Raw genomic sequence first — 72,089 nt, forward strand, 5'->3', positions numbered from 1 at the left:
TCTAGACATGTCTCCCCTTCCTCATCCAAACGTCAAACACTTATTTGTTAATTTTAAACACATGGAACCAAACCATGTGCATCACTTGATGTTTGGATCTTTTACATTCAATATATGATTGGTAGCTTAATGCAAAATAATGTATGTATGTACTTTACTGTTAATGGGGAATTTTGTCATTTCTAATCTTTTAACTCCATCAGCTGTGGGAAACATTGGCACAGACTGCAGAGGTCTTCAGTAGCTAAGACTCTGGAGGCCCTGTGGGTGGCAGTGGTGGCTAGGACTATTGGGATACTTGAAAGTAAAACTAAAATGCCTCGGAATCCTTGGAGGTGAACCTACATAAATGGTTCCGTGATTATACACAATCAAATTTGAGCCTCTTTGCTGGGGTACTTTCTGAAGAATTTCATGTTGTTTGTTCTGACTCCATATGGTCCTTTATAGCTGTCACGTTTCATGGTTCTTGAAAAGGATCTACCAGCTTCCTCTTAATTGTTTCCCATTCAGAATCTTCATTGTATTTGAAAGCACCCTTAAGCTTGAACTTCCCCACATTTTGTTTCAACTAAAGTGAGTTCCTTCAGGGAGAGCTTTGGAGTTCCCTGTCCTTATGAACTTTCTGCCTTCTGTGTTTGAAAATCACTGAGCCACACTGTTCCTGATCTAGAAATGGGAATATGGCTTATTTTCTTTTCTCTTAAAATGACCTCCTTCTTTAAAAGTAAGGGCTAGGCTGGAATGGTAACATCTAGTTTTCTCAATCTGACCTTCCTGGTATGGAATCTCTACCACTTGAGCAAGCTGGATAAGAGTAATCAGGGTTCCAATATCCTTGGGTGTGCCTGGAGTAGAGACTCTATCCTATGAGTGGGAGATGTGTGGAAGAAGGGAGACCCTGATCTCTTAGCCATAGCTTCCAGGTTATACTCTGTGACCCTGAACGGGGAAATGAGAAATGCTTGTGGCCTGCCTCTCCTGGTGAGATACTATATTCCTTGTCTAGGAGCTGAAGTAAGATGGAGCCCAATTGTCTGGATGTATTTGTTCAAGTTGCACTTCTGTCACATAGGCGTCACATAGGGGAGCAGGTGGAACAAGGAGGATTGAGTCGTAGCTCAAGTGCTAAAGACTCTCACTGTTCTTTTTCATATGTATAAGATTTGGTAGACTTTCTTAAATGCGTGTTTCTTAACTTATAGTATACCCTTAGGAGAATTTTCAGACTTTAAATGGTTATTTTAAAAATAATTTTCAGTTGTAGTTGTTTTGCTGGGGAATAGGTGCACTTCTGTACTTACACTCTTTAGGTTGCTATTCTGGAAGTGGAATGAATACCTTATATTCATTAATCCTTGGCACCTGGTAGAGTATATCCTTCCACCTGTTCTTACTCTTCAAGTGTAATTTCCTATTTGGTTCTTGGCCAAATAAGTATTAGAATCAGTTACACAATGACAACTGAAGAAGATTTTGTGTCAATAAGAAAAAATCAGGAGAAATAAAGAGCAGAAATCAGTAAAATAGATAAAATACAAAAATAGAGAAAAACATGAAAAGTTTTTCATGGAAAAGAACTCACAATAAAAAGAAAAGTTTTCCTAATGCAAGGCTATTTGCAAGATGTTATTGTAGTTAACTGCTACCTAAATGCCAAGAAGCTGTTAACTTCTTAGAGTTGTTTAAAAAAAAGAAAGAACAGACCATGTCCAGCTCTTCATTTCATATTTAGTATACTATTGACTTTGTAAATTCTAAAAGACAATGCAAAAAGGATATATGTAGACCTATTTCACTTATAAATTACAATGAAAAACAAATTCTAGATGCAGCATTATACAATTGAAACCACAATTTATTTTTTTAAATGGACAAAATGAACTCTGCTATATATATCAAGGACGTAACGATGACTTATCAAAATATCTGTAAATATAAAGCAATATATTAATAAATTAATGGAGAAAACTATTTGATTTTTTCAAGAGATAAAGAAAAGGTGATGAATCTAAAACACTGTTTGCATAAAATTACTTGTCAGACTAGCATAGAAATGAATTCCTTTAATTACTTAAAATAATATACCAAAAAATTCGATAAAATATAAAGAAAAAACTATATATGTATGATAAGCTGTTTCCGTTACTTATTCCATAGTAGAAATAAACAAGAGCCATTTATTAATTTTTATGAGTCCATAGATCACTTGAGCAAGTACTGTTTGGCTGATCTCAGTTGGACTCATTATATTTCAGTGGTTAGCTATATATGTCTGGCTGGAGACTGGCTGTTCTAGGAAGACCTCTGATACATATCTGGCACTTGGCTGGCTGGCTGCGGGGTTAAGTGGTATGATCAGACAATGTATTTCTCAGGATCCAGCACAATAGCCAAAACCTTTTACCATGGCAGCAGCAGGTTTCCAAGAGAGTGAGAAGAAGCATGCCAAGCTTTTTGAGGCTTACGTTTGGAAGTGGTACAACAGTATTTCTACTACATGCTATTGGCAAAAGCAAATCATAAGGCCAGTGCAGAAATTTGGAATGAGGAAATAAACTCAATCTCATCATAAGAGAAGCTGCAAAGTAACATTGTTAAAGATATAGACGCAAAGTGGGCTCAGAAGTCAGAGACATTTTTGTAATCAATCTACTAAAGAAACAAGAAATAAAACCGTCATTGTTGGTAATTGATCCAAGCATCTACAAAAGTAAAAAACTATGAATACATAATACAGATCATTCTTTTGTGAAGGAAACAGATACAAGTGATGATAATGTGTACATTCAACAAATGTACCTGAGGTCCATAGTAAAGACATACATATATACATACATACAAGTATATGTAAGTCTTTTTAATTAAACTTTTTATTTTGGAATGAGAAAAGTTAGAATGTTATACAGAGATTTTTTGAATACCCATCGTCAAGTTTCCCACATGATTAACACCGTACGTTACCATGGTATATTTATCAAGTTAAGAAATTGATATTGTTATATCACTATTAACTAAGCTCCAGATTTTATTTGGATTTCATCTATTGTTCCATTAATGTCTTCTTTCTTTTCCAGGATCGCATCCAAGATACCACATTGTATTTAGTTGTCAGATCCCCCCATCTCCCCCGATGTGTGATGTTTTCCCCTTTCCTATTTTCCGTGATCCTTATAATGTTGAGAAATGTGGACCAGGTATAGAAGTCATAATCTAGGTTTTTCTTTCTCTTTTCATATTATTAGACTGAAGTTACAAGTTTTCTTGGAAAGAATAAAACAGGTTATGTGCTCTGTTCACATTTGTCTGGGAGGGGTACCTGACATACGCATGATATATTGATGATGTTAACCAACATTACTCACTTGTTCAAGTGTTTGCCAAGTTTATCCACTGTAGTTATTACTTTTAAGTCATAAATTAACATTTAAAAAATATTTATTTATTTATTTGGCTGCGCTGGGTCTTAAGTTGCGGCATGTGGGATCTTCTTTGCAGCATGCAGGGTCTTTTGTTGCGGTACACAGGCTCTTCGTTGTGGTGCACGGGCTCCAGAGTTTGCGGGCTCAGTAGTTGTGGCACGCAGGCTTAGTTGCCCTGCGGCATGTGGGATCTTAGTTCCCTGACCAGGGATCAAACCTGTGTCCCCTGCATTGGAAGATGGATTCTTAACCACTGGACCATCAGGGAAGTCCCATAAATTGCAATATTTTAGAAATAAAGAATGTATAACTTCCTATGATTGCCTAAAAATATTAATATAATAATATAGCCAAAATGTAAAATAAATTTATACTCAAATATATTTAAATACACAAAATAACAGATTTACAAAAGCATATAAATTATTTAAATAAATGTAATCTTTAATTCATCTACTGGAAAACAATGATGTTCTAATTATCTTTAAAACAGATTACTGAATTTTATATTGTATTCATTTGAAATACCAGGACGGTACTTTTAACTTATTGGCACAGGTGTGAAAGCAAATTCAAATATATTTATTTCTATGTCTATGTCTATATCTATAACTATATCTATATCTATATCTATGAACAGATGGTGGAAACAATTTAATAAAGAAATAAGCATGCTAATCCTTTGAATTTGCTTATATGTGTTTAAAGATAAAAGCTGCTTTATAAAAAAGAGTTTAACCTGAGAGGTAATATCATAGGCCAAATTAAACCAAATTGAAGACTTTAAAAGAGGATAGGGAGTAGAGCTAGTTTCTGTAGTTTTTCTAATGAAAGGAGGATTTCAGTATTAGCTATAGGAAAAAGTTGCAACAAAGTTAAATTTTATCTGATATAAAGTTACTTAATCTTTAATATTGGATGGGACATAATGTATTGAAACACAGATATGGAAGATCAGGTAGAGAGGGTGGTTTTGAAATTATATCTGGAAAAGGACAATCAACAGTGTAAGTTTCCCTAGAACTTGGGAAGTGATGGAATTCAGAACTGAGGAGAAGTTATTTAGGTATTAAACAGAACAGTCCTCCACTTTAAAATAAAGAAAGAAAGAATGAATGAAAGGTTAGAAAATCTGTAATTTAAATAATAGAGTACTTGGATACCATGTTATTTAATGCAAAATAAAAGTTTACAGTGGTTTGCAACTTACCGACATAAAATACTGACATTTTAAAAATAAATTAAATAAAAAATGTGCCTCTTCATCTATATTAATGTTTTTGACATTTTATTATTTTACAATTCGTATAAGCCACTATTTCTTGTATCACACATTTTCTATTGGTTTTCTTATTCTGGAATTCATTCTTGATTAATTTCTTTGTAAAAAATGTGCAGAAGTGTTATGTGTCTGCATGCACAGGTATAAGAAAATACATATCGTTTCCATACTTGACAAATATTTTTTGCTCAAAATTTGAAGGCATTTCTCAATTGTCTTATAGCATCCAATATTATAAATGATAATTCTACTGAAAATGGGGATTATCATTATTATATATATGTGGCACATTCACTGTATCTATCCAAACACCACAAAAAACTTCAAGGTTTAGAAATTTTGCCGAATAAAAAATTATTACATTTGCATACTTATTATAGGTAATTTTTCTTAAATTTCATGTATTGGTAATTAAATTTTTTATCTAATATGAAAAATTAATTGTATGAAAATTCAAACCACTAAATAATTTGTTAAATGAATATATATTTATATTAATTAAAATATTTTAATTATTATAAATATACTTATATTGTTTTAATTAATATAAATATATTTATTTTCATTGTAATTTGTTTCTATTTATTTTCAATTGAGTAGACAATTTCATGCATATATATTTTTAAAACATGTACATGTTCTCATAAGCAAATTGCTAGAAACTTTTGGTATTATTATTCAACTGATTCACTGACAATCTTAACTGAACACCAAATAAATAAGACAGCTAAAAGAATATCTACAGGGAATGATATTTAGAGTCCACATTTAACAAGTCTTATTACTCAGATTGGTAAAAAATGTAAGCATAATGAGCCTAGTAAATTAATGATGAAAAAAAAGTAAAAGAAACTAATGGAGTCAAAGAATATTATAGATCACAACATGTTATTTCCAGACTATTAAACATGCCCGTGATGAACAATTGCAGGTGGTTAAAATCTCCATGACTTCATAAAGCATTAATTAAACACTGAATGTCAGAAGAAAATCACTAACAGTGTCTCTCAAGGTAAGGTGCATGACCACCTGTATCTGAATCCCTCCTAGGAGACTGCTAAAATTGTAAATTCATGTCCATTATCTGAGATTTAATGAATTGAAATATTAAACAGAGGTGTCTGGAAATCTGACTATATAATTAATATCCCAGATAATTCCATGCACATTACTAGATAAGTCACAGTGCATTCAGGAACAGAGACTGGCAAAAAAAAAAAAAAAAGTCTTCATATTCATTTTGATGGTTAATTTTATGTGTCAGACTTGGCTGGGCCCCAATGCCCAGAAAAGTGGTCAAATTTTATTATGCTAGATGTTTCTTTAAGGGTATTTTTGGGTGAGATTAACATTGAGATTGTGGATTTTGATTAAAGCAGATTGCCCTCCATAATGTAAGTGGGCCTCATCTTATCAACTGAAGGCCTGAATGGAACAAAAGACTGAACAAGAGAGAAACCTGCCAGCAGATGGTCTTGAGCCTTGAACTCCAATGTCAGTTCTTCCCTGGTTTTCCATCCTGCTGATTCTGGACTTGCCAACTTCCATAATCACATGACCTAATTCCTTAAAATAAATAAATAAATATATATTATAAATAAATTATAAATTATATATATATATAATTAGTCAATTATTATATATATATATAATTAGTCAATTATATATATATATATATATATCCTATTGGTTCTTTTCCTCTGGAGAACCTTGACTAATACACCCATGATGTACCGAATGATTGGCCTTCAGTATTTATATTTACCTCACATTAACTTATATTCTGTAGATTAGGACCCAAAGGATTCCGAATTTAGACACATCCCCAGCCCCAGGCAGAATTAGAAGGCAGAGCTGCCCCTAACATTTCGTGCCCAAATTCCTGATCCTGGTTCCTTCTAGCCTTGTTTTATCCTTCCTATAAAAGCCCTTTTATGCCTAATATTTAAGATGCTTTCAGATCTTTTGGTTGGTGCATTCTTATTAAAATAGTCTTCTCAAATAAAATCTTTTATTAATTCCAGATTTGGTTTGATTTATTGATACATATTACAAATGTTTTTAAATGACTTTTTAAAATAGCAATCAGAATCTAACAAAATTTATACAAGGTTTATATGAGGACAATTACAAACCTTCGATGAACAAAATCAACAAAAAAAATAAATAGAAAGATATTCCATTTTTATGAATAGGAAGATTCCATATTGTCAAGATGTCAGTTCTGCCCAGCTTGATCTATAGACTCAGTGCTGTCACAATCAAAATCTGTGCAGTTCGTTTTGCAGAGATTGACAAACACATTCTAAATTTTATATGGAAAGACAAAAGACCCAGAATAATCAACACAGTATTGAAGGAGAAGAACAAAGTTGAAGGACTAACACTACCTGAATTCAAGACTTACTATAAAGCTACAGTACTTAAGACACTAGTATTGGTGAAAGAATAGACATATAGATCAATAGAACAGAAAAGAGAGTCCAGAAACAGACCTGTGTAAATATAGTCAGCTGATCTTCGACAGAGGAGCAAAGACAAGGCAATACAGTGGAAAAAGAGAATCATTTCCACAAATGATGCTGGAACAACTGGATATTCACATGCAAAATAAGTAAATAAATAAATAAAATAAAATAAATGCAGATCTTACACCCTTTACAGAAGTTACTCAAAATATATTACAGATCTATATGCTAAATGCAAAACTGTAACACTCCTAGAAGATAATACAGGAGAAACCCTAAACGATCTTGGGCATGGGGATGACTTTTTAGAACAACACCAAGGGCATAATCCATGAAAGAAATAATTAATAAGCTGTAATTCATTATTATTAAAAACATCTGCTCTGCATTATACAATGTCTAAAAGAGAATGAAGGGAAGAGCCACAGACTGGGAGAAATATTTTCGAAGACACATTTGATAAAGGATTGTTATCCACGATATAAAAAGAACTCTTAAAACTCAACAGTAAGAAAACAACCCATTCAACAAAATGAGACAAAAACTTTGACACTTCACCAAAGAATATATACAGATGGCAAAAAAGCTCATGAAAATATGTTCCACATCATATGTCATTAGGGAAAAGGGAATTAAAATAACAGTGAAATACCACTAAATTCCTATTAGAATAGCCAACGTCCAGGACACTAACAACACTAAATGCTGGTGAGGACGTGGAGCAACAGGAACTTTCATTCATTGCAGGTGGGAATGCAAAATGACACAGCCACTCTGGAAGATAGTTTTGCGGTTTCCTACAAAACTAAACATTCTTACCGTATAATCCGGCAATCGTGCTCCTTTGTATTTACCCAAAGTAGCTGAAAATTTATGTCCACACAAAAACCTGCACATGGATGTCTATAACAGCTTTATAACTGCCAAACTTGGAAGTAATCAAGGTGCCCTTCACTAGGTGAATAGATAAATAAAGTGTGATACATCTACACAATAGAATATTATTCTGGTCTGAAAAGAAAAGAACTATGAAGCCATCAACAGACATGGAGAACCTTAAATGCATATCACTAAGCAAGCAAAAGAGGCCAATCTGAAAAGGCTACATTCTATTATATTCCAACTATATGACAATCTTGAGAAGGCAAAACTAGGGAGTAAAACAATCAGTGGTTGCCAGGATGAGGGTGGGGGAATGAATAAGTAGAACAGAGACTTTAGGGCAGTGAAAATACTCTGTATGATATTATAATGGTGAATACATGTCATTATATTGTACATTTGTCCAGACCCATAGAATGTACAATAGCCAGTCTGAATTTTAATGTAAACTACGGATTTGGATGATTATGACATGTCGATGTAAATTCATTGATTATAACTAATGTACCACTCTGGTGGGGGATGCTGATAGTGGGAGAGGCTATGCATGTCTGGGGTCAGGAGGTATATAGGAAATTTTAGTATCTTCCCCTTAAGTTTGCTGTGAACCTGAAACTACTCTTAAAAACAAAATCTTAAAAAAATAGCTATCAGAATGTAAAATACCACCTAATGTGATATCAGGCGAACTGCAGAAGGTGTTTTGAGTAACAGAAAGAAAAGAATGCTAAGATTATTGTCTTGGGAGTAAATAGTTCCACATGTTGATAAGTGATATATTCCATATTTCTATGTCAAACATTTAGCGATAAGCATTAAAAGAGAGAGACGATGCATGGTTTTCAATGAGCAATAGGAATAAAAATATACAACTTTAGCCAATCAAATAATGAGTTTGTTAAGAAATCTCTACATTGCCCTTACAATTTGGCAAAATGAAGTAGAAAACTATAACAGATTTACAAGAAAAACAAAATATCAAAACACTCCTGACATATGCATGAAAGATCAAATAAGTATTTAATAAATTGGGATTTATCACATTTATAAATAATTTCAGGTTAACATTAACAGCAAAAACAAATATGTACTAGAAATTTCCCAATTCATTTTATAAACCAACATCAACCAGGGAATGTTAATACAAAAAAACAAGAAATGAACTCTTCTCACTTATCAAAATTTTAGGCTGAATCATGTGAAATTGCCAATTTTATAGATCAAATAATTGAGTGCCAGTAATTTCAAATGTTTCATTTTATATAGGTACAGATTTTAGCTAAAGATAATGAGATACATACTAGCATCATACTTTTAATTACATCTATTGGAAGAATTCAGTATGTGCCAACTTTAAAATATATCAGTATACTTTACTATAAAAGATAAAAAAATCATAGAACAATCTTTATAGATGCTGATAACAATAGCAAACAGTTATATGGTATGCTAAAAAATAATGACTTAGATTAGGAGAGACTTTATTTTAAAAGACTTATTTGCAATACATTAGGGAGGACAGTATGACCTCAGGATTTCAAGTATCTCAGAATCAAACAGAGAAAAGGTTATCTCTTGCAGGTAGAGGTAAGCAGAATTAGCAGGAAGTTTGTGGGGAGTAAGGTAAGCAGGTTGGGTGAGTAGGTGGCAAAATCAAGTGCTTCAGCAGGAAATGCTTTTCTGGTGGTCAGCAGATTCTTCAAATCAGCTGCTGCAGGGGTGGGGGCATGCTATGCACCCTAGTTAGTGCTTGCTTAAACTTAGGGTAAGCCAAAGTTTAGGACCTATGAGGAGGAGAGAAGCCTGACTAAAGTTATTCAAGCCAATCCAGTGGCTAAGTCATGGCCAATCATAAGTCCTTGGTCCAGTACTTCTTATGTACCAGGCACTGTCCTATATTCTTAATAAATATGAGTTTATTTAATCAATAAAGTTCAAATTCTGCAGGGAAAAAGTTATGGTGAATCCTATTCACAAATTCACAAATCTTCTCCACAAAGGTAATGTGTCAAAAACAGGTCATTGGGCCACACTTCACTTCAGAAAAGAAGTAGGGCAGGTAGTGATGCACAAGAGCTGGTAGGTTGAGCATCACGATCGATTACCTTGTGTATACTTTCTGTATAAATCTTAGATGATCTGTAAACTGTCCTAATAGGGGAATGGGGAGTATATCTCAGGAGTAAATTACCCTAAAAATTAGAAATGTGAAAAGAAGGAGGCTAAACACAGTTCTATTATAAAAATGATCATGATCACACTACTTCACACAACACATCAATTAATTGTCGTTATTCCAGGCCACATAGTAGACAGGGAACTTTTGTGGCAATGGTCACACAATGTAGACTATATGGGTGTGCAAGAGGTTGCTCTTTCATATTTTACACACTTATTTTGATTTTGCACTAGTTCTCTTAGGTCACCTACATGTGACAATTCGTGAAATTTTAATAATGGAAACAATCTGTCAACTAGATAAGTATATATTCTTTGATACATATATAATCTCTGATATTAAGGGAACAACACATATATTGTTTAATTCAATTCTAGCAATGTACAGTTAACCCTTAACTAACAGGGGTTTGAACTGTGCAGGTCCACTTATACTTGGATTTTTTCAATAAATACCTGCAGTACTACAGAATCCTCAGTTGGTTGAATCCCGAGTGTGGAACTGTGGATTGGGAGGGCCAGCTCTGGAACTTGAGCCTACTATAATTTTGGTATCCATGGGGGCTCCTGGAACCAATCTCCCATTGATACCGAGGTACGACTGTGTATTTTTTATAACATGGGAACTATTTTCTCGTAGACCAATATGGATTACATAAATGTAAACTTATAAAAGTGAATGTGCTGTGTTGGAAGAAAAAAGACACATGTATAGTATGCATATATTCTAATATATTCTATATGAAGTACTAAATGCATACAGGCAAGTAAACTTTAAAATGTTTGTGCATAGAACTTAATGAAAGGAGAAAAACATTGTGTCATATCTTTCTTGCTATTTATGTTTGAATCAGTTGCGGCAGTTTTAAAATAGTGTAGAGATAATTGAAATACACTTTATATAGGAACTTACTGATATTAAAGTAATGCATATTATTAAAAAAAAAAAAACTCTCCTTAACAAAAAAATTAGAGTAGTTATTGAGAAAATATACAGATGTTTTCTCAATTTTGAGTACTCCTGTTACACCATCTACTGGTAGCTTTTGAGAATGCTATCCATCTCCTCAAAAATCAATTCACTTTTTCTAAAGTATGTTACAATTTTTTATTGAGAAAAAATATTTCAAAATTCACTCTTTATTTACTGAATCATTACTACATAATAAATTTCTAAAATCATGTTGTCTTCTCTGTCCTTTAAATACTACTTGCTTTGGCAATCACAATATGCGTTGGAAAAGTAATAGTGTCCCAATCTCTTTGAGTTTAGAAATCATGCAGGTAAAAGTAATGCTAATTAGTAATTACAATTAATTGGTTCAAAACCAATTCTTTATGAAGAGTCCTCTATGAATATACCACACACATGTACACATACACACACATACAGTTTGTGTGATATTGTTTACTATCATAGATATTATAGTTGTTTATTAAACTTTTCTCATTTTCTTTCTCTTTGCTTGTTTATATTTTTATTTCATCAAGATTAAGTAATTATGTGTAAAAAGGGAGACCATAATTTGTTGGTGAGTGTATTTGTTTGCTCGAGCTGCCATACAAAATACCGTATACTGGGTGACTTGAACAACAAAATCTATTTTCTCGCAGTTCTGGAGCCTAGAAGTCCAGGATCAAGGTGCCAGAAGGGTTGGTTTCTAGTGAGACTTCTCTTCCTGGCTTGCAGACATAGTCTCACTGTGTCCACACATAGCCTTTCCTCTGTGCATGTGCACTTTTGGTGTTCTTCCTCTCTTTATAAGGAAACCAGTTCTTTGGGATTAGGACCACACTAATGGTCCTCATTTAACCTTAATTGCCTCCTTAATGGCCATATCTCCAAACACAGTCATATTGGGGGTTTCGGCTTCCACGTGAATGTTGGGGCACACAATTAGTCCGTAACAGTGGGGGTGTGAACTGATACTACTTTTATACAAAGCAGTCCTGCAATATGTACCATTTGCTTGAAGGCTGTTATCCCTCTAATCTAGTCATTTACTTAGAGGAGTCTAATCTAATAAGTGTGGAACGCTGAATATGCTTTTGCTCACGAATGTGTTCATCACAGTATCCTTAGAACATGAGACTTAAGCAATGCCTCCTAAATGTTTTCAGACTGAGGCACACATAGATAATTATAATACTGTACAATGCTCTAGGGTTAATAGACATGGCTGTTACCAGCAAAAGGTCCCGTATGTCCAGAGCCGACCCAGGGGCTGGAGCACCAAGAGGATCTGTACTTTGGCTCATATGTGACCCATTTGTGGTAACTGTTGACACTGGGTACACTGAGAAGTTCTGACAAAAAGAGACAGATTATGAGAATAGTTACTGGGGAGAACCTGATATATTACATTAATGTATCCTTTACTTGGGGAAAAAAACAAGATAGAGAGCAGACAGACTGATGAAAGATGAAAAATGTGCCACCATTTATGTCTTTAACTCAAAAATTTGTTTCTGATTATGTATTTATTAAAATATTTTAAAGCCTTTGAAATCATTTCAGTAAAGTTTATTATAATAGAAAAAAACACATGTAAAACTAAATTTTAAAGTTTTATTTGTATAAGCAACATATACAGAATTGTGGCTGTAATAAAACATGCCATAGTATTGAGCATTTGCCCCGGGAGTAGGAATATAAAGATAATTTTGTTCTTATTACTTATTCATTGTTTTCTGTCTCCACCAAAATAAATGGGGTTTATTTAATAATAAATCATAATGTTTAATTTTTGCATATTACCTTTGCTATAGACTGAATCGTGGCCCCCATAATTTATATGTCAAAGCCCTGACATCACATGTGTGTTGGAGATAAGGCCTTTAAGGAGATGATCAAGGTTGAATGAGCTCATAAGGGTGGAGTCCTGATTTGATAATAATAATGCTCTTATAAGACGAGGAAGAGACACCAGAGCTCTCTCTGCCATGTGAGGACACAGCAAGAAGAACGCTGTTTGAAATCCAGGAAGAGTACTTCACCAGACCAGATATAGACACCCTGATCTTGGACTTAGTCTCCAGAACTGTGAGGAAATAAATTTCTGTTATTTAAGCCTCCTGGTCTGTGGTATTTTGTTATGGCCACCTGAGCTGACTAATACAACTTTATGACTTCATAAATATCTCATAGCTTTTTTATAATACACACACACATATAATTGTATATAATTTAAATAAAATATTAGTATTCTAGGAGGTATTTTATTCATAAGACTATGTAGTTTTCAAGCTCCTAGGACTCTTGAGAAACCTAAAAATATCGATAATTGCCTCGTACATTTTTGAAATCTTTCAGTGGTAATTTATGGTAATTACCGCTGCTTTCTCAGAAGTTGACACAAAAGGTTATGCCTTTGTGACACTGTCACATTGTCAAAGCTCTGCATTTGCCTGACGTGGTTCTGAAATTACTTTGTCTCCTGAACTATGTGAGTTATATGTCTGAGGCCGGCATTTTCAGACCTAGATTGGTCCTAATCTACGGGCAGGTTACGAGCCTGGGGTAAACCTAATTCTTACCCTGAGAAGAGTGGAGACAGCTTCTCAGGAGTCATTCTATCTATAGCTTCCACTTTTACCTTTTACCCAGTCTTGGTCGCTGAACTCTTCTCTTGGTTGTTTGGTTGTTTATTTGGTCATTGGGTTTTGCTTCTGGTCCCTTATAATCTCATATTTGCATTTTGTCATGATTGACTAGTCTTTTATGACTTAATCACAAGCTCACAATGCCAGAATTTTAAATGCTCTCATTGCTCCCAGTGTATTCACATCACCTTAGACCAAACCATCTTCCTGTTTCAGTACTTAATACCTGATTTCTAAAGCCTAAGTTCAAAACCTGTAAAATTGTGCTGTTTCACTTAACACTCTGGGCATCTGGGCTTGAACATAATATTATAACAGAAGATTAAACCTAAACATATTCTTTAAAAATAGCCTATTCAATGTAGTCATTTTATATGTGGGAAAATTAAGAAGTGATTTGGCCAAATTTACACAAGAAGCGTATTAGTTTCCTATTTTTTCTGTAACAAATTTCCACAAATTTAGTGGCTTAAAACAACACAAATTTATTGTTATACAGTTCTGTAAGTGACAAATCCAAAATAAGCTTCACTGGGCTAAAGTCAAGCGTCAGCTGATCTGCTTCCTTCTGGAGGCTCTAGGGGAGAGTCCATGTCCTTGCCTTTTCCAGATTCTAGAGGAGGCTTGCATTTTGAGATCGTTTTGCATCGTGCGACTGGGATTGTGCTGTGCAGTGGCATCATTCCAACCTCTGCTCATAAGCAAATGCAGTTAACAAACAAGCAAAATGTGTCATCACCTGCTTATGGTTTTCTGTAATAGCTACAGTGAAAACAACAGAGAGTGTTGGGGTGGATCCTGAATGTTGGGTCATGCTTGGATCCTAGCAGTTCAGGGCATCAGCCTCTAGCTTCAGAGCCACTACTAAAGGGAAAAATTCAGTTAAAATATCAGATAGTGAAGAAGAATTAGAATGATGTTCAAAAGAATGGGGAAAGAGGACCTGGAGAGTCAAGATTTTTGTCCCAGGAGGATGGAAATCTTTAAACAGTTATTAAGAAAAGGGATGAATACAACGGACATTGATGGGGTCAAAACAAAGTCTTAATATAGCACCCTCAGAAGTAGGTGGGCTAATGGTGCTCCAACATTGATGAACACTAAACAAATCTGCTTAATAATCCCAGTTTGGAGAAATTTAGAGAGCCATTAGGCAAAGATGACAATGAGAACCCCAACCTCCAAATTCCTGGGACAGTGGTCCTGAATGTAATCAAGACAAGTGCTGAGAAGTAAGCCTGAGTCCTTTGGCCCCACCCCTAGCTATGGGTCCAAGGTCATGTGCACATGAGTGTGTACAATGGTCAGGGAGGTCAAGATATTCTGGGATTCCTTGAAATGCGATCCCCATGCATTGTGGTTCCAAAACTTATCGATGAGTTTCCAATGGGAGCTACAGTTAAGTTAGACGGATATAGGAATATAAAGGTTGATGGGATTAAGGTAAAAATTTAGATGAAAGCTGATACGTTTGAATAGACATTATGTGAATTGGTTGTGTTTTATTTTCCTGAAAATATGATGACGATGGATACTGTATTGTAAAACGGAAGGCATGTAAAGCCACCCTTCCCCCAATATTGATTGGACATGCTACATGGGAACACGTAGGATTGCCTGAAACCACACAGATTGTTAATTTGCTGTACAACAACCTTGTGTAGCATGCAGACTGGAGCTTATGGGAAAACCCTATGAGTGCCACCCAGAGCAACACTGGGATTCGAACCAGAATATTTCCATTTGGAAACAATTACTAGCTTGCTGTTAAAAATAATCAGAACAGTCTGTGTGTGTGAGGACCATGAAATAATCCTGAGGGCCTAAAATGCCTATATTGTCTTGGCTGATTTCAAAGAAATTCTAATGGAGGAGACAATGCCTATGAGTTCCATAATATGGAAATGGTTTATACAGAACGTGATACCAGAGGAATACAAGGAGATACTCATGAGCAGGTAGCTCTTTTTCCTTAGGGTTGACTCTGGAACTCCTGAGGTGGTGTTAGGTACTATGGTCATACTTTGGTCAGTTCAGCCACTTGAGCAGTGCACTATGAACCGCTCTTTGTGACCAGTAAAAAGTTTCTTGGTTTATGGATGTCAATTCCAAGATGAATGGGCAGCATCCTGTTTGCAAGGCTGGTATTCTGATTGAAGAAGGTAAAAAATCAGTTCAGTGGGTTAAATTGTATGCCATTTGCCCTTATGTTTGGGTTTCACTAACTCAAGGGTGGTGGCCAATGGATTGGTCATATGGTCAGGCAGAAGGGTGATAGAAAACTTATTTATCAAAGGGATGTCCATATGGGCCACTGCCCTATGGGAACGACTATGGGAATATAAGGGATGCATTAAAGTAGGACATGCTAATGCTTATCAGAACAACCCCCTCCAGGATCTCTGATTCTGCAGAAGGAGGACAATGGAATCCCTATATTTGGGATTCTCCAGAACTCTATCCTATGTGTCTATTCCTTTGGCTGATTTTAATCTGTATACTTCCCCTGTTATAAACTGTAATTTTGAGTGTAATAACCTCCAGTAAATTCTGAATCCTTCTGGCAAATTGTTGAACCTGAGAGTGATTCCAGGAACCTCCTGAACTTGCTGTTAGAGTCAGTCTCATGGAGGACTGTATGCCACCTGATTGTATAGCTGGCCTGAATCTCCTCATACCTCCTTCAGATCTTTCAGCATTTTTAATTTTTTTTTTCAATTCTGCCATTCCACTGCTTAATTTCATGCAATAAAACTCTACTGAACCTTTATGAACCTTCATCGCTATAAAGAGATTATTTCAAATTTATTAAAGTGACAAACACACTTTTTTTCAAATTATGGCATCTAGTCTTTGAAGAGGTATCTGCATGCAATATATATATATATATATATATATATATATATATTTATATATAGACATATACATATATAGCCATATATATATATAAATGCATTTTGTCAGTTGATTTTGTTATTGTTATTCATTTTCATGTAGATATCTAGGAAAAATCTTTAGTTCTATGGCTAAAAATATACTTTTATCTTTTGAATATGTGTGGATTTCTTTCCTTTCTTTTCTTTTCTTTTTTTTTTTTTTTTTCATTGTTTGCTCATAACATCCAAATGGAGCAGATAAGTCTTATTGCCTGCTGATTTTGATTCATTTGAAACAGCTTGGGATTTCATAACTTTATTTTAGCAGGATATTTATACTTTTTATTTCCTTAGGCACTAGAACAACAGTCAGATTAAATAGATTTTATTACTATATATTTTGGAAAAAAGAATTTTATTTGTTGAGCTTGTATTCTGTAACCAAACAGTCGAATTTGAATTTTTGCTTCATGTCTTACTAACTTTGAATTTTTGGCCAAGCTTTAGTTTTTCTCACCTGGATTTTTAAGGTAATTGAAGCAGTATCTTGCAAAACAAATCATTGTTTCTATAATGATTGCTGTTATTCTTAAGGGAAACTCCATTGCTCTATTGCAGTGCAGTTTGCAAAGTGCTTACTTTTGTATATTATACAGCAATCTGCAAGTCCCTTGCTTCCTGTTCCCCATGTCATGCCTTGTTTCACAATTGTGCAGCATTACTGTTGCTCTGTGTCAATATGATAGGTTTAAATTCCAATCATTTCAACCTTTAGGGTTCTAGAATTTAGCTGAGTCTTCACTATACAGAAATGTGGTCAGGGGTGTAGTTTTGGTAGGTGTACATTGTTCCTTTATGTTACAGCTCAGGTGTTTTACTGTCTAACCACACATATGCACTCTAATAAAGACATGGACTCTTTTTCTATTTATACTAATTCTGGCCATAACCTCATTTGTTCTTACAATCTTTCTGGCTGTGTGTCCCCCTGACCTGTTTTAACCCCCTTTGTCTCACAGCTTATTGCTCACCTCCTGTTTTAAAGCTAGATGGTACTCACATATTTTTGGTATCTTTCAAATACACAACTTTATTGTTTGGTAAGCAGAATTTAAATAATTCAGAAATATGAATAATTCTAAATGTCAAGTCTAAACGAATTACAATTTTATATGCTTTTATTAAATTTAATTACAATTATATGCATTTCATGTAAAAATCAAATGTGAAATACATATTTTTTTCCTACCTGGATTCCTGTAATGTACTTTTTCAGTATATATTTAGGAATGTGGAAACATAAGAATGACAATACTTATTTTACACTACATATATATGCATAATCTTTTTTTAATTATAATACTTTGTCATTATGTAGCACACATTCCCATACATTTCTTCTCAGTTTAGTGTACACACTTTGTCTTTCTGTTTATCGGGTACTTAATCCTCCCATCGAACTATTTACTTTTGATTGGACAATAAATTTGAATGTTGACTTATATACATTTTACATACATGTAAATACATACATCTAATTTTACATACATATAAGCTTTGGTTTAGTGTATTCCAATCACTATTCTAAATACTGTACATCTGTTAAACAGTTTATCATTGCATCAATGAAATAAGACAGGTACTGTTTTGGTTCTCATTTTATATACTAGGAAACTAAGAATTACAGAGGTTAGGTAATGCCCCCCAGCCACAGAGCTAGCTATTGGTAGAGCTTGGAAACAGGATCCTTTAAATCCCATGATCTTAATTATTATATAATACCTGCTAATATGATAGTGATGGTTTTGTTATTATAAAACATTTTACTCTTTTTCAACAATGAAAAAATTAATTCGGTTTATATATTTGTTTAAATAAAAAAAAATTTCTAGTTTGTGGTCTCTATGGAAAGAACAAAAGTTAATACATATACTCTTTTTTTTTTTTTTGGTTTGGTTAATTTTTTTAACATTTTTATTGGAGTATAATTGCTTTACATTGTTGTGTTAGTTTCTGCTGTATAACAAAGTGAATCGGCTATACGTATACATATATCCCCATATCCCCTCCCTCTTGCGTCTCCTTCCTGCCCTCCTTATCCCACCCCTCAGGGTGGTCACAAAGCACTGAGCTGATCTCCCTGTTCTATATGGCTGCTTCCCACTACCTATCTATTTTACATTTGGTAGTGTATATATGTCCATGCCACTCTCTCACTTCGTCCCAGCTTACCCTTTCCCCTCTCCATGTCCTTAAGTCCATTCTCTACATCTGCGTCTTTATTCCTGTCCTGCCCCTACGTTCATCAGTACCATTTTTTTTTTTTTAGATTCCATATATATGTGTTAGCATACGGTATTTTTCTTTCTGACTTACTTCACTCTGTATGACAGACTCTAGGTCCATCCACCTCACTACAAATAACTCAATTTTGTTTCTTTTTATGGATGAGTAATATTCCATTGCATATATGTGCCACATCTTCTTTATCCATTCATCTGTCGATGGACACTTAGGTTGCTTCCATGTCCTGGCTATTGTAAATGGTGCTGCAGTGTACATTGTGGTACGTGACTCTTTTTGAATTATGGTTTTCTCAGGGTATATGCCCAGTAGTGGGATTGCTGTGTCATAGGGTAGTTCTATTTTTAGTTTTTTAAGGAACCTCCATACTGTTCTCCATAGTGGCTGTGTCAATTTACATTCCTACCAACAGTGCAAGAGGGTTCCCTTTTCTCCACACCCTCTCCAGCATTTATTGTTTGTAGATTTTTTGATGATGGCCATTCTGACTGCTGTGAGGTGATACCTCATTGTAGTTTTCATTTGCATTTCGCTAATGATTAGTGACGTTGAGCATCCTTTCATGTGTTTGTTGGCAATCTGTATCTTCTAGGAATAAATGTCTACTTAGGTCTTCTGCCCATTTTTGGATTGGGTTCTTTGTTTTTTTTGATATTGAGCTGCATGAGCTACTTGTAAATTTTGGAGATTAATCCTTTGTCAGTTACTTCGTTTGCAAATATTTTCTCCCATTCTGAGGGTTGTCTTTTCATCTTGTTTATGGTTTCCTTTGTTGTGCAGAAGCTTTAAGTTTCATTAGGTTCCATTTTTTTTTTTTTTTTAATTAATTAATTAATTTATTTATTTATTTTTGGCTGTGTTGGGTCTTCGTTTCTGTGCGAGGGCTTTCTCCAGTTGTGGCAAGCGGGGGCCACTCTTCATCGCGGTGCGCGGGCCTCTCACTATCGCGGCCTCTCTTGTTGCGGAGCATGGGCTCCAGACGCGCAGGCTCAGTAGTTGTGGCTCACGGGCCCAGTTGCTCCGCGGCATGCGGGATCTTCCCAGACCAGGGCTCGAACCCGTGTCCGCTGCATTGGCAGGCAGATTCCCAACCACTGCGCCACCAGGGAAGCCCCCATTTTTTTAATTTTGTTTTTATTTCCATTTCTCTAGGAGGTGGGTCAAAAAGGATTTTTGCTGTGATCTGTGTCATAGAGTGTTCTGCCTATGTTTTCCTCTAAGAGTTTTATAGGGTCTGGCCTTACATTTAGGTATGTAATCCATTTTGAGTTTATTTTTGTATATGGTGTTAGGAAGTGTTCTACTTTCTTTCTTTTACAGGTAGCTGTCCAGTTTTCCCAGCACCACTTACTGAAGAGGTTCTCTTTTCTCCATTGTATATTCTTGCCTCCTTTGTCAAAGATAAAGTCACCATAGGTGCGTGGGTTTATCTCTGGGCTCTCTATCCTGTTCCATTGATCTGTATTTCTGCTTTTGTGCCAGTACCATACTGTCTTGTTTACTGTAGCTTTGTAGTATAGTCTGAAGTCAGGGAGGCTGATTCCTCCAGCTCCATTTTTCTTTCTCAAGATTGCTTTGGCTATTCAGGGTCTTTTGTGTTTCCATACAAATTGTGAAACTTTTTGTTCTAGTTCTGTGAAAAATGCCATTGGTAGTTTGATAGGGATTGCATTGAATCTGTAGATTGCTTTGGGTAGTATAGTCATCTTCACAATGTTGATTCTTCCAATCCAAGAACATGGTATATCTCTCCATCTGTTTGTATCATCTTTAATTTCTTTCATCAGTGTCTTATAGTTTTCTGCATACAGGTCTTTAGTCTCCTTAGGTAGGTTTACTCCTAGGTATTTTATTCTTCTTGTTGCAGTGGTAAATGAGAGTGTTTCCTTAATTTCTCTTTCAGATTTTTCCTCATTAGTGTATAGGAATGCTAGAGATTTCTGTGCATTAATTTTGTATACTGCTACTCTAACAAATTCATTGATTAGCTCTAGTAATTTTCTGATAGCATCTTTAGCATTCTCTATGTATATTATCATGTCATTTGAAAACAGTGACAGTTTTACTTCTTCTTTTCCAATTTGTATTCCTTTTATTTCTTTTTCTTCTCTGATTGCTGTGGCTGAAACTTCCAAAACTATGTTGAATAAGAGTGGTGAGAGTGGGCAACCTTGTCTTGTTCCTGATCTTAGTGGAAATGGTTTCAGTTTTTCACCATTGGGAACGATGTTGGCTGTGGGTCTGTCATATATGGCCTTTATTGTGAATAGGTAAGTTCCCTCTATGCCTACTTTCTGGAGGGTTTTTATCATAAATGGGTGTTGAATTTTGTCGAAAGCTTTTTCTGCATCTATTGAGATTTTCATATGGTTTTTCTCTTTCAATTTGTTAATGTGGTGTATCACATTGATTGATTTACGTATATTGAAGAATCCTTCCATTCCTGGGATAAGCCCTACTTGATCATGGTGTATGATCCTTTTAACATGCTGTTGGATTCTGTTTGCTAGTGTTTTGTTGAGGATTTTTGCATCTATGTTCATCAGTGATATTGGCCTGTAGTTTTCTTTTTTTGTGACATCTTTGTCTGGTCTTGGTATCAGGGTGATGCTGGCATCGTAGAATGAGTTAGGGAGTGTTCCTCCCTCTGCAATATTTTGGAAGAGTTTGAGAAGGATAGGTGTTAGCTCTCCTCTAAATGTTTGATAGAATTCGCCTGTGAAGCCATCTGGTCCTGGGTGTTTGTTTGTTGGAAGATTTTTAATCACATTTTCAATTTCAGTGCTTGTGATTGGTCTGTTTATATTTTCTATTTCTTCCTGGTTCAGTCTCAGAAGGTTGTGCTTTTCTAAGAATTTGTCCATTTCTTCCAGGTTATCCATTTTATTGGCCTAGAGTTGCTTGTAGTAATCTCTCATGATCCTTTGTATGTCTGCAGTGTCAGTTGTTACTTCTCCTTTTTCATTTTTATTTCTATTGATTTGAGTCTTCTCCCTTTTTTTCCTGATGAGTGTGGCTAATGGTTTATCAATTTTGTTTATCTACTCAAAGAACCAGCTTTTACGTTACTGATCTTTCCTGTTGGTTCCTTCATTTCTTTTTCATTTATTTCTGATCTGATCTTTATGATTTATTTCCTTCTGCTAACTTTGAGGGTTTTTTTGTTATTCTTTATCTGATTGCTTTAGGTGTAAGGTTAGTTTGTTTATTTGAGATTTTTCTTGTTTTTTGAGGTAGGATTGTATTGCTACAAACTTCCCTCTTATAACTGCTTTTGCTGCATCCCATAGGTTTTGGGTCATCGTGTTTTCATTGTCATTTGTTTCTGGATATATTTTATTTCCTCTTTGATTTCTTCAGTGATCTCTTGGTTATTTAGTACCGCATTGTTTAGCCTCCATGTGTTTGTGTTTTTTACAGGTTTTTAATGTGATCGATATTTAGTCTCATAGCATTGGGGTTGGCAAAGATACTTGATATGTTTTCAATTTTCTTAAATTTACCAAGCCTTAATTTATGACCCATGTTATGATCTATCCTGGAGAATGTTACATGAGCACTTGAGAAGAAAATGTATTCTGTTGTTTTTGGATGGAATGTCCTATAAATGTCAATTAAATCCATCTTGTTTAATGTGTCATTTAAAGCTTGTGTTACCTTATTTATTTCCAGTTTGGTTGACCTGTCCATTGGTGAAAGTGGGATGTTAAAGTCCCCTACTATTATTGTGTTACTGTCATTTCCCCTTTTATGGCTGCTAGCATTTGCCTTACTTATTGAGGTGCTCCTATGTTGGGTGCATAAATATTTACAATTGTTATATCTTCTTCTTGTATTGATCCCTTGATCCTTATGTAGTGTCCTTCTTTGTCTTTTTTAATAGTCTTTATTTTAAAGTCTTTTTTATCTGATATGAGTGTTGCTATTCCAGCTTTCTTTTGATATCCATTTGCATGGAATATCTTTTTCCATCCCCTCACTTTCAGTCTGTATGTGTCCCTAGGTCTGAAGTGGGTCTCTTGTAGACAGCATATATATGGGTCTTGTTTTTGTATCCATTCAGCCATTCTATGTCTTTTGGTTGGAGCATTTAATCCATTTACATTTAAGTTAATTATCGATATGTATGTTCCTATTACCATTTTCTTAATTGTTTTGGGTTTGTTATTGTAGGTCTTTTCCTTCTCTTGTGTTTCCGGCTTAGAGAAGTTCCTTTAGCATTTGTTGTGAAGCTGGTTTGGTGGTGCTGAATTCTCTTAGCTTTTGCTAGTCTGTAAAGGTTTTAATTTCTCTGTCGAATCTGCATGAGATGCTTGTTGGGTAGAGGAATCTTGGTCGTAGGTCTTTCACTTTCATCACTTTAAATATGTCCTGCCACTCCCTTCTGGCTTGCAGTGTTTCTGCTGAAAGATCAGCTGTTAACCTTATGGAGATTCCCTTTTACGTTATTTGGTGCTTTTCCCTTGCTGTTTTCAATATTTTTTTCTTTGTTTTTATTTTCTGATAGTTTGATTAATATGTGTCTTGGTGTGTTTCTCCTTGGATTTATCCTGTGTGAGACTCTCTGTGCTTCTTGCACTTGACTATTTCCTTTCCCATATTAGGGAAGTTTTCAACTATAATCTCTTCAAATATTTTCTCAGTACCTTTCTTTTTCTCTTCTTCTGGGACCCTTATAATTCAAATGTTGGTGCATTTAATGTTGTTGCAGACGTCTCTGAGACCATCCTCAATTCTTTTCATTCTTTTTCCTTTATTCTGCTCTGTGGTAGTTATTTCCACCATTTTATCTTCCAGGTCACTTATCCGTTTTTCTGCCTCAGTTATTTTGCTATTGATTCCTTCTAGAGAATTTTTAATTTCATTTATTGTGTTGCTCATCATTGTTTGTTTGCTCTTTAGTTCTTCTAGTTCCTTATTAAGCATTTCTTGTATTTTCTGCATTCTATTTCCAAGATTTTGTATATCTTTATTCTCATTACTCTGAATTCTTTTTCAGGTAGACTGCTTATTTCCTCTTCATTTGTTTGGTCTGGTGGGTTTTTACCCACCCTCCTTTAACAGTCCCTCCTTCTTCTGCTGCGTATTTCTCTGTCTTCTCATTTTGCTTAACTTGCTGTGTTTGGGGCCTCCTTTTCGCAGGTTGCAGGTTCGTAGTTCCTGTTGTTTTTGGTGTCTGTCCCCAGTGAGTAAGGTTGGTTCAGTGGCCTGTGTAGGCTTCCTGGTGGAGGGGCCTGGTGCCTGTGTTCTGGTGGATGAGGCTGGATCTTGTCTTTCTGGTGAGCAGGACTACATCCAGTGGTGTGTTTTGGGGTGTCTGTGAACTTATTATGATTTTAGGCAACCTCTCTGTTAATGGGTGGGGTTGTGTTCCTGTCTTGTTAGTTGTTTGGCATGGGGTGTCCTGCTCTGGAGCTTGCTGGTCATTGAGAGGAGCTAGGTCTTAGCATTGATATGGAGATTTCTGGGAGAGCTCTCACAGATTGATAGTATGTGGGGCCAGGAGGTCTCTGGTGGACCAATGTCCTGCACTCGGCGCTGTCACCTCAGAGGCTCAGGCCTGACAGCCGGCCAGAGCACCAAGACCCTGTCAGCCACACAGCAATCTGACGCTCTCAGTCAGTCTCCGTCAACACTAACCATTGGCTCGCAGGCCGCCACAGGCCAATACATATACTCTTGATGTGGTCAAAGTTGAATGTTAAGGATCAATGGCAGATGAAATGATTTTAGTATAATGAGCATTGTATCAGAATTTAGTTTTTACCTCTTTATTTCTCTACTGTTCATTGATATTAATCTAGTTTTTCTATGTCAACTTTTTTCTGTGTTTTCAAAGGGGAAAAATATATATGTAAGAAATTTGTTTAAAGCAAGAGGAATAATCAAAAAACACTGGCTTTATCCATCGCCTATTTCTAAGCAGGAAGCTGGGTGTTAAAGTTATATTTTGAGCAGATTAGATTAACATTTCTATGTTGTATGACTTCAGTTTGCTTATGGACACTAAAAGCTAGAGATTATTCCTAACAATTTGATTTACTAAAACAAGTCCCTTTATTTCAAGTCCAGTAGTGGTTATTTTTTGCTGGTAGAGGTTGGAAATCAAAAGTCAATGGTGAAAAGAATATTAAAAAAAAGAGTAGTTGTATGTATGTGTATAACTGTTTCACTTTGCTGTACACTTGAATCTAACACAACATTGTAAATCAACTATACTCCAATAAAAATTTTTTAAAAAATTCAGTGGCATTTGGCTCAGAAGGTTACCTCATATATGTATTTTTTTTACTTAAGCAAGACAGGCCTAAGATAAAGTAGCAACAAGAAAGAACTAAGCTCATTGGTATATAAGGAGGAATGTTTAGCTTCAGATCATCATTCAGTGAAGAGTGAAGAATGGAGACCCAGAGAATAAGAAGAATGAGAAGGAAAAAAAAAGGAAGGTGGGAGCACGAAGAGAAAAAAGCGTACAAAATGGTGTGTTCAGTGACAAATTGGGAAATTGAAAGCTTTGGAAAGAGGTGATTAGTAAAAACTTTCAAGGTTCATAAAATAATAAAGATGTCTTAACATAATTTTTGACTATCTTTCAGTATGGTACTTTGTTGTAAAACTTCTCAATTCTGACTTTCTCATCCTGAGGACATTCTGTAAAATCTGCATCACACGAGCTTAGTTGACAACTAATAGGATAAGAAAGATTCAATATTTGGATGACTAGGGAAGAAAAAGTACAGTAGAATAGGAGGTGATGTCCAGAATGGAGATTACAAACTCAGAGGAAGTAATATGTCAGAGCTAGAATTGCTTAGGGGTTACAAATACACCTCTTCCCAAGAATCTCTGAAGATTAGGAAGGGGTTTCCAACATGAATGGGATAGGGCAAAAGCCATTTGTTCAAGGACTTGGCCATCTTCAAGCACACATTTAAGCTAAACTTGGGAGGTCTGCATACTAAATACATACATATTTCAACTGCAGTTCTCTAATTGTACTATTGTAATTTTTCACAACTATGTTGCTATAACTGAATATATTGCAGTTTCACTTCTCCAGATGACTGCCAAAATGTTATTAGAGGGCTGTTGAAGAAATGTATGTAGGATGGGCAATTGCAGAATAGTGTATAACAGGAAAACTCAAACACGCAATATATGTCCTATTAATAGGAGATTGAGCTTACAGTCAATGCCTCTAATTGAAAAATTTGAAGCTCTGTATAGATGAAATGCAATGATAATGAATAATTTAAAGAAAAAAGTAGCAGAATATCTATCATTATATCATTTAAAAAATCATGGAATGTACATAAGAACTTTCACTTGTTCAGCTAGTTATAGTATGAATAGTGACTCCCTCTGAGGGAACGTTCTGGAAAATTCTGTAAATGAGGTAAAAGGGTAAATTATTCTTCACAGTTTACTCATTTTAATCTCATTTTTTTGTTTTTACCACATGTCTGTACTACCTATTCAAATTAACAAAACATAGATAGGAGAAAATTTAAGAATTTAAAACACAAGATTAAAGACATCTCTTTGCAGGCCAGACAGCTTACAGATGTGAGTGTACATGGAAGAGAGGGAGACAAGGTGGGCAGGCTTCTCATTCAGACAAGGAGTTTTCCTCTGTATATATTGCTGGTTGGACCCTGAAGTGTTTCTGCTTCTGATGCCACTGTTTATTCAAGGAGACCATTTTGGTAAATCCCCATTTTTATTTACAACAGCATTAAAATAATCAAGAATGTTTCTAAAAATGGAGAGGAAAACAACAAAATAGCAACAACAACAAAAATACCCAAATAGAAGAGACATGATCTGTACATTTATCTTGCCATACAGATTTGTAAAAGGTTTACTCAGTCATTTGAGGATAAAGTCAGATATACTTAAACTGTAGAACCTCTAGAACCGTAAACTTGCTCAGGAAATTCAGAATTTGGCTTGTGCAATGGATGGAACTGTGCCCCCCCAAATTTTTTTGTTGAGATCTAATCCCCAATTGACTGTGTTGGAGACAGGGCTTTTAGGAGGTAATTAAAGTTAAATTAGGTCATAAGGGTGAGGCCCTCATCCAAGAGGATTGATGGCCTTAGAAATAGAGGAAAAGAGAGAGGTTTTTTTCTCTCTCTCTTCTGCCATGTGAGGACACAGGGAGAAGGCAGCCATCTGCAAGCTAGGAAAGGAGCTCTCACCAGGAACCAAATTGGCTGGTACCTTCATCTTGGACTACCCTGTCTCTAGAGCTTTAAGAAATAAATTTCTGTGGTTTAAGCCACTCATCCATGGCATTTTGTTGTGGCAGCCCAAGCAGACTAATAAAGATTGAAATAAAAATTTTATACTTTACCAACCCAAGGATTAAAAAATCCAACTACAAAGGATTTAAAAAATCCAGCTACCAAAATGGTAAATGATTGGATATGATTAAATATAAAATTGGCATAATTTTAAAATATATCTTTACAATTCAGATGTTTAACATACAGCATGTACTTACTAAGAACCATCTATATGTTATAAGGTAAAATAGACTGCCACCTTCAGGGCCTGCTCAGCCAATCTCATATTCCTACTTTCATCTGATAATGGAGTGCTGCTGCACATGACCAACAGTGTCTGGGTGAGTCAGATAACACTCAGTTCACAATTGGCAGCTCACTTGCCTGGTTCACAATTGGCAGCTCACTTGCCTGGGCCTCACTTGGTGGCCCATGGTTAAGCATTCAGTGTCTGCTAAGGCTTAGCAGCAGACAAAAAGCTGTTTCTCAAAAGTAGAGTAGTTATCCACAGAGGATGGCAGGGCTTTTCTTCTAAACCCTGAGGGACTGCACTGTGATTCACTTATAGGAGCCTGTCAAAGGCTCCAAACAGCTCTCTTTTAGCCACTGCTGGATCGTACGGTCCAATCAACAGAACAACACACAGCAGCCTGGACCTGTGGCAGAGCCTTCTCTTGTTTGGGTCCCCACTCAAAACTAGCAGCTCTTTGGTCCCTTGGTAAATGGGCCAAAATAACACACTCAAATAAGGACTATGTTGTCTCTAAAATCTAAAGATGCCCACGAGCTGTTATGTTATGATTTTTTTTAGTTGTAGAAGGGCCAGATGAAACATCTTATCCTTCCGTTTAGAGGGGATATCTCAACATGTCCCACACCACTGGTCCCCTAGCAATTTCACTTGGGGTAGACTGCTCTGAATCTTTCTTGGATTTATTTTTCACCCTTTGACACACAAATGTCTCATCAATGAATATAGAGTAGTTGCTCGTTCTTGCCCACTAGATGTAATCGGGATAATGTCATCAATGTAATGGATCAGTGTGAGATCCTGTGGAAGGGAAAGATGATCAAGGTTGCAGCAAATTAAATTATGACATAGGGCTAGAGAGTTGATATACCCCAGAGGTAGGATAATGAGGTATATTGCTGGCCTGCCAGCTAAAAGCAAACTATTCCTGGTGATCTTTATCAGCAGGGATGTAAAAAAGATGCATGTGCCAGCTCAGTAGCTGCATACTTGTTACCTAGTAATGTGTTAATTTGCTCAAACAATGAAACCATATCTGGTGAAGTACCTGTAATTGGAGTCACCACTTGGTTATGCTTATTGATAATCTGCTGTCATTCTCCAAGATCCATTTGTTCTCTGTGCAGACCTAAAAGGTAAATTGGATGGGGATGTGGTGAGAATCACCTATAGAGAAGAGCAATCACAGAGCAATTAATTTCTTACAGTAATGTTGGATGATTTGTTTTCTGGACTCTCCCAGGGTGGGTAAGTGGTTCTTAAGTGATAAATCCACTCTAACATTCCAATCTCCTTAAGTCTTTGAATCCCTTCCTCTGTAGAGGAAGTAAACCAAGTCAGGTCCAGCATTTCAACTTCACTTAAAGTGGGCCAGCTTTTTGTCCATGTTAGAGCCAACCAAGCAAACAATCTGATAGAGCCCTCTCTAATTCTCCAAGTTGCAATATTAAATGCATAAATCTCTGTATAGTGGGCCCATATCAAAAAATTTGGCCTGATCCAGCTATGTGTTCCTTCCATCATTATGCCACACCCTTAATGTGGATTCCCACATGTATTCCTCAGATTTCTGTCTATATGAATTAGAAAAATCAAATAGTTTTTGGAGTGTAGCACACTTCCTCTCATGGGTCAAATTTTGTACCTCACTTTTAGGAACCTCCTGAGACTTGAGTCTAGTTATAGGTCTCGGAGCAAAGAGGGGTTGGAAGTTGGTCAGCAGTGTCTTGTAAGGCAAATTCCTCAGTGGAGGCCATTACATTTTCTTCAGGCAATGAGGGGCTGCTGGTATTGCCAAAGAAGACATCAGAATTTAGAGGCTTAATGTCTCCAGTTTCCATATTTCAACTTTCAGTATCCCACACCTTCCCAATCAATGTTCTCACTTTAGCAGTAGACAACCTGTGACCCTGGGAATTTAATTTGCATTATAATTTATGGGATGACATTGTGGGTTTGATTTTTAACAATCTCAGCCATGTGATTATGGGAGATAAGGGTCTCTTTCAGGGCAGATATAGAAGCATTCAGGTCATTTATGTGTCACTTTAGCTGGAAATTCAAATCCCTGAGCTCATCCTTTTCTTTCTCCACTTTGTACAGAGACATTAGGAGCAACCAGCTAATCTCTTTTACTCATTTATTTGACAAAAATATTTGAAGGTATCATATATATATGGTCAATCAAACCCTTGCCTCATAATTGCTTTATTAGGAGGAGTATCCAGTGGTCGTATTTTGTATATGTCTATAGTCATGTCACAAGATGAACTATCAGTGTTCTCTTTGCTCCTGGAAATAGAGATTTTAGTATCTATAAATCTAATCAGTAGAGACCCAGTTCTCAAAACCCCAAAACCAATTCAGAAAACTCATTCTTAAGATTCTATTCCTTACTACTGGTACCAAAATTTGTACCAGGGTTTGAGTCAGGGTTTCCCAGAGAAGCGGAACCACTAGGGTGTGTGTGTGTGTGTGTGTGTGTGTGTTTAGAGAGAGACAGAGAAACAGAGAGAGATAGAGACAGAGAAACGGAGAGATGTTTATTTTAATAAATTGTCTCACATGATTATAGAGGCTTCCAAGTCTACCCCTGCCAGGTAAACCAGTAGGTTGGAGAAGATTTGATGCTGCAGTTCAAGTCCGAAGGCAGTCAGGCTGGAGACCAGAAAAGGGCTGTTGCTGCAATTCGAGTCTGTGAACAGTTCAAGTCTAAAGGTCATCTGCTGGCAGAATTCCTTCTCACTTGGGAGAACTCAGACTTTTGTTTTATTCAGACCTTCAACTGATTAGAAGAGACCTACCCACACTATGAAGGGCAATCTGATTTATTTGAAGTCCATTGATTTAAATGTTAATCTCATCTAAAAACACCCTCACAGAAACATCCAGAATAATATTTGACCAAATATTTGGGCACCATGGCTCAGACAAGTTGACACACAAAATTAACTATCATACCCTACATTAACATGAGACATAAAATTGTGTATTTCTCATTATATACCAAATGCCTTTTTATTTCAATAGGTTTTACTACCTCTAGCAATTTTTCAGGGAAAAATAAATTGTAATTAGTGTTTAAATTATTTTTTTATTCTTCTTTCCCTTACTCTATTGAGTAATATATAGTTTTCATTTCCTCTTTGTATGTAAGTGCCTTTAACACATGTATTAATCAGCTTTTCCTGTGGTAATGAACAATGCCCAATTTCAGTGGCTTACAGAAACAAATTTTTATTTCCTCCTCTGGTGTCTGCATCTCTGTAGGGCTCAGCTGGACTCCACAATTTCATTCATTTTAGGACACAGGATGAAGAAATGTCTGCTCTCTGGACATAATATTGTTATTGAAGAGAGCTCAAGAGGGACAAGCATAAGGTGATACATCTTAAAGTATCTTCTTGTACTGAATACAATGCTCTTCTTATCTGATTCTGTTGGTCAGGGTCATTTTTATGGGCAAGATCGGGGTTGATGAGGTGGGAATGCACATTGTTTCTACTCTACTAGAATGCATCAGAGTCACATAGCAAAGGGCAAGGACATATAATACTATTATCAACAAGTAGCAAGACTTGTGAATAATAATCCAATCTATGACAATGTCACTAAAGAAATGCATTGCACTCAGATCAATAACATCTTAATAACTAGGAGGCAAATCTTTTCCAATTCACCCTGGTTTCTGTGCTGAAAGAAACATTTTTTCACATTAATTTATGGTGGAGGCATGAACATCATTATTAACATGGCTAATTTTTAATACACTCCAAAATAATTTTGTCCGGGGGAAGATTATGAAAAATCTGAAGCAAAGGCACATAATAAATTTATTATCAGTAACCATTTTTTTTTCTTGTATATTTACATTGCTTCAGGCTCTTTTACATGCTTAACTTGCATGTTCTTATTAATTGTCATAAGGAATTACTTTTCTTATCTCCATTTTAAAGAAGAGAAGCAGGAAACAAAAGTTTACCCAAGGCCTATGACTAGGTAGGAAATAGCAGAATTAGAATTCAACTTCAAGCATGTAAGAGCCATAGTATTGATATAAAACAGTTACTGCTGTAATATAGCACAGGAAATAAATCCTATCTTATGTTTAAAATAATAAAGACCACTGTATGTTTTCTTATTCAGAAAGCTTAATAAAAACTTAGAAAATATGTATTTAAATCATTTAACTCATGCAGATGATTTCTTCTAAAAAGAGTATGAAAATGTAGATGCATAGATTCTCAAGATAACTTTTTCTAAAATCTTTGAAAGCATTAACAAACTTAATTTAGAAGGCTGTGTTTCACATAAGGATATGATATTAGAGTGATGGATTTTACATTCACAGATTTAAATTTAGGCTATAGATAATTTGACCTAATCAGAATCAACAAGAGTTCTTTTTAAAGACAATCCTATCAGTCATCTCATCAGTTTCTGTCAGATATCCATGCTATGAATTTCTCTCTGTCACGTACATACATTGAGACAAAAACATCAGTGGTATATGTTTTCAGTAAAATGATCTTTAGAAAGTTAAATTTTAGCATGTGGTTTGATAAGGGATTGTTTTTAAAGCACTAGTTTTCAAAAAAAAAAGCTAACAGAAACATATTTCATTATAGAAATCAAAATCAGAATCTTATGTGACAATATATGTTATACCCATCTAAATCTACTAAATTTTATAGAACGTGCAAGTTGAGTTATGTATTGCCTACAATGGGACTATAATGACCTAAGTATCTTTCAGTTAGAGTGAGAAAGTATGTTTTGGGATATTTAAAAATATGCATATATATAAATATATCTAAACCAATAGATACTTTATAATATCCTATTGGAATAATTACAAGAAACCTTTCTTCTGACATGCCTAGCATATCTGTTGAACACCTGGATCCTCATATCAAATAAACAGCTGTATTTGCAACAGTTTCTCAGTTCCCTACTAGGTAGTACACAAGAAAAAAATGTTAAAAGCATATAAAATAGCAGTAAACATTCACTTAGAGATGAGAAGTGACTTACACAATGTCTCAAAGTGATAGTGGGGATGGGTATAGAAAACTGGGGTGTCGAATAAGCAGATTATGTGTAATAGTATCTGTGTATAATACAAAGATTAATTTTTGCTTACTTCTAAACAGTTCTAAAATATTTTTGATGACAGGCTCACTTTTGCGTCTATATATACACATTATAATTCCTATCATACAATTTAAATGGGTTTAATAAATATGTGTGAACAGCTCCACAAAACACTGATCATGTATGCATCTGCTCAAAATGATGCAGCATGGTAGCATTCCTATAAAGGGAAAAGTGGGTTTATTTGATTGGCTGCAAATCCTTTCATAGAAAGTTAACATTTGAGGGAAAACATGCATTATATTTTATTATTACATCAAGTCAAGTAAGTGTCCGTCAAAAGAACACAACTGAAAATTGTAAAGCATGAAACATTCTCTTATATAGTACAGAAGCCAATTCCCTGTCCATTTACTTGCCAGGACTCAGCATTACTTGTCAAGAATCAGCATTACTTGTCAAGAGTCAATGATGACTCCTTCAAGTTTAAATCCTCACTGGCCTTGCTTGCAGTGAAGCAGGAGATGGAAGAATCTAGGATGAGTTGGGAATTTGAAAAGCCAAAACACTATGCCTCTGACACTTGTATTTCTGTATACACCTTGGCCTTTGATGTTGCTAATATGTATACAATGATGCTGTATATGTATATGTATATACATATAATGTATCATATATATATGGGAAAGGATAAATATATGAGACCTTCAGCACATTTCTAAGTGCACAATGCAGTACTGCCAACTATAAGCACAATGTTTTTCAGCAGACCTCTATAACTTCTTTAACTTGTGTTACTGGGCCCTCTCCAGATTCTTGGACAGCAGTACCACAGAAATGAATATCACTCCCACAGGATCCTTAGGCAAGCAAAGCTTTTCATTGAAAAGATAGCTTGTGCACAAAGGAGAAGGCAGAAAAGAGTGCCAACTCCCCAAGGACTTTCAGGGAAGAGGTTTTAAAGGTAGTGTGAGGGAGGGGGCTAGAGGTGCCTGATCAGCATATGCTCAGTTCTCAGATTGGTTGGCATCAGGTGAAGTTCTGAGCATCATCAGCCTGCTGGCTTCAGCTGGTCTGGGGTCTACATGCTTGCAGTCAGCAGTTTTCATCTGGTGGGGTCTGCTTCCTGCAAAAACAACTTAGGACTGTGTGTCAGGCCTTCATCTGTATCCCTCAGGGGACTGGGAGTTCAGTGATTCTACTAGGTGGTGGATTTATAGTCCTGCTTTTGTCGTTTGGAATTTATGTACATACATTGGTGGAACAGAGATAGAGTTAATCTTTTACTCTTGTGGGTCTTCGGTTATTGTCTCTGAAACCTAAGCCTTTAGGCACTTTGTTTTACTGGGCCTGTCAAGTCTGCTGGCTCAAGGCTCTTCCCTTAGTTCTTTTCCAAAATGGCTGTACTCTTGTCTTCTTGTCTTACTTGTATAACCGAAACTCTTACCAAGCCCAAGCTCTTACTGTTCACAACACGGCAGGCCAATAAATCGAGAGACAAGTTGTTGGGGCAAGGAATGACCACTATTCAGAAAGCCAGCAGACCAAGAAGGTCGTGGACTAGTGTCCCAAAGAACCATCTTACCTGAGTTAGAATTCAGGCTTCATTTGTACTAAAAGGGGAGGGGGTGTGGCTGGTTGTTGGAAACTTTCCGGTGTCAGAATCATTTGGAGATTGGGATTGACATATATGCACTACTATGCATAAAATAGATAACTAATGAGAACCTACTGTATAGCACAGGGAACTCTACCCAGTGCTCTGTGGTGACCTAAATGGGAAGGAAATCCAAAAAAAGAGGGGATATATGTATACATATAGCTGATTCACTTCTCTGTACAGCAGAAACTAACACAACATTGTAAAGCAACTATACCCCAATTTTAAAAAAAAATCATTTGTTCTTGCAGCTGTCTGGGTAGGTCTCATCACAATTATTCTGCAAACCTCCAACAAGACAAATGTTATCCTCTGTTCTGCAACTTTTTATCTTTATATGAATGAAAAGTGTTATACCTTTAAAGGTCAAGCCTGGGAGGCAGAGTTTTGAGAATGGGCTATCATGTATACTTCAGACTATAGGCAGCATCCTTTTACAAAGGTGCAGAGCCAGCCTGACTAAGCACAAGCAACAGAGCACAAAGGTTAGAGCTAAAGGAATAGATCCAATATGGAGTCAGGTTTCTCAAAACTTAGTACCCCTTGAACAGCAACTTGCAATTTCCTCCTCACCCTAGCTCCTGCCAATGACCGTCTTACTTTCTGCTTCTATGAGTTTGATTATATTAGATTTCTCATATACGCAACTAGGCAGATGCTGCTAATATTTACTCCATCTTTGGAAATTTATCTTCTGAAAAAAATCTGAAATGTGTAACTTAATGATACTCATTGGATATTTTTGAAAATATTTTTCTCCCATTTTTTATTTGTCATAAGAGGAGGCATGAGAAAAATTCTTCAGAATCAAAACACATTGAAACCAGATTTCTTTATAATTAGAGATATTCATTAAAATTTAGTATTGTATTATACATTTTATTTATTTATTTTTAACATCTTTATTGGAGTATAATTGCTTTACAATGATGGGTTAGTTTCTGCTTTATAACAAAGTGAATCAGCTATCCATGTACATACATCCCCATATTTCCTCCCTCTTGCATCTCCCTCCCACCCTCCCTATCCCACCCCTCTAGGTGGACACAAAGCACCAAACTGATCTCCCTGTGCTATGTGGCTGCTTCCCACTAGCTATCTATTTTACATTTGGTAGTGTATATATGTCCAGAAGAAATGAAATTAAATTATTTGTAGTGAGGTGGATGGACCTAGACACTGTCATACAGAGTGAAGTAAGTCAGAAAGAGAAAAACAAATACCATATGCTAACACATATATATGGAATCTAAAAAAAAAAATGGTTCTGAAGAACCTAGGGGCAGGACAGGAATAAAGACACAGATGTAGAGAATGGACTTGAGGACACGGGAAGGGGGAAGGGTAAGCTGAGAAGAAGTGAGATAGTGGCATGGACACATATACACTACCAAGTGTGTTATACATTTTAAACAAATATTTTATTTTATTGATTGTAAGCTGCATTTTCTAAGACTGCTATAATAAAGTATATCACAGACTGGGCAGCTAAACAACAGAAATTTATTTCCTCACATTTATGGAAGCTAGAAGTCCAAGATCAGGGTATAAGCAGGGTTAGTTTCTTATGAGAGCCTCTCTCCTTGGTTTGTAGATGACTGTCTTCTTCTGGTGTTCACATGGTCTTCCCTCTGTGTGTATCTGTGTCTGTGATAAGAATCTCCTCATCTTGTAAGGACACTAATTATATTGGATTAGGATCCACCCCCATTAAACTCATTTAACCTTAATTACCTCTTTGAAGACTCTATTCCCAAATATAGTCACTTTCTGAAGTATGGGGAATTAGGGCTTCAGCATATGAATTTGAGGGGGAACACAGTTCAGCCCATGACATTGATCTCATTAAAATATATTGATTTGTTATTGATTTTTTAAGTATATGTAAAAATTGAAATTTATGGAACAATATTTAATATATTCTGTTTTCTATTCAGGTGCCCATTATAAATGATAGGTCATGGAGGAATATATTCTATAAAAGTAAGACAAATATTGTAAAAAATAAGAGAAAGGAAAATATTATTTTCTTTAAGTAGCGAATGTATTATAATAGTGTCTCTATTCCTGATTACATTAAGCATAGGTCTTTTTTTCCTGTCCCTTTCTCTCTTTGGAAAGTTTTCCGCCTCTAATTTATATTAGTATATCAACTTTAATAATTACCTCAATCCTAATGATTGTCATATACATTCCTCCAGCTTCAACTTTAACTCTTTTTCTTTTTTTATTTTAATTTTTATTGACGTGTAGTTGCTTTACAATGTTGTGTTAGTTTCTACTGTGCAGCAAAGTGAATCAGCTATACATATACATATATCACCTCTTTTTTGGATTTCCTTCCCATTTAGGTCACCACAGAGCATTGAGAAGAGTTCCCTGTGCTATACAGTAGGTTCTCATTAGTTATCTATTTTATACATAGTATTGATAGTGTATATATGTCAGTCACAGTCTTCCAATTCATCCCACCCCCTTTCCCCCTTGGTAGCCATATGTTTGTTCTCTACGTCCGTGTCTCTATTTCTGCTTTGTATATAAGATCATTTATACAAATTTTTTCAGATTCCACCTATATGAGTTAATATATGATATTTGTTTTTCTCTTTCTGACTTACTTCACTCTGTATGACAGTCTCTAGGTCCATCCACATCTCTACAGATGACCCAATTTCTTTCCTTTTTATGGCTAAGAAATATTCCACTGTATACACGTACCACATCTTCTTTATCAACTTTAACTCTTATTCTTATTTTAAGTCCCTTTCCATATATTGTCACTTAAAGTACCTTGCTGGTATTTCAACTGTAATATGGGTAAAATGAACTCATCGTATTCTTCTTCCAGATTTTCCTCCTGACAGATCAATGCAGTTTCCTCTTATTTTCGCTCTCTTTTTAAATATCAGTTTAAAAGTAGATTTTCAAGCATAGTTTTATAATTTGTATTTTATCTTCTTTTTCCTCATTTATACAAGCAACCTCTAAATTGTACTATGGAAGTTTATTTCTTCTTGTTTATTTTCATTGTTGCCTCTAGCCTAGCACAGGCTATTCTACCTTGTCCTTCAACTTCTTTACAAGCCTCTTAAGCAGCCTCTTAAATTATGATCTCTTTATCATATTCATGATGAGACTTCTTCCAATTATTTATCTGACTCTTATCTTTAGCAGAATATTTCATGACTATGTTACTTACCTCCTTGAAACATGCTGCTTATGGGAAAGTATACAGACAGTATTGGCATTCACAGTCCTCCACATTTTGAGGGCATTCTAAACAGCAGATAATCTATCTTTTATTTTCATTGTTCTATCTTAAGCTTGCCATTTAAAAAACTGAAATCTTTAGTTACTGTGATAGTTGTCTGTTTCTGTGTGCAAATGTTGCACAGACTTAGTGGCTTAAATTAACCAAGATTTGTTTATCTCAGTTTCTGTGAGTCAGGAGTCTGGGAAAAGCTTAGTTAAGTCCTCTGCTTCAAAGTCTAACAAGGCTGAATTCCAAGTGTTGACCAGGGTTGCAGTCTCATCTAAGGCGCAACTTGGGAAGAATCTGTTTCCAAGATTACATGGTTGTTAGCAACGTTCAGTTTCTTGCAGGATCCTGGGCTGAAGACCACATTTTCTTGCTAGCTGTTGACTGGAAGCTGCCTTCAGAATCTTGGCTGTGGCCCTTTCCAAAGGCAGTACACAACATGGCAGCTTGAGACTCAAGAGCTAGCGAGGAAAATAGAATCATCTAATAATATGATTGACACTCATGCAAAATAATCATGTACAGTTAGTCAATATGTGCATCCTATCACATTTGCTCTGTAATATTGGGTAGAAGCAAGTCTCAGATCCCACCCACACTCAAGGGGGGAGGATCACACAAGGACATGAACACGATGAGATGGGTCTCATGGGAACCATTGTAAGCTCTGTCTGTCACAGCCAACTTTATGGAAACCATGTCCTTTCTTTACGGTAATACTTAACTCGCCATGTTGACTTACCCTGATATTTTGTTTTTTCACCTCTCCCTCTATGTTAATATATCCATATCTTTCTCTTCAGAAAGCACCCTCTAACCATTATAATCACAAAACTATCAAGGAAGTTATTGTAGCAAGCAGTCATTTGACAATTTGACACTTAAATAAACATAAGAACTTTATATGATATTTTTACCTATCTATTATTTGTCTAGCCTTACTAAGAAAAGAAAAGGTGAATATTTTTCATAAGAAAAATGTCTCTCTGCCATATACTTTTCTAAGATACTGTTAATAATCTTCTTTCAGTACCTAATATGATCAGGTTCATATGTTTATAATATAAGCAACTTGAGAGAAACTTATAAACTTCATAGGGGCACATTATAGATATGTAGCAATAATGTTTTAAATGCTTATGATTGAGCGAGTCAAGTCTGAGTAACAGGTGATTAGATACAGAGTGCAGAATTACTTTTACCAAACAGTTTAATGTGATTGTGTAATATAATCTGCATAAAAAGCTATGTTGGGAAGATGAATATTTCAAGTGTAGCTTAATGGCTACTAATCCAACATGATAAATATTACTTTTGACATAAAGAAATGCACTACTTGGTAAATATTTCTTGCTGATTAAATGGAGTCTTTAAATTAAATTCAGCATCAAATACCACTTTTTCCTTTTTTTCTTTAATAGTAATTTGTTTCCAGAGTTTATTAGTGATTTTAAATTGCTGTTGAAACTTAATCTAAGATGAGAGAATCATGTTTTCAGAATATAAAATAATGACATATTATAAGCTTGGTAATAAAAAAGCAAATCCTTTCAGTTCAAAAACATCACATTTAATAGCTTGCAATCTAAAGGAAGAGTATGGCTGCCAGACAAATTACTAACACTTCTATATTGAGCTGTGACATGAATTTGTTAGTGGTTGCCAACAGATATTTATGTAAATGTGATGCCTAGCACCTCATATTATCTAAAACTGTGTATTTTTGATCATTCAGCATGTATTTTCTTACAATTATTTGTCTGCTTTAGCACATGAGTGAATATCAGTTGTATAAAATTGTTAGTATATTAAATATAATGTGTTTGCTAGATATATGAAAAGTAGACTCTATGATTAAAATGATTTTTTTTACAGGGTTAGATACCAAAATGAAATTCTTACAATAGTAATACTTCAGTTGAATTGGTTTATAAATGTCATGTTAGCTATAAGGCAATGAATTGTGTAATGGTTTTTAGAAATATTTTTTTCCAAGTCATGTAAAGCACTTCAGAGGTGAAGTTTCAAAGTCATGCAAACTTTTTATCAGACTAGTATTAGTGGAGGATTCAAATAAGTTTTCAACATTTGTTAGGATTTAAATGTATGCCCCCAAAGTATATGATTTTTAGATAAGGAAGATTCTAATATCTATGCAAGGAACATAAATTTGAAGACTTGAAACAAATTGATAGTTCAAGAACAGAGATATTATTGACTCATTAACTGGTGTCATTTAATAACTAAGTTAAGTATATTGAATAACCATAATAGGAAAGATTATATGCAACACTCTTGAGGCGATGCAATAATGGATATGTTATTTCTTTTTTTCTTACCAACTTAAAATAAGAACTGGATTTGAATAAATGAATTCAAGTGGATAAAGTACAAAGCTCTAAAGAGTACAGTCATAGTAGTGATCAGAATGCAATGCTATGAGGATTAGTAAGACTAAACAATTTCTAGATGGGGAAGTCATGAAAACTGTACTGGAAATAAAAAGGATTTGTCCTGCACCTAGAAAGTTTGATTTTAATATTAAGTTACACAGAATATAGAGAAACAGAAACTTCAAGCAGAAACATGGGTATGAGCAATATTTTTGAAAAAAAGAAAGCTTGAGAGTTATGTAAATCTGTATTGTAATTTTGCCCCATTGGTCAGCCCTTCTTGTGTCCACACCCTTTGCCATATGTATGACCTTGAAGCTCTTTCCACTAAAGATGTTCATTATGCTCTTGACTTTGGCTTCCTATCCTTGACTTGTATTCACTTGACTTGTTCTTATGCCATGCCATTAGGACTACACACTTGGGCGATGATGCCGATTTCAAGAGGAGAATAAAAGGCACATAGAGCAAAGAAGCCTCAGATAAGCCAACTGTCTCCAAGCTGACCCACAGATACATGCTTGAACCCATCTGTGATTTTAGAGCAGTCTATCTGACCCATTTCCCTCAGTTGACTTTATGCTGACATATGGATACATAAGTGAAAATAAATATTTTTATTTTCAGTCACTGAGTTTAGGGGTATTTGATACACAAAATTTCTTAACAGGTTTAAAATGTGATACTGGAAGTTAGAATACAGCTGTAATAAAAAGTCCATGACACATGTCACTCTCATTAGAACCACAGAAACAATGGATGCTTGGAGAAATAGTGAAGAAATTGTTTGAGACAAAAAAAAAAAAAAATGTTGGCCTTTATTATTTAGTCGTGAAACAGTAAAATTAAATCTATAATAACTTGAAAGACTAAAAATGTATATAATATAATGTCAACAGAGCCATGGTTTTTAGGTAGAATATTTGAAAATGAATTGTTTCTTTTTAGCTGCATATGATAAGGTACAAAAAGCAATCTTATCTTCAGAAAATAAAATAAAACTACTTCTCATATCCAGACCCTTCAGTAAGTTAAAGACCTTCAAATTCAATTGCAGCATGTGGTCCTAGACCAAATACAAGGTATTACCCATTATTATATGGTTTCCAGGTAAAAATATGTAGCTCACATAAAGGTGGACTCTAGTAGTCTCTTTAACTAGGAAAGAAGGGACTCTAAGAAGGGCATTATTCCATAGTAGCCTGATATTTTTTATTGTTACAGAGGAGAGAAGCATATATCTAATAGAATATTTAGCTATGGCTTTTGTCTAATGGACTAAGTAGAATCGAATATACAGAAAACCATACTGCTTCTAGAAAGCGTTGTTGCAAAAGTTATCTACATCTGACCAAATAGATGACTGAAATGTCTTCGAAATGAAATGTTCTCTGGAATCTGAACATTCTAAAGGCAGAAAGCAGGATTAAAATATTTACCTGCCCCCAAATAGGTAATATTGTTCAATGTTCTCTTTATAGGTGACTGAAGATAATAACATAAAAATTCTTGGAGAACAATGAACAGAGACAATACTATTGAGTAAAACTAGGGCCTAGTTAAGAAATATCCTCTATTCCCATTGTAGGAGCACCTGCCAACCCTTACTCAGCAAGATTTCAGAATTTCTAAGAATCAGTGACTGTTATTACATCTCCCACTATTCTTTATGTTGAATGAGAGTTTGTTGTAGTTTTTTTCTTTGTGCTTTAACATTTTTGTGGGGTGTGTGGAGAAGGAGGGCACAAAACTTGCTTGTTTAGTCCATAGGCCACCTGATCAAGAGGTGTCATATTTGAATCTGATACAGTTGAGAACAACCTGAATTTTGAGTCTCACCACATGACTGTTGAGTGGACTGGGAGTCTTGGAGTGAGCGCAGGTTACGTGTAGGAGGGGCCTAACTCCTTGTGACTAAGGGAGTACTTGGTGGACTACATTGTTGGTTCTAACTATTCCCTGCACATACCTCTGTTGTAGAATATATTTCCTCCTCCTTCACTTTCAGCTTGGCAATGTGACTTGCTTTGATCCATAGAATTAGGCAGAAGTGACAGGTTTCTAGTTTTGAGTTTAGATCTTAATAGTCCTTGTCTGCTGTACTTGCTGTCTTTGCATATGCTAGCACCATGAGGAAGGGAAAAAAAAAAAAAGCTTTTTGACCTTAAGCCTATAGTTACTGTAGGAGAATTAAGAAATGAGAATCAGAGTAGTCTCAGATGAGTCACATCATCCAAGCCTAGAAATAAGAAAGTATATTTATTTCAATCCTATGCATTTTTGGGTGGTTTGGTATACCACATTAAGAAATAGCTAGGAGATGGTACCCAACATACACATCTACTAGTTGGCTTTGAGTTCAGCTAGTGTAGATTGGATTAATTGGAGAGACTGGAGAGACTGCTTCACAAATCTATTATCCTCCTTGGGCCATTTATTAAAGTATTAAAGTTGTGAATTTGCATATTGTTCATTTTATTTCTGTCAGTTTATCATTATATTTATATTTTCAGGTCTCTAAACTAATTTTTCACATAGAAAAATGTTTCCCGTATAGAACAGAAAGTTCCTATACACCCTTCAGAGAATTTATCCTAATATTAATATCTTATACAACCATAGTATAATTGTCAAAACCAACAAATTGATATTGATAATGCTATTAATTTAAATTTTATTCAGCAATACTCTATTTTTGTTTTCTTAACCATCACCAATTAATTTTATTTATTTTTATTTATTTTTTTAACGTCTTTATTGGAGTATAATTGCTTTACAATAGTGTGTTAGTTTCTGCTGTATAACAAAGTTAATCAGTTATACATATACATATGTTCCCATATCTCTTCCCTCTTGCGTCTCCCTCCTCCCACCCTCCCTATCCCACCCCTCTAGGTGGTCAAAAAGCAACGAGCTGATCTCCCTGTGCTATGCGGCTGCTTCCCACTAGCTATCTATTTTACGTTTGGTAGTGTATATATGTCCATGCCACTCTCTCACTTTGTCACAGCTTACCCTTCCCCCTCCCCATATCCTCAAGTCCATTCTCTAGTAGGTCTGTGTCTTTATTCCCGTCTTGCCCCTAGGTTCTTCATGACCTTTTTTTTTTTTTCTCTTAGATTCCATATATATGTGTTAGCCTACGGTATTTGTTTTTCTCTTTCTGACTTACTTCACTCTGTGTGACAGACTCTAGGTCCATCCACCTCACTACAAATAACTCAATTTCGTTTTTTTTTTATGGATGAGTAATATTCCATTGTATATATGTGCCACATCTTCTTTATCCATTCATCTCTTGATGGACACTTAGGTTGCTTCCATGTCCTGGCTATTGTAAATAGAGCTGCAGTGAACATTTTGTACATGACTCTTTTTGAATTATGGTTTTCTCAGGGTATATGCCCAGTAGTAGGATTGCTGGGTCATATGGTAGTTCTATTTGTAGTTTTTTAAGGAACCTCCATACTGTTCTCCATAGTGGCTGTATCAATTTACATTCCCACCAACAGTGCAAGACAGTTCCCTTTTCTCCACACCCTCTCCAGCATTTATTGTTTGTAGATTTTTTGATGATGGCCATTCTGACCAGTGTGAGATGATATCTCATTGTAGTTTTGATTTACATTTCTCTAATGATTACTGATGTTGAGCATTCTTTCATGTGTTTGTTGGCAATCTGTATATGTTCTTTGGAGAAATGTCTGTTTAGGTCTTCGGCCCATTTTTGGATTGGGTTGTTTTTTTTTTTGATATTGAGCTGCATGAGCTGTTTGTAAATTTTGGAGATTCATCCTTTGTCAGTTGCTTCATTTGCAAAAAATTTTCTCCCATTCTGAGCGTTGTATTTTTGTCTTGTTTATGTTTTCCTTTGCTGTACAAAAACTTTTAAGTTTCATTAGGTCCCATTTTTTAATTTTTGTTTTTATTGCCATTTCTCTAGGAGGTGGGTTGCAAAGGATCTTGCTGTGATTTATGTCATTGAGTGTTCTGCCTATGTTTTCCTCTAAGAGTTTTATAGGGTCTGGCCTTACATTTAGGTCTTTAATCCATTTTGAGTTTATTTTTGTGTATGGTGTTAGGGAGTGTTCTAATTTCATACGTTTAACAGTACCTGTCCAGTTTTCCCAGCACCACTTATTAAAGAGGCTGTCTTTTCTCCACTGCATATTCTTGCCTCCTTTATAAAAGATAAGCGGACCATATGTGCGTGGGTTGATCTCTGGGCTTTCTATCCTGTTCCATTGATCTATATTTCTATTTTTGTGCCAGTACCATACTGTCTGGTTTACTGTAGCTTTGTAGTATAGTCTGAAGTCAGGGAGTCTGATTCTTCCAGCTCCGTTTTTCTTTCTCAAGATTGCTTTGGCTATTCGGGGTCTTTTGTGTTTCCATAGAAATTGTGAAATACTTTGTTCTAGTTCTGTGAAAAATGCCAGTGGTAGTTTGATAGGGATTGCATTGAATCTGTAGATTGCTTTGGGTAGTAGAGTCATTTTCACAATGTTGATTCTTCCAATCCAAGAACATGGTATATCTCTCCATCTATTTGTATCATCTTTAATTTCTTTCATCAGTGTCTTATAATTTTCTGCATAAAGGTCTTTTGTCTCCTTAGGTAGGTTTATTCCTAGAGATTTTATTCTTTTTGTTACAATGGTAAATGGGAGTGTTATCTTAATTTCACTTTCAGATTTTTCATCATTACTGTATAGGAGTGCTAGAGATTTCTGTGCATTAATTTTGTATCCTGCTACTTTACCAAATTTATTGATTAGCTCTAGTAGTTTTCTGGTAGCATCTTTAGGATTCCCTATGTATAGTATCATGTCATCTGCAAACAGTGACCGCTTTACTTCTTCTTTTTCCGATTTGGATTCCTTTTATTTCTTTTTCTTCTCTGATTGCTGTGCCTAAAACTTGCAAAACTATGTTGAATAATGGTGGTGAGAGTAGGAAACCTTGCATTGTTCCTGATCTTAGTGGAAATGGTTTCAGTTTTTCACCATTGAGGACAATGTTGGCTGTGGGTTTGTCATATATGGCCTTTATTATGTTGAGGAAAGTTCCCTCTATGCCTACTTTCTGGAGAGTTTTTATCATAAATGGGTGTTGAATTTTGTCGAAAGCTTTCTCTGCATCTATTGAGATGATCATATGGTTTTTCTCTTTCAATTTGTTAATATGGTGTATCACATTTATTGATTTGCATATATTGAAGAATCCTTGCATTCCGGGGATAAACCCCACTTGATCATGGTGTTTGATCCTTTTAATGTGTTGTTGGATTCTGTTTGCTAGTACTTTGTTGAGGATTTTTGCATGTATGTTCATCAGTGATATTGGCCTGTAGTTTTCTTTCTTTGTGACATCTTTGTCTGGTTTCAGTATCAGGGTGATGGTGGCCTCGTAGAAAGAGTTTGGGAGTGATCCTTCCTCTGCTATGTTTTGGAAGAGTTTGAGAAGGATAGGTGTTAGCTCTTCTCTAAATGTTTGATAGAATTCACCTGTGAAGCCATCTGGTCCTGGGCTTTTGTTTGTTGGAAGATTTTTAATCACAGTTTCAATTTCAGTGCTTGTGATTGGTCTGTTCATATTTTCTATTTCTTCCTGGTTCAGTCTCGGCAGGTTGTGCATTTCTAAGAATTTGTCCATTTCTTCCAGGTTGTCCATATTATTGGCATAGAGTTGCTTGTAGTACTCTCTCATGATCCTTTGTATTTCTGCAGTGTCAGTGGTTACTTCTCCTTTTTCATTTCTAATTCTATTGATTTGAGTCTTCTCCCTTTTTTTCTTGATGAGTTTGGCTAATGGTTTATCAATTTTGTTTATCTTCTCAGAGAACCAGCTTTTAGTTTTATTGATCTTTGCTATCGTTTACTTCATTTATTTTTCATTTATTTCTGATCTGATCTTTATGATTTCTTTCCTTCTGCTAACTTCGGGGTTTTTTTGTTCTTCTTTCTCTAATTGCTTTAAGTGTAATGTTAGGTTGTTTATTTGAGATGTTTCTTGTTTCTTAAGGTAGGATTGTATTGCTATAAACTTCCCTCTTAGAACTGCTTTTGCTGCATCCCATAGGTCATCGTGTTTTCATTGTCATTTGTTTCTAGGCATTTTTTGGTTTCCTCTTTGATTTCTTCAGTGATCTGTTGGTTATTAAGTAGTGTATTGTTTAGCCTCCATGTGTTTGTATTTTTTACAGATTTTTTCCTGTAATTTATATCTAGTCTTATAGCGTTATGGTCAGAAAAGATACTTGATACAATTTCAATTTTCTTAAATTTACCAAGGCTTGATTTGTGACCCAAGATATGATCTATCCTGGAGAATGTTCCCTGAGCACTTGAGAAGAATGTGTATTCTGTTGTTTTTGGCTGGAATGTCCTATAAATATCAATTAAGTCCATCTTGTTTAATGTATCATTTAAAGCTTGTGTTTCCTTATTTATTTTCATGTTGGATGATCTGGCCATTGGTGAAAGTGGGGTGTTAGAATTCCCCTACTATGATTGTGTTACTGTCGATTTCCCCTTTTATGGCTGTTAGTATTTGCCTTATGTATTGAGGAGCTCCTATGTTGGATGCATAAATATTTACAATTGTTATATCTTCTTCTTGGATTGATCCCTTGATCATTATGGTAGTGCCCTTCTTTGCCTCTTGTAATAGTCTTTATTTTAAAGTCTATTTTGTCTGATATGAGAATTGCTACTCCAGCTTTATTTTAATTTCCATTTGCATGGAATATCTTTTTCCATCCCCTCACTTTCAGTCTGTATGTGTCCCTAGGTCTGAAGTGGTTCTCTTACAGACAGCGTATATACAGATCTTGTTTTTTTATCCATTCAGCCTGTCTGTTTCTTTTGGTTGGAGCATTTAATCCATTTACATTTAAGGTAATTATCGATATGGATATTCCTATTACCATTTTCCTACTTGTTTTGGGTTTTTTATTGTAGGTCTTTTCCTTCCCTTGTGTTTCCTGCCTAGAGTAGTTCCTTTAGCATTTGTTGTAAATCTGGTTTGGTGGTGCTGAATTCTCTTAGCTTTTGTTTGTCTCTAAAGGTTTTAATTTCTCCGTCAAATCTGAATGAGATCCTTGCTGGGTAGAGTAATCTTGGTTGTAGGGTTTTCTCCTTCATCACTTTAAATATGTCCTGCCACTCCCTTCTGGCTTGCAGAGTTTCTGCTGAAAGATCAGCTGTTAACCTTTTGGGGATTCCCTTGTGTGTTATTTGTTGCTTTTCCCTTGCTGCTTTTTATATTTTTTCTTTGTATTTAATTTTTGATAGTTTGATTAAAATGTGTCTTGGCATGTTTCTCTTTGGATTTATCCTGTATGCGACTCTCTATGCTTCCTGGACTTGATTGACTATTTCCTTTCCTATGTTCAGGATGTTTTCAACTATAATCTCTTCAAATATTTTCTCAGACCCTTTCTTTTTCTTTTCTTCTTCTGAGACCCCTATAATTCGAATGTTGTTGCACTTAATGTTGTCCCAGAGGTCTCTGAGACTGTCCTCAATTCTTTTCATTCTTGTTTCTTTATTCAGCTCTGCAGTAGTTATTTCCACTATTTTATCTTCCGGGTCACTTATCCGTTCTTCTACCTCAGTGATTCTGCTATTGATCCCTTCTAGACAGTTTTAAATTTCATTTATTGTGTTGTTCATCACTGTTTGTTTGCTCTTTAGTTCTTTTAGGTCCTTGTTAAATGTTTCTTGTATTTTCTCTATTCTATTTCCAAGATTTTGGATCATCTTTACTATCATTATTCTGAATTCTTTTTCAGGTAGACTGCCTATTTCCTCTTCATTTGTTAGGTCTGGTGGGTTTTTGCCTTGCTCCTTCATCTGCTGAGTTTTTTTCTGTCTTCTCATTTTGCTTAACTTACTGTGTTTGGGGTCTCTTTTTCACAGGCTACAGGTTCGTAGTTCCTGTTGTTTTTGGTGTCTGTCCCCAGTGGCTAAGGTTGGTTCAGTGGGTTGTGTAGGCTTCCTGGTGGAGGGGACTAGTGCCTGTGTTCTGGTGGATGAGGCTGGATCTTGTCTTTCTGGTGGGCAGGTCCACATCTGGTGGTGTGTTTTGGGGTGTCTGTGGCCTTATTATGATTTTAAGCAGCCTCTCTGCTAATGGATGGGGTTGTGTTCCTGTCTTGCTGGTTGTTTGTCATAGGGTGTCCAGCACTGTAGCTTGCTGGTCATTGAGTGAAGCTGGTGTTGGCGTTGAGATGGAGATCTCTGGGAGATTTTCGCCATTTGATATTATGTGGAGCTGGGAGGTCTCTTGTGGACCAGTGTCCTGAAGTTGGCTCTCCCACCTTAGTGGCACAGCCCTGACACCTGGCTGGAGCAGCAAGAGCCCGTCTTCCACACGGCTCAGAATAAAAGGGAGAAAAAAAAGAAAGAAAGAAGAAGGTAAAATAAAATAAAGTTATTAAAATAAAAAATAAAAAATAATGAAGAAAAAATTTTTAAAAAGTAATAAAAAAAAAAACTGGACAGACAGAACCCTAGGACAAATGGTAAAAGCAAAGCTATACAGACAAAATCACACACACAAGCATACACACACACACTCACAAAAAGAGAAAACGGGGAAAATATATATATATCTTTGCTCCCAAAGTCCACCTCCTCAATTTGGGATGATTCGTTGTCTATTCAGGTATTCCACAGATGCAGGGTATATCACACTGCTTGTGGAGATTTAATCCGCTAGTTCTGAGGCTGCTGGGAGAGATTTCCCTTTCTCTTCTTTTTTCACACAGCTCCAGGGGTTCAGCTTTGGATTTGGACCCGCCTCTGCGTGTAGGTCACCTGAGGGTGTCTGTTCTTCGCTCAGACAGGACGGGGTTAAAGGAGCAACTGATTCGGGGGCTCTGGCTCAGTCAGGCCGGGGGGAGGGAGGGGTACGGATACGGGGCGAGCCTGCGGCAGCAGAGGCCAGCATGACGTTGCACCAGCCTGAGGCACGCCATGTGTTCTCCCGGGGAAGTTGTCCCTGGATCATGGGACCCTGGCAGTGGCGGGCTGCACAGGCTCCCTGGAGGGGCGGTGTGGAGAGTGACCTGTGCTTGCACACAGGCTTTTTGGTGGCGGCAGCAGCAGCCTTAGCGTCCCATGCCCGTCTCTGGGGTCCGTGCTGAGAGCCGCGGCTCGCTCCCATCTCTGGAGCTCCTTTAAGCTGCTCTGTTAATCTCCTCTCCTTGCGCACCAGGAAACAAAGAGGCAAGAAAAAGTCTCTTGCCTCTTCGGCAGCTCCAGACTTTCCCGGACTCCCTCCCGGCTAGCTGTGGCGCACTAGCCCCCTTCAGGCTGTGTTCACGCCGCCAACCCCAGTCCTCTCCCTGCGATCCGACCGAAGCCCGAGCCTCAGCTCCCAGCCCCGCCTGCCCCGGCGGGAGAGCAGACAAGCCTCTCGGGCTGGTGAGTGCTGGTCGGCACTGATCCTCCGTGCGGGAATCTCTCCACTTTGCCCTCCGCACCCCTGTGGCTGCGCTCTCCTCCGTGGCTCCCAAGCTACCCCGTCCGCCACCCGCAGTCTCTGCCCGCGAAGGGGCTTCCTAGTGTGTGGAAACCTTTCCTCCTTCACAGCTCCCTCCCAATGGTGCAGGTCCCATCCCTATTCTTTTGTCTCTGTTGTTTCTTTTTTCTTTTGCCCTACCCAGGTACGTGGGGAGTTTCTTGCCTTTTGGGAGGTCTGAGGTCTTCTGCCAGCGTTCAGTAGGTTTTCTGTAGGACCTGTTCCACATGTAGATGTATTTCTGATGTACCTGTAGAGAGGAAGGTGATATCTTACTCTTCTGCTATCTTGAAGCTCCTCCCAATTATTTTCATAAACATATTTTCATTGAGTATAGAATTCTAGGTTATATTCATTCATCATGTTAAAGATTTTTTTTGATTGTTTTCTTGCTTTCATTATTTCTTTTGAGGAGTTACCTGTCAGGCTTATTGTTGTTCCTTTGAAGATATCATATTTTTCCTCTACTAGATTTTATGATTTTATCTGTGGCTTTAGTTTTCAAGAGTTTTATTACTATGATTGTATAGGGACACCTGCTTAAAGTTTGAGAGTTTTGATTCTGTGTGTTGATATCTTTCAGCAATTTTAGAAAATCATCAGCAATTATTTCTTCATTCTTTCTTTTCTTTCTTTCTGGCATTAAAAGTACACAGGTGTTAAAATTTTACTGTCCCACATGTCTCTCTTACCCCCTGTATTTCCAATGATTTTTATCTATTGTGTTCAGATCGATTTTTTTTCATGCTTATGGCATTCATTTCATTGTTCCTGTCATTTGCTTTCTAAACTTTTGTTCAAGTGAATTCTTAATTTCAGAAAGTATATTCTCATTTCTACAGTTTTTTATTTATTCATGTTTTAGTAAATACAGTTTATACTTACATTTTTTATCTTCTATATTTTTAATCTTTTATTGTAAACTTTTAAATTTATCAATTGTTGTTAAAATACTTGTCTACTTACTCATTTACTTAGTACACCTGTGTATCAGGTTACGTTTCTGCTTTCTGTTTTCATTTTCACTTATTGTGCCTGACTCTTTACTGGGTTTGTAATTTTTGATAGAATTCTAGATATCATTTAAAGAATGTTGGCCAAAGATCTAGCCATATTAATCCAATAAGTTTTGTTGAAGCAGGCTTTTCCCTTTTGTAAAGCTTAGTCTTACTCTAATTCACTCTTGTTACATGGGTAGAACTCTCTAGACTGCCCACCAAAATACAGGTTGTGTTTATCATAGTCACTTTCTCTTGCGGTTATTTTCTTTTTCTCTATAGAAAATTATTCTTTATTTTTCAGTGTACATTTGACTTAGATTTTTACCTTCTTGTTGTTCCTAGTGTCAGAATCTGATAAGTGCTATAATCATGCCTAACATGGCTGTTTGACACACACACATCTAGATATTGGATGCCCTCTATTTTCATATATGTTTTAAAGATTTCCAGTCCCATATGTTCATTATAAACTTTTCTAGTCTTTTTGTACTGCAGCAGTGGCCCTTTTCCTAGTTTCTCTGGAATTTCAGACTCTAGGTGAAGCACAGAATTGACAAATATCCCTATGGATGAAACAGTTGTTTTTCATCACTTCACCATCACCTTGAGCTTTCCACTGAATGCCTGATATGGTAGCCAGTTCCTTTCTGTCAGCAAGTTTTTGTTTACTTGGAACTGCAGCTATAAAAATCAGACCTATCAGACTTACGTATTTAGTCATTCAAACAACCAAAATATATTTCTCACATATATTTGGACTTTGTCCACAATTCCTGGCTCAGAGCTTCTAAAACCTTTGGAACTTCTCAAGTGTTGAGAGTGATAAATGTGTGTTTTGTTATGTGAATGAGATGAATTTTAGCAGCACCTAAGAATGGAAGCTGGTTGCCAGAAGAACGAATTACATGATTAGAGGGTGGGAACTTTCAGTCCCATTCCTTGATTTCCAGGCAGGAGAGAGGGGCTTGAAGTTGAATAAAATACCATTGACCAGTGATTTAGTAATTCATGGCCAAGTAATGAAGCCTCCTTAAAACCACCAGAGCTTCCATGTTGGGAAAACAGAACACTTCTACAGGCCACCCTGCAGGGGCCCATGCTACACAAAGACAGAAGCTCTTTCCTTCAGGACCCTCCCCTATGTATCTCCTCATCTGGCTGATGATTTATAGCCTTTAATATTCTTTTATAATAAACTGGTAATCTAGTAAGTAAAATGTTTCTCTGAGTTCTGAGAGCCCTTCTTGTAAATTAATCAAACTCAAGGAGGGGATTTGGGGAACCTCTGATTTATAGCCAGCCAGAAGTTCAGGTAACAACTTGGACTTGCAATTGGCATCCTGAATTGGAGGGGTTGTTGGAACCCTTCTTGTAAATTAATCAAACTCAAGGAGGGGATTTGGGGAACCTCTGATTTATAGCCAGCCAGAAGTGCAGGTAACAACTTGGACTTGCAATTGGCATCCTGAATTGGAGGGGTTGTTGGAACCCTTCTTGTAAATTAATCAAACTCAAGGAGGGGATTTGGGGAACCTCTGATTTATAGCCAGCCAGAAGTGCAGGTAACAACTTGGACTTGCGATTGGCATCCTGAATTGGAGGGATTGTTGGAACTTCCATTTTGTAGCCAGCTGGTCAGAAGCACAGGGAACAATCTGGGCTTGAGACTAGCATCTCAAGCAGAGGGTGATCTCATGGGACTGAGCCTTTTTTACCTGTGGTATCTGATTCTATCTCCCAGTAGATAGTGTCAGAGTTGAGTCGAATTCCTGTACACCCTGCTGACATCAAAGAATTGTTTGTTGGTGAAGGGAAGCCTACACACACACACACACACACACACACACACACACACACACTAGAAGTAGGTCTAGGAACCCTATTTACTTGGATTATTCATTTACTTGGCTGAATGTCCTTAGGTAAGATACTCAACTTCCAGTGCCTCACTTTTCTTAAGTACAAAGTAGGTGAAATAATGATATCAAAGTCCTAGGTTGTTTTGAAGGTTAATTAAATCTAAATATGTCAAATGCTTAGCAGAATGCTTGGCAGATGATAACTAGACCTATAGGCACTGTTTTGCAGTCATAAGATGATATAAAGATAACTATTAGTTTCCTCTACACTACACTATGATGTTTCAGTCACCTGTTTTTCTCCTCCTTGGGAGTATAGATATCTAAGAGTTTTAGACCAATATCTTATAGGCAATTTTGTTCTCCAGGGTTTAACACAGTGCTTGGTACATAACAGATAACTCCAGGGGTTTTTTAATAAAATAAATGAATGGATGGATGATTGACTGGGGGAGAAATGAGTGAATGTCATACCTAGACTTAGCATATACGTATGAACTGTGCCTTACACATAATATTTCTAGGTCCGCATGTAAAGTTGGTCAAATCTCAATAATTATTTATCTATCTGCCTATCTATCTATCTAATTGCTTTTTATCTGTGTGTGTATATATTCCCAGTATGATATTAAAAAACTCCTTTGTTTCTTCCCAGAGCATAATAAAAAGTAAAAAGAAATATTTGAATCACATATAGTTCAATTAAGTGTAAAGGAAAGAAGAAAAGAAAGAAAGAATTAAATGAGAAGAAAAGTAATGAAAAAAAGAAAGAAAAAGCCTTGAAAAACACAGGAGTACTTTCATTGAGTAAAAACTTATTACAAAGATAGTCTCTTAATATACTGTCTTTAAAATATTCTGCAAGCTATATATACTGGATGCTTTGTACAGTACCACATTGGTCAATAACACTAACTTATTATATAGATTTTGGCACTCCTTCTAGGAAATGATATTCTACGTTCTGAGGAAGAGTTTATTGATAAAGTCAAGTGAAGGACAGACTTTAAATAATACTTAAATAATCTGAATTAAATTCTTTCTTAACCAATATATAGCATTTTATAGGCCAGTTCAATTTTTCTCAAAGAAACTTACTTTTCAGATCAGCTATTCCATTTTAAAATGTATAATTTTCACCTTAAAGGAATACATTTACCTAAGCATTATTGCCATAAAATAATGATTATAGAAAAGTAATAAACATGCAAAAGTAGGGCTGTTTTTCCCTTTGGCAGGTACAGTGTGACCTTCAAATGCTTCATTTTATGCTAGTAGCCACTAAGTCAAAGGGATAATTGCAATGTGATTTACTCAGCCAAAAAAATTGAGTCAGTATCAAAAGCCGTCTTCAGAGAATAGGGGATCCATTTCAATTCATAAAGAGTGACTGATTAAAAATGATAGATATACATATATGTGATAAATTATATATGTATATATATGCATATATGCATACATACATGCACATATGCATATATGCATAAGCGTATACTATTCATAGCTATTGTTTGTACAACTGAGTGATACTATTGTATTTATTTTGGTTATTCTTTTAAGAAAAATGTAGGATTGGAGAAATTTTCACCAAATTTGTTATTGCTATTTTTCAGTAATCTAACATTAATACCTGGCATACGGTATGAACAAGACAAATGCTTGTAAAGTTGAGGTTATGTGTACCAGTCAGAATAACTGGATTTTTATGGAAGATTTGGTATGATGAGTGCTTTCTCAAACAGCAAGTGTGATATGAGGCTTTTATTTAAACGCCATCTACGTAAGGGCAAGAGACAAGACTCAAACCAAAACAGGCATAGACACACACACACACACACACACACACACACCCCCCAGAACAAATAAAGTAATTAATTACAGTTATCTGTGGATCAGAGAGAGAGATCAAGATGGTGGAGTAGGAGGACCTTGGGCTCACCTAACATCAGGGACACATCTAAACTACAACTACATATAAAGCAACTCTTAACGAAATCGACCTAGCAGAGATCGATTTAGCAGGAGACTAGCAGAATAGCTCTTCTACAAAAAGGGCTATAAAGAAAAATCCACATTGTGTCAGGTAAGGAGGGTGGAGAAGTGACCTGGTGAGAACCAGCACTCCTAATGAGGGGACACAGAAAAGAAGGAGAATATCACAGGCTTAGGGATTCTGAGGGAGCAAGCGGTTAGAGCTACACATTAGGCTCCCCAGCCCTAGGGTCTGACGCCAGGAAGAAGAGCCCCATTAGCTGGTTTGAAAACCAGTGGGGCTTACCGGACAGCTGTGAGAAACTGAGATTCCACTCTTAAAGAGCACACACACGGTCTTGCTTACTCCAAATTACAGTGCAGAGGCAACAGATTGAAAACTGCCTGGGGCTATGGCTGGTTTGCCAGGACCCAGTGCACACCCCAGCCAGCACTGGGCTCCTGCTCCAGCCCTCTTGCTCTGGTGGGTGCTGCTCCCCACTAAGGCGGAGGCTGCCTTTGCCAACAAAAATGTACATACTTGCAGGAAACAGGTTGCCAACAAGAGCGTGTGCACATGGAGGGAATGGAGCTGTCTCGGACCCTGGCCCTGTCTGACCAGGATGGACGCAACCATTGCCAGCAGGTGCTTTGGTGCACACACTCAGGAGGGATTGAGACTAGTTCTAGGGTGGAGATTGCCACCTCCAGAGTGCCCATCCCTGCCCACACTCTCAGAAGGGAGCTAGGCTAGCTAGCTCCAGGGCAAACTGCCACTGCTGCAGCACACATCACTGTGCATATGTGGGTGGGGGCGGGGGTGGGGAGCCAGCTCAGTGTTGTGGCACCAACCCCTCCTGCTCCAACCCAGCCTCTAACCAAGGCGTACATACTAGGGAAAAAATGAAACGAGCACAGAAATTCAGCCTCAAGCCCTCGGGCCCTGGCCACATCCCAAACCAAGGCAGAGACTGCCATCACACCCAAGAGAAGCCCAACTCTGTCAGAGTTCCTGTTTCAGCCCCTCGGGCCATGCCCCTACCCCTGCGAGGGCAGTGATGTCCATTGAGCATAGGAGAAACTCAGCTTGCACTTCACTCTGGCTTTAGCCCCTCCAACTCCAGCCCTACCTCCTACAAAGGTGATGGATGCCAGCACATCTCGGGGGAAGATGCAGCCCCTACTCAACTCAGATCCAACTCTCCCACCAAAGCCAATGGGCACACACAGATTTCATAGAGATACTCCCACACAACGATACACCTGCAAGACTGGGATAGGTAATTGTTTCACCAAATTTCATAGAGACAGAGAGTTCAACAAAATGAAAAGACAGAGGAATAGGCTTCAAATGAAAGAACTAGAAAAGAAAAAACAACCTGAAAAATCCTCTAATGAAACAGAGTTAAATAATTTACCTGATAAAGAGTTCAGAGCATAGTAATAAGAATGCTAACTGAATGGGAGAAAAGAATAGATGAACTCAATGAGAATTTTAACAGAGAAGCAGAATGTATAAAAGATAACCAGTCAGAGCGGAAGAATATAATAACTGAAATAAAAAATGCACTAGAGGGAATTAATAGCAGATTGGATGATACAGAAGAACACAGAAGCAATTTTGAAGGCAGAATAATGGAAATCACCCAATCAGAACAGCAAAAAGAAAAATAAATTTTAAAAAATGAGAATAGTTTAAGGGACCTGTGAGACAACATCAGAAGTACTAACATTTGCATCACAGAGGTCCCAGAAGGAGAAGAGAGAGAGAAGGGGGTAAAATAAGTATTTGATAAAATTATGGCTGAAAACTTCCTGAAGTTGATGAAGGAAACAGACTTCCTGGTACAGGAAGCACAGAGAGCCCCAAACATGGTGTACCAAAGAGACCCACACCAAGACATATCATAATTAGAATGGCAAAAGTTAAAGAGAATTTTAAAGGCAGCAAGAGAAAAACAAAGAGACACATACAAAGGACCCCCATAAGGCTATTAGCTGATTTTTCAGCAGAAACTTTGCAAGCCAGAAAGGAGTAGCATGATATCTTTAAAGTGCTGAAAGAAAAAAAACCTACAAACTAGGATACTGTATCCAGCAAGGTTATCATTCATAATTGAAAGAGAAAGAGCTTCTCAGACAAGCAAAAATGAAAAGAGCTCAGTTTAATACTAAACTGATCTTACAAAGAAGTGTTAAAGGGTCTTCTTTAAATGAAAAAGAAAATGCTACAAAAAAATAAGAAATTATAGGAGGGGAAAAATCCCACTGGTAAAGGCAAGTACATAGTAAAGGCTGTGGATCAACCACTTAATAAGCTATTAAGAAGGTTAAAAGACAAAAATTGTAAAATCAACTATAACTACAATAAACAAGGGATAGACATGAAGATGTAAAATGTGACATCATAAACATAAAAAGTTAGGGGAAAGAGTAAAAACTGTAGAACTTTTAGAATGTGTTTGAACTTAAATGACTATCAATTTAAAACAAGTAGATGTAGTTAACATACAGAAGCTCCATGCTAACCCCAAATCAAAATCATACAACAGATACACAAATATAAGAGAGAAAAAAGCAAACATAACACTGAAGAAAATCATCAAATCATAAGGAAAGTGACTAAAAAAAGAAGAAAAAAAAGCAGAGAACTACAAAAACAACCAGAAAACAAGTAACAAAATGGCAATAAGTATATACCTATCAATAATCACTTTAAATGACAATGGACCAAATGCTCCAATCAAAATACATAGGGTGGCTAATTGGATTAAAAAAAATTAGAAGACCCATCTATATGATGTCTACAAGAGCCTCACTTCAGTTCTAAAAAAACACATGGACAGAAACTGAGGGGATGGAAAAAGATATTCCACGCAAATTGGAAACAAAAAGAAAGCTGGGGTAACAATACTTATATCCAACAAAGTAGACTTCAAAACGATGTCTCTAATAAAAGAAAAAGAAGGGCATTATATAATGATAAAGGGATCAATACAAAAGAGGATATAACTCATAAACATATATGCACCATATCTATGGTATATATAACTAAAGGCTGTGAACAGTTTCTAAGGCAAATATCATGTGAAATGGTAATTTTGGGTTTTTTTGTTTTATATATTATTTCAATTTTTAACTTTCATTTTGAAATAATTTCAGACTTACAAAAAATTCGTAAAGATAGTACAGAGAATTAATTCCCATACACCCTTTACCCATATGCCCTAAATGTTAACATTACCATGTGAAGGCTCTTACTAAAAGAAGGGTTCCTCAGGGTTCTCAAGGGAAGGAAGGATAAAAGTAGTCATGAGGTTCTCTTGAAGATACTCCTCATTTTATTTTTCATGTTCTAAGTAGTCCTTCTTCTCTCCTTAATAAATCATCTTCCATTATCTCGAAGTGAATCTTCACCCTTGGTCACAGGACAATATCTTAATTTCTGGATCTGTCTCTGTTTTCTGTTCCATGCTTGTTATCCTGACTGTTTCATTCTCTAGAGCAGCCCTGACATTGAGTATTAAGATCACTGTTGCTTACCAAAGTCCACCCAAAACCATGGTCAAGCCTGGAAACAGTCATATTTCCTTTCTAGTTTACAAAAACTTGCCAAATGAAAGCATGATTGTTTCTTTAATATTAATTTTTTTCAACACATATGTCTTTCAAGCAAAGACATTCATTTTGAGGGCCAGTGCAGTATCAAGAAATTAGCTAGATATCTCTATTTTCCTTAGCAATTCAAGAATTGTATTATTGTATAAAGTAGTAATTGGTTTCTTTCTTACTTCAACTTGGAGCCTACTACACTTTAAATAGTATACATCACATTTTTCTGACTGCTTTGTACAGGCAAGCACACCCTGTATTAAGAAATCAAATTAGGTTTTCTCCATTTTCTCTTAGCAAAGAGAAGGATATAGTAAATTATTCCAGTTAGATTGATATCACAACATATGTTTAAAAGTAAAATATCTAAGTATGTAAGGTAAATAAATCATAACCCCAAAGTATTTAATCATGTCAAAGACTAGATGATTATGTATAGTCATGATTTATATTCATTTGATCTGTCCAAATCAATGGTAGTCTTATTTAGAAAGTATGCATGAATGTCCTGTAGCTACAACTAAGTTATATTTCTGATAAATGTTCATTTTATCTACTTCAAATAGAAAAGTACAATTTATCACACATTTAGATAGGTTAAAATATGCTTTGCTGTTTTGTACTTCCAATGTACTCTATTTTTTACAAAGAAAATGTTGATTTACAAAAGATGACAAGTTGCAAAATAGGCCTCACTTAGATTTATGAATTGCAGAATGCTGTCTTGATAGTAATCAATGGTAGAATCACTGTTTAAATTTTCTCATTTATTTGCAAGTTCATACATTACAGTGCTGGAAATAGAAGGAACCACTTCCAAACTTTCCATATTTTAAAAGATTGTATCTTTATTACAAAAGAATCGAGTTAAGGCCTTAAAGTTGTAAAATTTTATATTCACGTCTATCCATTATCTTCTGATAATGTGAGGAAATATTTTTCTGTCCTTTTGTTTAGAATCTTAAGAACATGGTCACTGTAGGAACAGAAGAGTCTGTGATTTCATCATGCATAGTTGGAAAATATTTTTGGTTTAACATCAATGCCTCTAGAGAGAAGCAAAATTATACTTAATAGCTAATATATAATAATTTAATACTAGATATGCAGAGTATAAATGGTTAAATCTGCATATTAGAATTTAAGAGTCTAAAGCATGGGGCATATTAATGATATTTATAAAGGTGACAAAGGTTGACAGCTAACTTATATTTATGTATTCATATATTATATCCAACCAAATAACCAAATGCTCACCAACACTTGTGACCTTTATTAGCATATTCCCTTTATGAGCCTACCCAAATCCTTCCGAGTTTTGTCTGTTTTCTCTACTTGCAGTTCCTATTGATGTTCAAACTTCTCTTGAATTTACCTCAGTTTTCCATCTTTGTTGAAGTTTTATTCTATCCTAAGAACGTCTTTTTTTTTTTTTTTTTTTTTTTTCTTAAAGGTATCTTCCATTGAATATTTCTGAGATCTCTGAGAACCAGTCCACTGCCGTAAGTACTAGTATTTCTTTGGCCCTCTGACATTAATCAGTAAAAGGAATTTTAGGAAGACTCCTCCTAGTTTTGGCTGTTGCATTCCTATACCTGCTTATTCCTCCATGCTTATTAGGTAATCTTCCTTTTGGTAAAGTGAATATTAGCTGGTATTTTCTAGGTTTTAAGCTATTAGGACTATCAAAAATATCCCAATTTTGTTCCCTTAGTTCTACTAAACTAAATTCCTTCTTTTAGAATTAGTTCTACTAATATCAGTGGTTTGACCCCATAAAATTATATTCTGTATTTCATGACAATGCGTCCAGTTTGTTGAAGGTGATATCTGTGTGTGTGTGTGTGTGTGTGTGTGTGTGCGTGCACACGCATGTGTGTGTTTTATGTGAGGAAATTTGGAAAAAATCCAAAACCTCTTTTACTTCTACCTAGCTTTTCATCTTCCCATTCTCACCCAAATCCTTTCAGTCACACATTTGGCTTCATTTTTTTCTTGACAATTTTAATAATCATCTTTGTATAGCTAAGTGGAATAATCAATTTTCAGCCCTTATCTGACATACCCTATTAGTAGTGTTTAACATAATTGGTCTCTCTGTCTTCATTGATTCACTCTTTTTTCTTTCCCCCTTTGGTTTAAGATTTCGTTCCTGCCTTGTTGTATTCTCTTCTTTTCCCAAGATTTTAAGTTTGGAATATCCTGAGCGTCAGTCTTCTTTTGTCTTCACTAAAAATGTATCCACTATTTGTGGCTGTTCCATCTGTCTCATGATTTTAAATACATCTATATGTCAGTGAATCCCAAATTATACACTCAAAACTCCAGACTGAAATATTCAACCATTTACTCAATATGCTTACTAATATATTGTAAAAACTTCTCATAGTATACAAACTAAAGTTGTTGTATTTTTCCTCAATAAACTCTATCTACAGTCTTTCCTATCCACATTAATGGTAACTCAATCCTTCAGTGCTCAAGCACAGCAATGTTCTTTGACTTCACCTCTTCCCTCAAACTCCACATCCAGTTCACCCGCAGGATGAACTGTGGTTCACCACAGTTTCACCTTCAAAATATTTCCAGAATTTGAATATTTCTCACCAACTTCACCACTGCCATCTTGAAGCAAACTGCCATTATCTCTTTCCTTTCCTTGAGTAATGAAAGAAATTCCTCCTGGCTTCACTGAGCTTTACTTATGCTCCTCCTGTCTACTTTCAGCACAGCAAATAGACTGATCATTTTAGAATTTAGATTATTTAGAATATAGAACTCACCTGCTATAGACTGAATGTTTCTGTCCTCCAAAACTTACTATTTTGAAAACTAATCCTTAGTGTGATGGTATTTCAAGTTGGGGCCTTTAGGAGATGATCAAGTTATGAGGATGGCACCCTCAGGAATGGGATTAGTGCCCTTACAAAAGAAATCCCAGAGAGGTCCCTTCCACTGTGTGAAAACCCAGTGAGAAGATGGATGTCCATGAACTAGGAACTGGGTCCTCATTAAATACCAGATCTTCCAGAGCCTTGATCTTGAACTTTTCAGCCTCCAAAACTGTAAGAAATAAATTTCTGTTCTTTATAAACCACCCAGTGTATGGTATTTTCTTGCAGCTGCCAAAACAGACTAAAACATCATCTGCTCAAAACGATCAATGTCTCTCTGAGCTAGATATTATCCTTCTGCCCTTATATGCCTTCTCTTGTACCATAAAGGCTAAAATCCCTAAACCTTCATTTCTTAGACTCTTAAAAATCAAGCTTCAGGCTAAATGTTGCTATTGAAATGTACTCATATAAAGTTTTGAAAGAAAAAGAGAATGAAAACCTATTTGTCTAGTTGACACTGTGGACAGGTGTGTTTGCTTTATAATAAGGCATAAATTAAGGTATTGTCCTTGGCTTTTAGGCATCTTTCTACTACTAATAATCATCTACTTCTGGTGTTGAAAGCAACTGATGTTATGCATCATTGTTTCCTCTGATTCCAACAGTGTCCAATAATTGAAACCTAGAAATACCCTCTCTGACCATTCTTTGGAATAGCTTTTAAGCATCAAAATTCCTGTATTAAATCCTTCTTATTTGAAATACATAGTGTAAACTTCGGTTTTCCCATTTGAATCTTCCCTAATAAAGTATTAGGTGTTTGAAATATTTTCACAGAAGAGAGCATATGCAGAAATTTGGAACTCCATATATTACTTGGTTTTATTTCAGGTTAGTAAGAGTCTTATCATCAGTGGTAAATTGGGTTTGGATAGGCAAGGAGAGTGCAGTAGCAAAATATTTACTTAAATTATAACTTATTATTGGCTGGGATGATGTTCTTACAGAAAGCAAGGACTTAGGAGATGAAACTGCCCAAGCTATAGAATGGCATATTGGAAATAATGATTAAAGTGACTGTGGGGTGATGACAGCTTCTGATTACAGTGGAGAACTTACAGAAAGTAAATGACCAGAAAATTATTTTCAATTTCAATCCTGGACCAGGTAGGAAAACCAGAGATCTCCTATGACTGTCGTGAAATAATCTTCTCCTGGGTCAATGTATCCAATTTCCAATCCAAATATCTGTGACTACACTATAAAGAGTTATAAAATGAGTATAATGCACAGCCTTGAAGGTCATTTATACTAAATTTAAGTAGTTGAGAAAACTTGGGAGACTGGATGGCAGGCACTTGGGGTAAATTCTAATGAATCTAATTGTATTAAATCACCCTATACCACTGTGCCTCCCTTCTCAGCCAACACCATTCTCTTCTCATCTGAGGAGACCAGTCTCCCCTTACTCGGAAAATCTGTAGAATTCCACAGAGGGACATTTGCTTGCACACGGATGCCAGCTTTCCTCAAGACCCACCCCACTACCTCTCATTTCATCCAGACCCAGCTAGATCTGGATAAATAGAGTAAAATAACTAAATCATCCAAGGAGAAGACAAAACCTTTCTTGGAAGGAGATATAATACCTATTAAAGTACTGCAAAGTTTTTACCCATTTATGTTGGCAGAACCTAACGCAAATTTCTGAGAAAAAAATTCTCAGGCGTTATCTCATAGAGGAAGGTATGTAGTGTTGGACAAAGCCAGACCAACCAGAGTGTTTAGATTCATTGAGTTAGTTCCTGCCACAGGAGTTTTTCTAGTAGTTAGCCTGATTGGATGACATGAACCTAGATTCAATAGTAACCTGTATTAAAAATAGTTTTAGAATTTCTCTTTTATAATATAGCTGGAACAACACTTACAGTGATAGAAATGTTTGAATGGATTTGTAGTAGTCAAAAGCTCTGAACAATATCATCTACCTCCCATGTCCCTCCAGTGCCCTTTACTGAAAGCTTAACACTATGCTCCCTTAAACGAAAGTTGCTTTAATAAATACTATTGATTAATGCAGAACATAATGACAGGTAAATATGGAGCTGAGAGGAAATAAATTCATAAATAACACAGGAGATCAAATTACAAATGAAGAGGTTTATCTAAATCTGTCTCAATATGCCCACAAACATACATTTTACTATTTTCCTGTTCTTAAATCCATAGCTGGGAAGCAAGTGTCAGAATTTCTATGTCAGGTCCCTGAACCATAGGTTAGGGTTTATTATAGAAAAAAGGGAAAAGTGGAAGCCCTTGGTACTTTCCTGTCCTAACAAAAGAATAAACCAAAAGCAATATTGCATAGCTGACAGATTACAAATACGATTGCCACACTGAGAGACATGAAAAATGTAGAAGTATCTTTCCTATCACTTTCTCTGAATTTTTCTATTTTACTTCTAAAGAAAAACAGATATTGATAAATGAGTGTGTATTAATGTTATTTTTATCAGGTGTTGACGTCATTTCCACCTGCTGTGCTAGTTATTTTATCTTTACTGGACCCAACAAACCAAACCTTTGTCTTTGATATACAAATGTTTTCTCCCTCTTTATCAAATAGGAAGTGCCAGCAGAAGCCATGTATTTTCATATTATAAGGACATCAGTACAACTTTACTGTCTAAGCTCAGGATTATTGTAGTTCTACAGGTCCCTGGCAAAATCAGGCTCACCGTTATCTTGATCTTCTGCTATTGCCCAAGTTACCATGCTGTGTCATTCAGTTGGTGATAATCATGCTGACTGGAGCTTGTAAGTAAAAATTAGCGAATGTCAATGTAACCTCTTAAGACAATATGTCTGCCAGAAGGTGGGATAAAGTCCCAGAGAAAATTCAGGTACCCAGCACCTCAGAAAGAAGCGCCATAATTCTGAGCCTCTTAGATTTATAGAGGTAACCTTTATCACATACGTGTGTGTTGCTTTGAACCATTTACTGAGAAAGCCCATAACACAACCACTTTTGAGCAGGGATCAGAGCCATAAGTACTTGTTGATAGTTCAGTCTGCGTTGCGAGTCACTCCACCAATTGTGCTTTACTTTTTTTTCTTTTTTTTCTATTTTTTTTTTTTTTTTGCTGCACCGTGCAGCATGTGGGATCCTAGCTCCCCGACCAGGGATCGAACCCACGCCCCCTGCATTGGAAGCGTGGAGTGCCAACCACTGGACCGCCAGAGAAGTCCCCAATTGTGCTTTAAAACGTCTCAGATCCTACTGTGCTCAGCTTCTGACAGTTGTGAATGCAGTATAGGAGCTCTAGAAGCCCAATAGGAAAATAATAGTCCAGTTTCTAAGGATTGGGAAAAAATGGCTTCACACTGTGTCCTTGTAGGGCATAAACACCTGATGATGGGGAACCAAATGAACAAGTATTTACTCAGTTCTCCTTAATGAACTGGGTATTATCTGACCCACTACTTCATAAAATCAGGTTGTGCCACTCAACTCCATAATCAGCTGGAAATGGTATGTGTGAAACTGGGCTTTAGTAGGCCCTAAGGCTATATTAAATTGTGCAAGCAAGTGGCTCAAACTCCCATGGCACTTACTTTTATTTTATTGTCACCTATCCCTCAACTCACACCTGTGGCTTCATGGGGAGCTCCCTATGTATGACAACATAAACAAAGAGTATGGGCTTGGGGTGCAAATACCAAATGTAGACTAAAGGTTACAGCCCTAATAAGGGTGTCTCTAATTGCCCCAGTCAAGAATGTACACTAGTTTCTTTTGTAATTTTTCAGATATTTGCTCTGTTTAGAACTCCTTATATTAGATTTTGGGCATTTTGGAATTTGTTTTAGACTAGGAAGTAGATCATCTATTGTTAAAACATGTTTTATCACATACTGTCATTATTTTTGCCTTTAATAACCATTGTGTTGAAATGCAGGTATGAACAGAAAACTATGCTATTTTATCATTAAAATAATGTGTGCTATATTAAACTCCTAATGTATATATTATTCCCTCAATTTGGAATTGTACAATTTCATGGAAAGTCTTAACTTTTTTTTTTTTAAGGGAATAGTTTTTGTTTGCTTGTTTTTAAGTTTTTATTTATTTGTTTATTTATTTTTGGCTGTGTTGGGTCTCCGTTTCTGTGCGAGGGCTTTCTCTAGTTGCGGCAAGTGGGGGCCACTCTTCATCGCGGTGCGCAGGCCTCTCACTATCGCGGCCTCTCTTGTTGCGGAGCACAGGCTCCAGACGCGCTGGCTCAGTAATTGTAGCTCACGGGCCTAGTTGCTCCGCGGCATGTGGGCTCTTCCCAGACCAGGACTTGAACCCATGTCCCCTGCATTGGCAGGCAGATTCTCAACCACTGCGCCACCAGGGAAGCCCGAAAGTCTTAACTTTAATGAAGGGAAAAGAAAGGTATGGATGCTATGATTTATAGCCTACATTTGAGTTAATAGTTAACTCTATCTTATTATTTTGTTAATAAACAAATGTTACTGCGTCATCCTATGTCAGAAATAATAGAAATATCTTTGCAGTAGTTGGGGAATTTACATATTCATACTTTTATAACTTGAGGTTAAATAACGTCTTGAATGTGTGTTTCTGTATACGTATGATTGCTCTGGCTTACAAGCACATGTTACTTATAGTTCATTTTCCAAATCATGACATATTGTTGGTGTCCACAAGTGTAATAATTTGCATTTTTTTCAAAATTAAAATGAAATAGCAAACATGTATGTCATATTTATCCCACTTAGGGATTTTAAAAGTGTCTTAATCCCTAACAGCATTATATTCTAAGGTATTGTTCTTTGAAGTTTGTCAAAGAAGATTCTAAGATCTGCAGGAATATCACACAGTAGTATTTGAGCTTAGTTATTTGAAAATAACTTTAAAAACCTACATATAACCCTTTTCTCTCTTTTCCCTTATAAGGTTTAGAGACATCTGAAATGTTATAATATGTGTACTGTCTGAAATATATACATTCAGTTCGCATTTGCTGACTGCAAAAGCAAAAAAACGAAGGTGCTCTACCGATACACAGTCTTGAGAGCTATTTCTTCAGAGATCACAATGGCACTGATCCTAAAAATATTACTGTGAAATAAAACAGGGGAAGCAATTGACAAGAAGTACATGAAGATTCAATAAAATCTTGATATTTTTATGAAAAAATGATATAAAATGAAAAGTTCTGTACTAATGTAAATTAAACCAAGTGTCTGGGGGAGAAAGAGGAATATTCCTGTTCCTGACACATAGTGTGGTTGGACTGCAAATGGCTTTTCCAGTTGCTTCTAGGAAGTCAGAAATACAACCTAGGGACAATTCTTAGGTGTAACTTCTCAATAAACTAAGAACAATGAAACGCGGTTATATTTCTTGGCATAAATGGAGGCATGGACATAGTTCAGAGAGTGTGTCGTTGGTTTTGATTTAACAGGGGTTATAAGCTGAACAATCGTAGGACAGGAACACCTACTACTGGCCTCATATTTTTGCAGCAGAACTTTAGACGTGATTGACAGCCCTGTTCTTGTTCCATTCTTGATGGACTGGAGTCAGTGGAAGAACACGGTCATGATAGATTTCATACTCACTCCTTCCTGACAGAAAATTACACTGACTTGCGCTCTCAACTTTACCTTTTTCATTCTTTATGTCTCTTGTTGCTTAACCACTGACAATAAGCCTTCAGAACAAAAAGAATAAATTCCTGAATTACTGCTTATTCTCATTCCTTAACTACTCACTCAACACACACACACACACACACACACACACACACGTGCACACATTTTCCTTCTCAGAGCTAGTAATTTTCCACCTCTCAACCAAGATAAAAGATATATAGATAGATATAGACATAGAGATAGAGACATAAGTGGCTAAGAACAAGCTTTTTCAGGACCCAAGTTAGGCTGCTAGATTTCCTACTAGCTAAGAGTTATGAAGTTTTTTTCAAGACTGACAGAAGAAATGTTCCTATAATGAATTCAATAATATGAAAGTTTTTCCAGTTCTATGATTAGCAGTAGAAATTTTTACAATGCATGTGCCAAATGTTTCCCTGAAAAAACCACATAAAATAATTGAGCAGAGTATTTTGTTTTGTTTTTGTTTTTGCATTCCCCAATTTGATTAACAAGAGAGTATGGTGTCTTATAATTCTTAAATCTCATAATACCACCACACATTTAAATCAGTGTCAATATTTGAATGTTATTCGTGCATTGTAAATTAATTGTATTAGTTAAAATTAAAAATTATTGAAAATCTAGGGACATGTCCATGTAAATGGTTTAATGTTTTGTTAGCACTAATAACCAAACTGTCTTTCTTTCAAATAGATTTCTTTACCACATGCTGGAATCAGTATGAATTCATTAATTCATGACTTAAAAGTAAACAAATTTTTAAAAGCTCTGTTTTGTGAAACAAGCCACCTATTTTCCCATTTAATTAACATTTTCTTTCATGTACTACATTCAGCACACAATACCTAAAAACACATTAAAACTCCTGATTATAAAAACATGGAACTTTAAATTGTTAATGCAAATTGGATTATTAATTTCATTTTACTTCATTTTTGTGGTATGTGTAATTTCTGTTTTGTGTTTCTAAACATTGTGCGTGATCTTATTTCCTCTTCAAATTATTACAGTTGTAAGTAAATAATTTGTACAATTGTTGAAATCTATCACCATCCCATGACAGCAGCAGAGTTTCTGTGTTTTGAATACTGCTGTTATCACCAGCACAAAACAGTGTCTGGTACAAACACTGTTTGTTGTTTGTCTACATGAAATAAAGGTTGATTCACAGGAGATTAACACCACAAAACACATGTAGTAACTTTTAATTAGGTGAATCCTTTTGCCTACAACAGTCTCAGTTCTCAGTTTACCCTTTCTTTCTCAAGGCGTCCCTGTCTGGATGACAAAATAGTTTATCTCCCTAATCTATCTCTAAGCCATTCTGCGTTCTATGTGTTTTATATTTATCAACTCTTTTAATTTTTTTTTAAAGACGTTCTTATTTATTTATTTATTTATTTATTTATTTATTTATTTATTTATTTATTTATTTATTTATTTATTTATTTATTTATTTATTTATGGCTGTGTTGGGTCTTCGTTTCTGTGCGAGGGCTTTCTCTAGTTGCGGCAAGCGGGGGCCACTCTTCATCGCGGTGCGCGGGTCTTTCACTATCGCGGCCTCTCTTGTTGCGGAGCACAGGCTCCAGACGCGCAGGCTCAGTAGTTGTGGCTCACGGGCCCAGTTGCTCCACGGCATGTGGGATCTTCCCAGAACAGGGCTTGAACCCGTGTCCCCTGCATTGGCAGGCAGACTCTCAACCACTGCGCCACCAGGGAAGCCCAACTCGTTTAATTTTTAACAGATCCTTCACAGCAGGGACTATTGGTATCCCTGACTAACAGGTGAGAAAGTTGTTGCAGAAGTTAGTTCATCCATACTTTTTGAACATGGAGGACCTCGGATTCAAACTCATGCTGTGTGGCACCAGAGCCCTTGCTCTTAAATCACTACACAGTGATGATCAAAATGTTTTATAGACATTACCCAGGGTACTGATGTGTAACGCCAATACAATCACAATGAAATTTTGAATTATGTTAGAACAAGAAGTGTACTAGCCACATAGAAGTGACATGTGGTTAGTCCACATGTGTGACGTGTTTCTTGCTGCCCATTCTTGTTATTCTAGCATCCTCTAAGCTAGTGTATAATCTCCCTTATAGACTGTAAAGAAACAGTGTGTGTACATTAGCATGCCAACCTCAAGAAAGGATTGTTTAAATTTCCTCACATCTGGTACTCAAAAATATCAAGTTCAAGAAAATAAACAAATTAAAATCACCCTACCTCCAAATAGACCATGATTTCCCTAAAAAAAGTGATGTGCAAACATCAGCCTTCTAATGCCTTAGTTAGCCTGCTTTCTATATGAAAGTCTTTAAAACACACCACTTTGGTATCATTTTAGACAATCTTTTTTGATGCAAAACATTCGAGAATATATGTTTTACTGGAACTTTTTGCTGAAATTATTATGAGTTGACTTTTCAGTAATTAGCTTTGATTAAAAAAATCAATTTTTTGTTTCTGGTGGTTGTGAATTATATCCAATGTTAACAGTCAGGGGCTCTGAAAGACAGTTGGAGCTTAAATCTCTGATCAAGAAAAACTGGAATTTCTAATTTTCTAATGCCATCATTCATTAAATTTAAAGTTAGCTTAAAACTAAATTATGTTAAAGGTGGTATGATAGTACCATGCTAAACGTTTGGTAATTATGTCTGATAATTCTTTATTCTAGATTTTGATTAAATAATATCCTTCATCCTTATTGCTAACATTTTATTTCATACATTCCTCTAATATTGTCTTGAAAATGGTTATAGCTTCCTCATTGTTCTTTTATCACGCTGCATATACTCGCTCCAAGCCATTTCCTTTATTTACATAGTTATGATTCTGAAGTGCCAATCTGATTTTGTATTTTCATGCTTGAACTGTACATAGCCTGAGGATAAAGTTAAAAATGCTTAGCTTGTCAGAAAATCCTTCTATGTCCTCCATTACATTTCAGTAGCTTTTTCTCTGTGTACTTATTTAGTATTGTGTACATATATCCTTTAGGGTGACCATATTCTGGATTGCCCAGGATAGTCCTAATTTGTGCCTGTTTTCCAAGTTTCCTGTCTGGTTTAGCATGTCTCTTAATTTTTCTTTTTGTAAATGAAGTATTATTTTGAAATTTGTATTAAAATAGCCTCAGTGGGTTAGAAAAACATTTAAATTTTATTTTCAGTTTCTTCCAGGTAATCATCTAGTAGTAACTGAAAGCATATTCAATAAACAGAGTATCACTAGAAAATGACTGGTGATAGCTCTGCTCTCTGGATCCATTCTGAAAGCAACATAACTAATGCTTCCCTTTCAAGGTCAGTATGTAGGGCATGTTACTAAAGCAAAATGCTCGGTTACAAATGGTTAAGGACATCTTATCCCTTGCAGTAAGAGAGAATCTTCTGTTTTGTTTCTGGCCATTTGATATATCTGCCTGCAATGCTCGGTTACAAATGGTTAAGGACATCTTACTCCTTGCAGTAAGAGACAGTCTTCTATTTTGTTTCTCTCCATTTAATATACCAGCCTGCAATGCTATGGTTCATGGCATATCCAGCAAGATTCAAGAAACCACTAAGTCACTAGGTGGCAAGCGTTGTCAGAATCATAGGGAATTATAAATTAGGTGTAAAAATAGAAAAATATACTCACCTTATTGAATAATAAATTATATCGTTACTGGAACAGATTTCATTTTCTAAAAATAAGTATTTTTCCATCTTCTTGAGTCTGGGCAGATTAAGAGGCTGTTTTGACCCATAGTGTATGGCATTTCAAGGCATACATTTTACATAGTCGGGTACTTTTCTACTTTCTGGTTCTTGGAATGCTCACTCTCAGAACCCAGCCTCCATGCTGTGAGAGGTCCAAGCCACATGGAGGGGCCGCACATTGGTGGGCTTGTCAACAGCTCCAGCTAAGCTCCCAGACAGCAACTCAGTACCAAATGCCATTTTGGATTTCCAGCCCAGTTGAGCCTTCAGTTGATTCAGCCCCTGCCAATATCTGCTGCAATTGCATGAGAGAACCACTTACTTGAGTCAAGTCAAACAAACAAGCAAAATAATGACGATGATGATGATGATGATAATAATAAAAATAAATTGTTTTTAACCACTAAGCTTAGGAGAAGTTTGTTACTCAACAACAAATAACCAGACTGGCTACTCTCTCTACAATAGCCCTTTCACATTTTACGTGCATTTTTGAATAAGCTTTTTTATCCATTGGGCTGTAGGTTTTGTGAGAACAATCCATGTTCAGTTTATTCATCATTTGACCCCTCCCCCAAACCTTTCTTAATTCCTGGCTCAGAGTTGGTGCTAACTGGATGTTTGTTGAACAGGTGAATAAAGAAATTATGTGGAACTTGCATGCAACTCCAGATTTTTTTTTGAAACATTTCTACCCCTTAACTCAGTGAACCATCAGTAGCATGCTTTTAAAGTTCTCTAAACACATAATACAGTCCCAGCCATGCCACTCCTTTTTTTTCAGACTGCCTGGTGAATTCATCGCACTTTAGAAACAATAGTGTACAACTCCCTGAACATCAGTCAGTGTAACCTCCTCCTTTTTAAGCGTACTGCTGCATGGTATACATAGATCCATTTTTTTAACCCAACATATTATATTTTAAATGTTTATATTGTTATATCTTGTTTACTATGTAGAGAGACAGGTACTATATTTTAATAATTTTTAATAAACAAAATTCAAATTAAGGGATGAATGAATACATAAAATATCCAAAAATCATCACCTTAAGTATGTCAAGAGAGGTTCACACTACTTTAAAAGATTGTAGTAGAATGGTCCCTGAGAACTTGTCCCCAAAGACTGACACTTTATGAATCTGCTAATTAATACAATATTATTTATGTTGTTAAATATTTTAAGTTCTGTTTGGCCTCACAGTTTCACATAAAGTAAAAAAAGAGGAAAGAAAATTACTCCATTTCCATACATTTAATTTACACTTTAAGGGCTATGAAGGAGAAAGGAATTTCTATTCATTTAATAGAAATGCATTCTAAGTTTTTTGATCCCTTATATTAGAATTTAATTCTGAATTTCATGCAAAATGAAAAAATAATGAAAATGATCTACATACAAAGAAAAAAGTAGTAAGTTGCCTATCTCAAGATTCTGTTGCCATTTTATTTTGGAAGCATGCACTTAGAAGTTTTTCTGAGGGTTTTTTTTTTTCCCTTTTTTTAAAAAATGTTATCAATACACTTAAAACTGAATCGTCATAAACAAAAAGTCAAGCTTTTCTGGATTTATTTTTTTTGTATTTTGATTTATTTTAGTGTTTCATTTAATTTGGTTTTAAACTTTTTTTTTTTCCTTTGAGATACGGCAAGAATTTGTACCATTAACTTGAAAAAAAATAGAATGCCAGATTATTTCTCCAACAAACATGGGTTAATTTGGGATCAGCAGAGAATCATAATTCACGGTCTGCAACCATAGTGTGCAATGTACAAGTCCCCACAGACAAGGGAAGGCAAACGCTAAAGAGGGGAAAAGGAAGTTGGGAGGACTATAGTAAACAAAGAGTCCATGGCTTTTCATTGGTTGAGTCCTTGCCAGGAAAGAAGAGAAATCCTTCTTCCTATTAGACTCCG

Source organism: Eschrichtius robustus, chromosome 2 (genome assembly GCF_028021215.1).
Source record: "Eschrichtius robustus isolate mEscRob2 chromosome 2, mEscRob2.pri, whole genome shotgun sequence".
NCBI classification, from domain to species: Eukaryota; Metazoa; Chordata; class Mammalia; order Artiodactyla; family Eschrichtiidae; genus Eschrichtius; species Eschrichtius robustus.